Here is a 72,089-nt window from a genome sequence, read left to right as displayed (position 1 = left end):
GTGAAATGCAAAAGTGTCTACCTCCAGCTTTTTTCAATGCACAAGAACACTACCTCATACACCAAGTTGAGGAGATTGAATTGTGTGGACCTGTACACACTAGGTCAATGTGGATGGTTGAGAGGCACTTGAAATTTTTGAAGGCTTTGGTTTGACAAAGAGCACATCCTGAGGGTTCTATGGTGGAGGGATATATGGTATACCAGACTATGGTGTACATTTCTGAATATCTTCCTAAGTTTGTAGCAAAGATCCACATGGATCGCATTTGGGATCTCAACACCATTAACAAATTTGAAGGGGAGTACTTGACGGGGAAAGGTAGATTGAGGAAAGTGAGAGGTAATTATAAGATGTTATTGTAGTTAATTAATTCTTAATCTTCAAAATAAATCGATTGTAAGACGTCTATTTATTTTTTGTACAATTGGTTGAGAGTGGGATGCACTACATTTGTATATTGCAAACAATCTTGATTGGATGACAGTATGGATTGAACATTGTCAACATTTTGGATGCACATTAACATGGGAAGGTGTGGCTTCATTGGTTAAAGAAGCACATCGTAATGGAGATTCCAATGTTATGCAAAGGGAAATTGACTTAGCATATGGTTTAAGAGATAAACAGGTACGTATAAATTTATTAATCACCCATATGTTTATCAACTCACAATGCAATAAATTTTACATGTTTGACATATCGCAAGTCAAACACCACAACGTTATGTGCTGCAATGGTGATAAATTTCGCATAAAAAAGTTGGATGACACAAAGAAAACTTGTGATTCTGGCATCACTACAGTCTTTGAGGTGACAAATATTTCATCGAGAAATGACATTCATCCTCAACAGTCTCAAAATTGATACTATGGCATTTTGGATGATATACTTGAGTGTGACTTTAATTCCTTCAAATTAGTTTTGTTCGTCGTCAAATGGTACAGGCTATGATTGAATAAAAATGATCCTGAGAGAATTGTTATTGAACATGATAATGGTTTTATAATGCTAAATACAAGGTCATTTGAACCAGTTGGGGATGAGCCCTATGTTCTTCCAAGCCAATGTGAGTAAGTATGTTACTCAGAGGTTCCACATAAACCGGGTTGGTCATTTGTTGTTAGACATGATCCAAGAGGAAGGCCGATAAAGTATAATGTGATGGAAGAAGAAGATACCGAAGAAGAAGATACCGAAGAAGTAGAAGATGAAGTGGATGATGATCACGATCAACAGTTTCACAATGACAATGAAGAAGAACAAGAAGAAGAAGAAGAAGAAGAAGAAGAAGATGATGATGATGGTGATGGTGATGATGGTGATGATGATGGCGAAGACATTGATGATGATGATGATGACGACGATGATGATGATGATAATGATGATGATGATGATGATGATGATGATGATGATGATGATGATGATGATGATGATGATGATGATGATGATGATGATGTTCATGATGTTGAGGAATGAAATGTATGAGGAATGTGATTAGTATATTATCTATTGAATATTGACTTCTTGATAGAATTTTTTTTACATAATTAATTCATTCTGTTTTGAATTCTAATGCCATTACATAATTAATTCATGATGCAGCTTTTAATATGGAGATGGAGATAGGGGGTGTGACTATTTATGTGACAATTTTTAAACTGTGTTTATTTATGGAAATTGGATTGTTTATTAGCTATGTGACTATTTATGAGACCATTTAGTTGAGGATCCTACATAGTCTACATAAAGTAAAGGTAAGGAATTACAAAATTTACAATGATTTTGATGACAACATCTTTTTATTATTTGATACTCTTTTTGTCTACAAAGTTCATGTTGTTCATGTTGTGTATGATGTAATTTTGCTAACGTTTTTTATATTTTTTCTTTATCACAGGCCGACATGGATCCATCACATATCGCAGACAGAGATGTACCTTGCAACACTTCTACCGAGCAGGTAAACCTCATTGTAATTGTACAAATTAGGTAGAAGCAAACTGTTACATTATTATGTTCTTTTTTTTAGTGATTTATACTAATTTTGTAATTGTTAATGATATTCTTGACACAGACGGATGTTCAGGGAAAGGGAAAGGGAGTTGCAGTACTTGAGCACCTTTCTATGGATGTGGAATCATTAGGGTTAAGCAATGATGACCCTGAGGATCCCACAGACCTTGTGAAATTCTTTAAAATGCCTCTTATAAAAATTAGAAAAGAGATTGTTGCTTTGGCAGCCGTGCATCCTACCACTGATGAGATACGACAGAGGGTGGAATTATTGTATAAGACAACAGAAAACTTGCAAGTAAGCAGTAATGAATGCTTTAATTATAACAAAAGTTCAATAATGGTTTATATTTTATTCTCTTTTTATGTCATTAACTAAAATATGTACGTATTATTTTTATAGCAATTTATCTGCCCTCATGAAAGTCATTCCTATGATCAGGGTGTTGCAGGATCAGGTGATGACGATTTTCTTGTATTATCACTTGCTTGGCTTATCACTCTGAGTACCCAAAACACATCATACTTGATAATGTCAATTTTCAAAATAAAGGTTCATCCTTGTTTACAATTCTTGCACTTTTCATATATTTAATGTTTGATATATTTAATGTATTATTCTTTAGGTGTTGTCAATGTTACTGTGCAAATGCCAACACTGCCTCATCAGAGGTCACCCTCACCTGTATTGCCGACTGTAATGTCAGCAACACGTAGCATGCAAACATCCTCTAGTGCACGTCATATTGGCCCGCCCACTGTTGGTAGATCCCTCTTTTGCTCTATCTTCTGTCATGTGTTTATTTCCCTTCAAGCATTCTTTCTTGAATTCTAATGCCATTTCATAGTGGATTCATTTTTTGCAGGAGGAGATGCACATGAGGATGTGCCATAGGCAACTACTGCTGATAACATAGCATCATTTCCTGGATCTTCTCATATTACTAGTACGGGAAAATTGCAGGCCACATTCATGGTGAGCGACGAAGAAATGCTTCCCTTAAAGATACAAAAGGTTCTAGGTACTTTAAAATTATTATTATATATACTCTAATTGTAATTTACTTTATGATCACTCGTTTTGGACTAATATTGATCCCATGAATTTTTTGCAGGCAATGATATTTTCTATAAACATCTTAGTGACATTGCATTGCAAATATTTGGGCCAACCATACGTAAAAGGTGGTACAGCATATGTGAACTAACCCTTATCCACTTTTGATTTCATATCATTGCTAGAATACTTTTCCTTTGATCCATTTCTTGAAGTGTAATAAATGTAGCTTCAGTTCATTTCTAAATCTAATAGGTTTGTTTTTTCTTTAAAAGGTGGAATGACCAAGAAAAAAGGTTAAAAGATGAATTGACAAACCAAATGGTTGAGTGGTTTGGAAATGACACCTTTGACAAAACCAAGCTCCTTGAAAAAGTTGGCACATATCTAAAGTATGTGAGGGACCAATACATGACCCATTTGGAGAGGAACCTAAAGTACGAGCGTCCCCCCATGATTCCAGAGAGGGAGTGGAAGGACCTAATTTTGGATGCCAAGGAGAGAATTGAAAGGAAAAAAGGAAATACTCTAGTAGATGCCAAAAGAAGGTACGGGATACTATTAAGAATGTAATTATGTACTAATTAATTACTCTTTATATTTATATAATCTAACATATTTCAAAAATTTTATAGACTGAGTGATACGTCAAAGGCAACCAAGGCAAGGCAAGAAAAGCATGGGCAACACAAACTCGGCTCTGGTGGTTACATGAAACTTGCTGCATGAATTGTAAGTATCTCATGTAAACTCCCATATTGTCTCAAAATATTAATAAATTGCAAACATTTTTTTTTTATCAGACAATGCAAGCAAAATTCACGGTACCAAGCAAAAATGCAGGGCTCTGAATTCAATAGAGCACCCACAGAAGATGACAAGAGAATTGCCTACCAGCAAGGCTATTTAGTCATGGTTGATCGACTATGAGAATTGAGTGGGCATACACAACATTTGAGTGCATCCATCACACAGGTAAATATGCTAAATGGAAGTTGTTTCAAATTGAATACTTTACCAATAATCTAATTGATGTTGAGTTCCAACATAAAGTGACTATATTTGTTTTAAATAAGCAAGCAATGATAACAATATGCATGTCATTGGAATGTAGCCTGCTAATTGTGAAACACCACTTGCACATGAAGGTTCGGATGTGCATCCCAGTAGTGGAGGTATTCATTTGCTATTCAAATTTATTTATTTAGCTATTAATATAATTGAACATCTTAATTTGTAATTAGAGTAGTAATTAATGTAACCTTTCTTGTTAATATTTTAGAGCATGTAGTTGGTGGTGAGCAAGTGGAGCATGATCTGGGTACACAACCTCAAGAACGTGATGTTCCCCACTCAGGTAAAAAGGACCGTGGTGTTCAGCATGTTGAGGTTGAGGCTACACAAAATGATGTGGCCCCATCAGGTAAAGAGCACAACAATTATGTTCTCTAAATTAATGAAATACTTGTAACATTAATTTTTTTTTTTTTTTAATTTAACCCATTTCTTTGTTATTGCAGAGGACCCCCCTTCGCTTCAGTGCCCTCATCCTCAATATAGGACTAGGCATACATTGAGATCACGACCAGTTGGCGGAACATCTGCAAAGGGGGGAAATGATGAAGACATCGATGTTCCACGTAGTCTTTTCATAGCTTCAAAGAAAAAACAAAGAAAGAAATGATTGCAATCTAACTTATTTGATAATGACTGATTTTTATGTGTTAGTGAATGTAATTATGTGCTAATTAATGGTTATGGATGATATGTGCTAATTAATATTGATGAATGTTGCATGTTAATTAATGTTAATCAATGTTATGTGTTAATGAACATTATGTGATATTAATGAATGAATGCTATATTTTATTAATGGTAGAAAGAATTAATGAATGAATGTTATAAGATATTAATGAGGAATTTAGACTAATGTTAGGGGGGGGAGGGGCCAAATGAGCTTCCACCTTCACGTGGTTGGCCTTGTTAAATAGAGAATATTAAACTATTCTCGAAACCAAGCAAAGCTCAACAAGGTAACACACTTTTCAATATTTCATTATGTTGCACAGTTAATCTTATTGAATAATTTATATTGAATCTTAATTGCAGGGTCCAATAGAGCCAACATGAACAACAACACCACGAATTGCTGGGTATAATGAACTCCCATATTGTCTTGTCTGTACACGAACAATATGAGTTGCTTCTAGTGTTGATATCCAAGGTGGGACTGCAAAAGTTATGAATATGCCTCATCCTTGTAAGTTTTTTTATTACAACTCCTAATTCTTGAGACTAAACTTTTTGTTCTTGATGTTTTTCACTAGTTGTCATAACCTCTGACTTTGATGCTTGCACCTTAATAGAACTAGATGTTTCTTGTATGCATACTTGGTCAAGGACTGCATTATGATGCTATATGGCTACAAACTAAGATTATTTATTGTATTGAGTTTCACATTTGACATGAGTTTCCCTATGACTGCTATGCACATTTATGTATATACACTATTTCTAGTCTGTATATTGATATTAATTTTGAGAAAATATTACAAAAATCAGAGTATTCTCCATAAGACTAGAAAAAAGCTCAAATAAATTTCTGCAGTGTTTTCTTACGATTACTTGCGATCATTTTTTTAGGAGTCCTGGTATCCATTTATAATAGTATGGATGCATACAAGCTTTGGACCCTTCAAAAGAAAGTTTGTTACAAACAACCGGTCATTTTGAAGAAGCGGTTATAAGTCCTTTTCAACATCTGTGGCTTCCTCTACTTGTTGTTCTGTTGCAACCTCCTGTAACTACTCCCAAGCATCTTCTTTCTGTCCCATATACTTATCTTTCCACTCCTGATACACATCATCACTAGGCCAAGTAAAACTAGCAATCTTCTGTTTCATATCTTCTAGCCACTTCCAAGTGCCTCGTACATGCCCAATCTCTATTTCTATGAAACCATAATGAGATTTCACTTTTTCAATTTCCTCAATTGTTTGGACAAATAAGGATGTGTCATCAATACTAATAATCTGATTGATCCTTAGGGACAAATTGTGGTCCACCTCCTTTAACCAAGTCTTCTCTTCCTTTAGCTGGATAGGACCAATGAAACCTCTTGGAAACGTTTCAAATTTATGATTTGAATATTCTTTCCTATAAAGTTGGGCTTTTCTTCTTATACCTACTCCTTCCACTGAAAGAATATTCATCTCTTTTATAAACTCACATGTGGACCTTAGATTCTCATTCTCTTCTGCATCTGCATGGGAAGAACGCATGAGCTCTAACTCTTTACCTCTAGGCACCCACTTATTCAAGATTGGTTCCAAAGTGGCTTCTTCTTCTCTCAATTTGATCAAAATCTCAAGAACCTTCTTCATATTTATGTATACATTGGAGGTTTTGACTAAGTTAGCAAACTTCAAGATGGTGGCTTTCACCTTCTCCTCATATTTGTTTGCATACAATGTTTGAGCTTGTTTCAATTTTTCCAACTCATGTTGGATATTTTCAGGTAATTGGGAACTAGAAGGCATAGGAGAAGGGGGATATTCAATGATGGTACTAGTGAGAGGGGGTCTTGCTGGAGAGGAGGCTATCATGAGTGTAGAAGATTCACTGAGATGATATTGACCTGCCAGTTGACTCTGGAGTCTAGCAATTATGATGTCTCTATTGGCTATTCCTTCTTTAGCATCATTGTAAGCTTTTAAAATAGTCTCCAACTTCAATTGGAGATTAGCCTTTTCTTGTACCTCTTTCTCTGCCACCACAACACTAAATTTTGTAGTCTCTAGGACTGTGCTTGCAGCTTCCACTACCTTTGTGTCTTGGACTCTTTTAACTATCATGTCTCCTAAGAGGCTAGAATCCAATGCATCCTTCTTTTGTTTTCATCCTTCTTTAAACACCACATGACAAGAGCAAAATTATCTTTGCTGAATGTCACTCCTTCCATAGGCTTTGTTTCTTTCCTCACTACATCAAGCACTAAGGCATCAGCTATATCCCATTCAGGGAGAATCAACACACCATCCTTTTCTACCATTTCTCTTCCTTTCTTAGGGGTGATTGCTTTGAACTCCTCCATCATTTCTTGCTTAACCTATTCTTCTACCTGAGTTGTATTTTTAAGAGGTTGTTCACTTTTCCTCTGTTCACATCTAGTCTTGAATTGATCAATATTTTGCTTCCATAGAAACTATATAAAAGCTCCTGATGTGACAAAATTACTGTCAGCTAGGAATTCTTCACTAGCTTGCTTAACAGTAAGGTCCATTTCTTGGCCCTTTAACTCACCATCAGTCAAATCCATTTCAGCATTAGGTGGCTCTTCGGGCATCCCCTCTTGGGTCTCCTTATAGGTATAGGCAATCTCACCTAGACTCCCTAACTGCAATAAGTGTTCAGCCACAACTTGTTCATCTCCAATGTCGATAGGAGACTGAGATGGAGAATATTAAGGCTCATCAGTTTCAATTTCCTTTCCCACTCTCTGCTTCTTAGGGGAATCCTAGATGTCAGTGACATCTTCAATTTTCCTCTTCCCTTTTGAAGTGGAAGGCTCACCTATCACTAGCATTATCACAGTGTACTTTGACCTTTTGTGCATTACATAGTCACCACGTGGGATATCTCTAGCAAAGGCAGGCTTAGCCAATACCATCTTAGCCTTATCAGGCTCATTTTGCATTATGGCCTCCCTCTTTTCTTTTAAGGTCTACATGAGATCTTCAAAATAAAGAATCAGGAATTTTATTTTCTCCTCAAATAGATTGAAGCTAGAAAGGGGGTCATAGCCAGTGTCAAATTGATGGATAAAATCAAGGGCTTTCTTATATGCCACCACTTCTCCTTCGTCAGTTCTTGCTCATCTAAGCTGAATTTATTTCTAATCAGATCTTCTGGGAACTGAAATTGATGTGGCCTACCTCTGCACATTGCTCTTTTTCTGAATATGCCATTGAAAAAATCCTCAGGGTCTGCACATCTTGACACTGCAGTAGATAGCCTATATGGCTTAAAGAATTCTTCAAAAAATCTCCATCCACCCTTAGTGATCACAAAATGGTGAGACATGGTAATAGTTGGGAAAATAGTCCCTTTACCTCTATTGGTTATCTCTGCTTCTTGTACTCCCCCAATTTGTCTCATGACTTCTGCAATCCTTATCTTCAATGGGACCTGATAAGGTAGTAAAAAGGGGGTGCCTCTAAATCCAAACACTCTAAAAACAATAGACACAGGGTACAAATATATGTCTCCCCAATTGTGAACAATCTTGATATCCTCTGCAAACTCCTTTGGTCTGAGAAACTCCAAAAGAGCCTTAGGAATTCTAGGGTTTTCTCTACATAGAAGAATCCTAATTTTAGATGCAAAACATCTATCAAACTTTAAATAACTTGCATCTTCTCTATCCAAAGATAGAATAGTACTCCACAATTGCACCAGCATCTCCTCTTTATCCTTGACCTTAATCAAGTCCATCTCCTTTCCAAAATAATCAGCCACTTTGAACAGAAACATATGCATTAACATGGAGTACCATCCAAATGGCCTATCCACCTTACCATTTTTGATTCCTACTAGCCCTTTATGAATTGCATCAGCATGGTATGAGGCATAATCAAATGTTATTGCTAGGGAGGGGTTTATAATTTGTGCAATCATTAACATTTAATGGGTTGGCATATTCTTTTTAGCATCCTCTCCAAAAATCTAGCATAATGCCCAATACATACCCTTAGCTCTTAGAGTGAATAGGTTGAGAGAGAATGGTTCCATTGTGTTGGAGCCTACATCTGTTAACCCCCCTATCTTTACAAAGAATTCTTTCAATGGACCACTTCTAAGATGATCCCTTTGTGTGTCATAAACCTGGGCTAATGACTCAAAGTCAATAGGTTCTAACAAATTGGAGGACTCACTGACTTTAAACACTTTTCTGAATTCATCTTCATTTATCTCAATCAAGACTGATCCCTTTATGTTCCTGATGCATCTTGCCACAAAGTCATAATTCTGTGCAATCAGGGCTAATAGATCTACATCCATAAAAACACCTGGGACCACAAGCTTTCCTACATCCTGCTCCCATATGCCATTCAAAGGAGCTAGGGAATTCCTCTGCCCAAAACTGACTTTGAAGATTCCTAAGCCTGACAATCCTATTTCAGGGTCCCTCAACCAATTACCCTTATCATAAAGGTCATCTCCAATTTTTAGATGAGGGTTCTTAGGTACTAGCTATTTGGCCTTAGCCCCAACATTGGTGGACATGGTTAATTGCTCTAAAAAATCATCACAGATATTTTGGTCCTGGTAATTCACTTTCCCTATTAATTCTCTTCTGGGTGCCATTCTAGTCAAACAATTATACCACTAGAAGCTAGCACAGACCTCTAATGAAGTAATTCACATAGTAGTATTTGAGAACAAACCAAGAGTTATCAAGAAAAGCACAAGAAACCTGATTATTCACCTAAAGAAATTCACTCTGCAACAATTCACTCTACAACAAACTTCGATGAAACAATATTTAGCAATCAAGTTGATGTGGACTCAAAAGGGCAAGTTGGCATTTAAGTTTTTAGAAATTAACTCTACATGCTTCGACTTTCTTTTTAGAATTGAATTTGCCAAATTGAATTCAAAACCCGTGCTCTTTTCTTTCAGGAAACAATGCTGGCCGTTGGATCTCAAGAACTTACATCGCCTTTACCTCCATTTAATCTCTTTACTTTAGTGTCGGGCCCTACCTCCTTTTCGCCACTTCGCGGAGTTTAACAGTCGTGCACTTTTCCTTAGTGAGGCCATACCAAGCATTAGATCAAACTCAAATCACCCGACCTTTAACTCCAACTAGGACCGTCAATCCTTTTAACTAACCGTGCCTCATCTTGATGGCTAATGGTTTTCACCATTTCATTGACATTAAGCTATGGGCATCTTCGGGTCACGAAACAATGAGAAGTGTTGGATCAATCTTGAGATGAATGCCTTTTAAGTGGGCCCTTTATCTGGGAATTACTTACCCCACTTGTTCTTTGGTTAATAAATGCCACATGGCAGTCGGCCATTAGCCCTAGAAACTCCTTTTGGTTCCACCCTTAATCTGCCATGTGTTCCCTTTTACTATTCCCACATAACTATCGGTTACACCTAGGCGGGCCCTCAACCACTTTTTTAAACCACGTGTCACTCGACACATTACTATCAAGCTCTACAAAAAGTGACAACTATTATGCCACGTCACTCCTCCGTGTGATTTCCACCTATCTTTCGTGACTTCACGAACGTTATTCTTCATTTGGCTTGCAGCCACGAAACCATGAGAACCGTTAGATCAAAACAGACCTGATCTGCTTTTAACTTCATGCCATGCCTGTCCCTTGGGCCCATCGGCCTTTTTGCTACTTCGCAATGACTAACTTGCTAGCATCTTATCTTGGTGAATTCACGCGAGCCGTTAGATCTCAAGAACTTGCTCGTTGTTTACTCTTTTTATGACAACCTTGCCCGGACCCACTGCATACCGCCAACTGAGTGCCTTGTCACCGCCATGTCATCGCCAACTGGGTTTACCACATTTACTACCACTCTTAGCGGGACCCTCCACCTTTTCGTTATTTCGCTGAAGGTATAGCTCGTGCATCTCTCGGCCATGAAACAATGAGAAGCCATTGATCTTTTTCCAACCTGATCATTCTTTAACCAAAGAAGACCACTTATCTCTGGGACCGCCAAACCCTTTTGCCACTTCACGAAGGTTAAAACAAGTTCAGCTTGATCTCATGAAACCACGTTGTTCGTTCGATCAGATGAAACTTGATCGGTGTTTAGCTTTGGTCCAAACCTATATGTCGGATCCACCTTCGCCTTTCGCTACTTCGCGGAAACTAAGTTTCGAGCACTTTTTGGTCGCGAATCAACGCGGGCCGTCAAATCAATAGAAAATCGCATGATAGTTATAAGGCCCGACAGACATTAGAAAAGGCAGATTAAAAGTGAACAAGAATAAAATATGTAAAGGGACCGCCTAGGTAAATGACAAGGGGAGAACACTTTTATGATAAATGGACCCATTGCTTAAGTGAATAAAGTAATGCCAAATTAGAAACCAAAAGGGCTTTTCTTAGGTATTGAAGCGACTTAAAACCTAAACCCTGAACCCCTTAGGATTTAAAACAAATTGAAAGAACTTCCTTCCTTCGATGGCTCTTTTATATTTATTTTTTTTATAAAAATGATCATCGTCAGAATTACGATGAATACCAAGCTTTTGACCGACGACTTCTTTGACCATCGGCAGAGTCCATTGGATTGTCAAATTTCTGACGGACATGGCATCGTCAACCAATCCGACACTGAGTTTTCGACGGTGGATTTTGTCGACACTCCGACAAAAATTCATCGAAAATCCAACAAACGGCCGTCGGAAATCAGCTCTGAATGTACTAGTGATGGCTCCTATGAGACTTAGATTGTACCAGTATTTTTGCCATTTATGAGTATCCAGATGATGCTCAAAGTAGGTTGTCTCCATGTCTGATCTTCATTTTGTTGCAGCGAGTGATTCATCATCATGGACATTGGCACCTAGTTTTGTCACACTTTGACATTATTGGTGCAACATAGGCTCTCATTCTTTCTTATGGGGAGGTATTTTGGTCAACATCATTGAACCATCCTTGCAAGAGATTTGACATTGAGGGGGGGCTTCATGGTCTCTTCTTCTTCATCATTGAGAGCATTGTGTTCTTTCATCATCTCTCTTTTGCGGGGGAGTTTGTTTCATTGGGTTTTTCTCTCTTTTCCTGCTTTATGAGAGATTTCATTGCATTGGTTTGCATGCATTTGTACATGGGTACCTAACATGGCCTCATAGTCGGGACCCATCTTGCATTGCTTAGTTGCATTGTAGACTTTAGTGAATTCCCCTAAGTTGCACTTAAGGGGGATTGTTGGTGTAAATAATTATTCATCTTGGATATTATTACACTTTACTTAAGTTTACTTAGCAAATGCATTTCATAGTAGTTTGGGTATGAGACACTTGGGTGTTTGTGCCACATTGGGATAGTGTGTGTAGGAGAATTTCCACCTTTTATGGTTTTGATCTTATCTTGTTGTTACACTCCACCTCATGTGGAATATTATATTGTTTCTCCTACCTACCCACACCTATTTCCTACATACCCTTGTTTCTTATTGAGCTACATGTCATGTTTGTGTGCTCACATATCCATATAGCCTTGCCTATATAAGAAGGCTCATCTATATTGTTTGTACGGGAATTCATTGAACATCTTGTAATGATCCAGTTGATCATATTTTGCATCTTGATAGAATACAGTTTATTCCTATCATATATTTTTTCTCTCTATTTTGTGCTTTCCATTGCCTCTAGATCTTGGCAAATTCTCACAACCACCCTAACTACAATCAAATCATAATATATTTTTATAATATTTTTAATATAAATAGTAGACTCATGTCCGAATGTGACGCATTTTTTTTGTAATTTTTTTGAAGTATATAATTAATTATGAATTTTTTACAACTTTTAAGAATTTCAAAAACTTGTACGTTTGACCACCTTAACTTGGTCTAAACTTTATGAAATTCATTTTTTTTTTCTATAGTAGACGAATCATAAAATGTGACGCATGTTTCAGATTCAAAAAATGTGATACTTTTTGAAAGTTGTGGGTGTTTTTCAACCAGCCTATCAATCAAGGCTTTAGTCAGAATTCAATTAAAAAATAAATAATAAATATTTATTAATATTTTTCGTTAGGCGTCATATTGTGTTTTGAGGGGTCACATGGTGTTGTTATGTGTCATATGGGGTTGTAAGGGGCAACACATGTTAGAACAACATATGAACCCTTAGGACAACATATGGACATCATATGGTCCTAAAGGGTCATATAGTGTTCTAAGGGGCCATATGGTGTCCTAAGGGGTCATATGGTGTCATTAGGGATCATATGATGTCCTAAGGGCCCACACATATATTAGAACAATATATGACCCCTTAGGACACCATATGGCTAGGGTCATGTCTTGTACTAGGATGTTAAAAGGGGTCATATGGTGTCCTAATGGTTCAGATGGTGTCATTAGGGGGTCATATGGTGTCCTAAGGGCCTACACATGTGTTAGAATAACATATGACCCCTTAGGACACCATATGACCAAGGTTATGTCATGTACTAGGATGTTAAAAGGGTTCATATGGTGTCCTAAGGGCCCACACATGTGTTATAACACCATATGACCCCTTAGGACACCATATGACCCATTAGGATATCGTATTGTCCTAAGGGGTTATATGGTGTCATAAAGGGTCATGTCATGTACTAGGATGTTGAAAGGGGTCATATGGTGTTCTAAGGGGTCATACGGTGTTGTTAGGTGTCATATGGGGTCCTAAGGGCCCACACATGTGTTAGAAAACCATATGAGCCCTTAGGACACCATATGACTCATATGGTGTCATAAGGGGCCATGTCATGTACTAGGGTGTTAAAAGGGTTCATATGGTGTTCTAAGGGGTCATGTAGTGTTGTTAGGGGTCATATGGGGTCCTAAGGGCCCACACATGTGCTAGAACACCATATGACCCCTTAGGACACCATATGACCCCTTCAGACACCATATGACTCATATGGTGTCATAAGGGGTCATGTTGTGTACTAGGTTGTTAAAATGGGTCATATGGTATCCTAAGGGGTCATACCATGTTGTTAGGGGTCATATGGGGTCCTAAGGGCCCACACATGTGTTAGAACACCATATGATGCCTTAGGACACTATATGACCCCTTTGGACACCATATGACCCATTAGGACATCATATTGTCACAACAGGTCATATGGTGTCATAAGTGGTCATGTCATGTACGAGGAAGTTAAAAGGGGTCATATCATGTCCTAAGGGGTCATGAGGACATCATATTGTCCTAAGGGGTCATATGGTGTCACAAGGGGTCATGTCGTGTACTATAATGTTAAAAGGGGTCATGTGGTGTCCTAAAGGGTCATAGGACACTATATGACCCTTTAGGACAACATATGACCCCTAACGACACCACATGGTGTCCTAAGGGGTCATATGGTGTCATAAGGGGTCATAGGTGTCATAAGGAGTCATGTCATGTACTAGGATGTTAAAAGGAGTCATATGGTGTCCTAAGGGGTCAAAGGACACCATATGACCCCTTAGGACACCATATGATCCCTAATGACACCGCATGGTGTCCTAAGGGGTCATAGGACACCATATGACTCCTTAGGACACCATACAACCACTAACAACAACATATGGTGTCCTAAGGGGTCATACGATATCACAAGGGGTCATGTCATGTACTAGGATGTTAAAAGGGGTCATATAGTGTCCTAAGGGATCATATGACACCATATGACCGCTTAGGACACCATATGACTCCTAACAACACCATATGACCCTTTAGAACACCAGATGACCCCTAATAACACCATATGACCCCTAAAGACACCATATGGTGTCCTAAGGGGTCATATGGTGTCATAAAGGGTCATGTCATGTAATAGGATGTTAAAAGGGGTCATAGGACACCATATGACCCCTAATGACACCATATGGTGTCTTAAGGGGTCATATGATGTCATAAAGGGCCATTTCATATACTATGATGTTAAAAGGGGTCATATGGTGTCCTAAGGCATCATAGAACACCATATGACACCTTCTCTCTCTCTCTCTGCCCTTATCTCTCTCTATCCCTCTCCCCTTCTCTGTCTCTCCGTCTCACTCTTTGTCTCTGTCTCTCTCTCCCTTTCCCACTCTCTATCTCTCACTCTTTCCCTTCTCCCCCACCCCATCTCTCTCTCTCTCTCTCTCTCTCTCTATATATATATATATATATATATATATCTATCTATCTATCTATCTATCTATATATCTTTGTCCCCCTCCCTCTCTCTCTTTCTATTTCTCTCCCTTTGCCTCCTACCCCCCCTCCTCTCTCTCTCTCTCTCTCTCTCTCTCTCTCTCTCTCTCTCTCTCTCTCTCTCCCTCTCCCTATCTCTCCCAGTTTGCCAATATGTAAACAAATTGGATATTGGATATTAATCTGATATCTGATTTGTTTCCATTAGGGCGCCAATGGCAAATTTTTGGCAGCATAGGGAAAATATGTATAAAATTCGGATATCTTATTTTTGTCCCACACAAAATAGGTTTGTGGGCCATTTTGTGCATTCCAACAGCCCACACATTCATGTTGCAGGTGACTATTATGGGTTTTTAGATAGACAATGACAAAAATCTACTTTTGAGAGATTCTTGTAGACAAATTTGTCATTGTCAATCATTTAGGAGCAATTTTGTGGAGGTATAATGGGGAGCAACAGTTGTCGAAAGCATAAACTTAAAAGAAAGCTTTCAAATGAGAAAATTAAAGTATATAGACAAATAGATAGAGAAGGTCATAGGAGGAGAAGGCAAGGTATGTAAAATATTGGTGAAGCCTTTGCAAATGTTACTTCAAGTGAAGAGGAAATTGAATTTGAAAATGTTGAGCAAGTTATTGAAAATGAAAATGAAAATGTAGAATTTGATATTGGAAATGTTGAACATGATATTTATATTGGGAATGACAATATTGAAATAGATATTGAAAATGTTCAACATGATATTGAATTTACGAATGAAAATGTGGATATTGAAAGTGAAAATGTGGGAATTGACAATGAAGGTGAAAATTTGGGTGTTGACATTGAAGGTGAAAATTTTGACTTTGAAAGTGGAATTGTTCAACCAAGTGAACAATATGTAACACCGAATTACATGAGAAACAAAGACCCTCTCATGGACAAAAGAAAAATTCCAAATTCAAGACCTTCAAGAACCCCAAAATGGTTACTTGAAATTTATGAGAACATTATTGGCAATGTTGAAGGCGAGAGGTCAACACGAAGAATTTGGTTGTAGGCTACACAACTTTTCAACCAATATTTTAGCAAGAAGACATTGACCAAGAAATTCCAACTATTTGTTCAATTGCTAAAGATGCATAAGATGAGACCATTGCTAGCCAAATTGAAGATTCATATGAACAAGAAGATGGAGAAATTTTTTATTATTGTAAAAAATATTTCTAATACTCTCAATTCTATTGAAAATAATAGCAAGGAAAAAGATAAGAGAGCTACTCGAAGAGTGATTACTACCTCCGCAGTAAGCCATCAATTGAGGAAGGATCTCTTTAAGAGACAAACTTGTGTTTGTTTGGACATAAATTGTAAAACTTTGGCTAGTGCGCTTGGAAGAAGAGAAAGACTCGATGATCCCCTTCAACATGATACATGGGCTTTTGGTGGGAGGCTTCCACGTGTTGATAAGAAGTTGACCGACAATGTGAAGGAGGAAATTCAACAATTTTGGGACTCTAATTCTAGAGTATCACCCAAGTAAAGGATGTTTTGAATTTAACAATCGGCAACTGAGACCGCACACCGCATACCAAAAATTTCTTGGAATCAATCCAAACAATGTTGTACAATTTTTTTTGTGAAACACATTCAACTTTGCAAATATCACAAAGGGCCTTTGGATCTTTGAAGCCATTTTATTGTGTACCTCTTAAGATTTGTAATAATTGTTGTTGAAAGTATCATGTAGAGTTTTCAATGTACCATGAGCTTTTATTCTATATTCATTCTACGATGCATACTAATGATATGTTGCAGGAGTGTGGTGCAATGCAATTTTTGAGATCATCAAGAGACTTGTTAGATCTTTTTTTATGTCATAGAGATGATGGGTGATTTTTTTTATAGAAATGATTGTTTGAATGAGAAGTGCTCACAATGTGGTGTCTTGTCAAATTTTGTTTCATGTTTTCATGAGGGCAGTGAACATGAGTTTGGAAAGAATATTGTTGAGAAAAAAAGATATGAGACAATGAAATATACTTTGAAGAGTGGAGGTGAAGGTTCTAGATGCGAGTTGGTCTCTAGAGAAGTTAGTGTTGCTGATTTTATTTTGGATTTTAAGGAAAATATTTTCTACAAGTATGCAAGGAACACCCATAGGTCTCAGTGGTTGGATTAATAGTTTAGGATGTGTAAGAACACTTTCTTGATTGGCACTATTATATTGGTGGTCGATTTTGCAAAAAACTATACATTGCAACCACAAAATGAGGTACAGACCTAGTATTACAATTCAATTAAGATTGCTATTTTTGTTCACATAACATATAGACATGCCCCTTATAGTACATAAGAGGACACAAAGATAATCAGGGAGTATCATTTTTATATGAGTGATGATAGATCTCTCTCCTCCGAGTATGTGGAACATTGTTTAAAGAATTTTTTTGAGTTCTTGTAGGAGAAAGGTATTGCATTAGACCAACATCTTATATGGTTGATTACCTACATGGGTCAATTCAAGAATGCTCGTATGTTTTATTGGTTGAGTAGAATGCATGTAGAGAGGAGTGTACCTCATATTTGGAGTGTTTTTAAGCAGGGCATGGGAAGGGGGAGCATGATTGAGTAGGTGCATGTTGAAGAGAGCTCTTGTTAAGGAGAAATTGAGGATTTTAGGTGCAAAATTCTTTAATGCATGTTCTATTGTTGATTGGTGTAGTTCAATAATGTCACAAGGAGGGACTCTTGATTCAATAGTGCACAAATTCTTTTGGTTGATTCAGGAGGGCACAATGGGAGACAAGTTGGATTGTCAAGCAATTAAAGATTCTTCAAAGATGCATTCATTTCATAGCTCAAATGCAAGTACATGGACCATTTAGACAAGAGAATTAGCTTGTTTTTGTCATAGTTGTGTTAAGTGTGATTAGGATCAGTGCGAGTCAAGTGAGTGGGTTGATATGTGGGTTCCACACTATCTAACTCCTCTATCTCAAACAATATCCATGTCAAATGATTACATGGAAAGTTTAGTTGAGTATGACTATGTTGGTATCTAGTAACATTCACCGGCAAGCAAGTAACTATTGCATAGTTACTGGTATATGGTTCACCAGCAGGATATAATGTTCACTGGTATCTGGAATGATATGGAAGACACTTGGTAATGTCGAAGACATCGTGTGGACACTTTGTTTTGAAGAATTAATCATTGGTATATTCATATTTGCATATTTTCTTTTACCAACAAATAGGTCTAGGTTATCTAGGGTTACATCAGTAGGTTTATCTTTTCTAGATCAACATGGCACGCTATGGAGATGATTTATTATTGATGTAAATGCATTAAGCCGACATGTTTAATTAGTTATTGCATCGGATATTATATTGTTTGTAAAATGATTTTATTGTAATATCTTGTAGAGCCAACCTACTAAAATTGGTCTTAGGGTATGGTATACATGTAAGATCTTATTTATAAGATCAAGTGTGGAATGCGAAAAAGAATTGAGTGAAGGTATATGCGAGATTAAGCAGAGGTATACACGAAGACATCATTTGAAGGTGAAGCTAGGTTTTTGTAGAAGCATATCAACATTACACTGGTACTGAATCCAGCATATGAAGATGCTATTTTGTGCAGTACATTCTTATTGGATTTAACCATCCAACTATAGTCAGTGTGAATCCCATTTTGTGATTGAGCAATGAGCTCTAGGCTATTGGCCTTTCTGCATGTGCAGACCCCATTTATGTACACTTACTATCTACAGTAGTATCATCTGATTGTGGGTAAGGTTTCCCACTGTGGTTTTTCCCCTTACAGGGTTTTCACGTACAAATATTGGTGTTATGTGTTGTGGATGACTTTATGTTTGTGTTTCATACATTAATCTTTACTGGTATAGCAATTTACTGTTAACACTGTCTACCGCCATACTTAATTGGTTTATCGGTATTAAGCATTAAGTTGGTTAATTGGTTTTTGGTTTGAATTTATTAGACAACTGATTCACCCCCCCCCCCCTCTCAGTTGTCTCTGGGACCTAACAATTGGTATCAGAGCCTAGTCCTCTTTTGCAAAAGTTTAACAACTTGAGGAGATCTAATGTCTACTATTTACTTTAGGAAGGACAGTCCTAAATTTGATGGAACCAACTATGGGATATGGAAGATCAGGATGGAGACACATCTGAATTGCATTGGTAAAAACATCTGGGAAGTTACAAAGAATGGTTATACTGCTGTTGTAGCTAGTCAGACTGCTCGAACTACCTTAGGTAAAGATGAAGAGTCTGAGCAGTCAGCTGGTCAGACTGCTACAACTACCTTAGTGCAAGAGAAGCACTTTTGAGCGCATTATCAGATCAACAAATTATGGGATTATTAGATAGGTCTACTACTAAAGCTATTTGGGATCATTTGGAAACATTAAATGAAGGAGATTCCACAATTAAGATTGCGAAACTTGAAAGCTTCCAAGTCAGGTATGAACATCTGAAAATGGAAGAAGATGAAAAGATTTCTGCTTTTATGGAAAGAGTAAATGAAATTGTTTTGGGTATTAAATGTTGTGGAGGAACTTTGAGTGAAGATGAAATTGTTTCAAAAATCTTAAGAGGTTTGCCACTGGCATATAAAATGAAGGTTATTGCTATAAATGAGTTAAGAACAATGCCTAATACATCAGTAACTAGGGATACATTGATTGAAAAACTTTCAGCCTTTGAAATTGAGGAATTTGGTCCTGTTGCTACTATAAAAACTGATTTGTCCTTTAAAGCATCAACATCATCTACTCCATCATTTGACAAATCAGACTAGAGAGCCTTTTATGTAAGAGAACTTGAAGAATCCAGAAAGGAGAATGAAGAGCTTGAAGAAATTGAAGCACTATTTGCAAGAAAAATGCCAAAAGGTCCAATTTGAAGCAAGTATGAAGGTAAAGCACCCTTTAAATGTTTTAACTGCAATAAGATTGGTCATATGGCTTCAAGATGCCCTGATAGACATGCTAGACTAAGAGAAGAAGCTAGAAGAACATACAAGCATAATCCTGAATATCAGAGATACAAATTTAAGAAAAACAAAGACAAATCTTGTTACATTGCTGATGGAGGTGTGACTGATGATTCTAATGAGGATCCAACAGACAATGGATGGGTTTTTGTTTCTATAATAGAAGATCAATCGGCACCTACTGCTCAACTGGTAGAACAAGCCCTAGCAGCTAAAGTTGAAGCAAAGGATGAATGGATCATTGACTCAGGATGCTCACATCACATGACTGGAGACAAAGGTAAATTCTTAAACTTTCAAGAATACAATGGAGGTTTAGTAAGATTTGGAGATGACAAATCCTATTCAATCAAAGGTAAGGGTTCAATATCTCTTGATGGTAAGAATAACACTGACAATGTCTACTATGTTGAAGGATTAAAGCATAATCTTTTAAGTGTTGGTCATTTAGCTGAGAAGGGATTTTAGTTAAAATTTAAAAATGGAAAATGCAAAATCATGAATAGAACTGGTTTGGAAATTGCAACCAGTAATCAGACTAGAGGCAATATCTTTCATTTGAATAATAGTGAAAAGACATGCTTGATTGCACATATAGATGAAAGTTGGTTATGGCATAAGAGACTATGTCATGTAAACTTTGATTGCATGGTAAAAATCAGTACTTCTAAGGAAGTTAGAGATCTACCTAAAATTGTGAAACCTCAAAATACAATTTGTAAGGAATGTCAATTTGGAAAACAAGTTAGAGCTAGTTTCAAAAGTATTCTAGAAAAATCCAATAATGCTCTTGATTTAATTCACACTGATTTATGTGGTCCAGCTAGAACTAGAAGCTTACAAGGTGATAGATATTTCATGCTAATTATTGATGATTATTCTAGAATGTGTTGGGTTACTTTTCTCAGAGAGAAATCAGAAGCACTTGGAAAGTTCAAACTGTTCAAAGAAATGGTTGAAAATGAAACTGGTAAGAAAATCAAATGTTTAAGATCAGATCAAGGAGGAGAATTCACATCTAAGGACTTTAATACATTATGTGAAATGAATGGAATCAGAAGACAGTTATCAGTACCTCGGACACCATAGCAGAATGGAGTTGTTGAAAGGAAAAATAGAACTATTTTGGATGCAGCAAGAAGTATGTTGTCAGAAGCAAATCTACCACATGTGTATTGGAGAGAGGCAGTTAGCACTGCTATCTATACATTCAAGAAATTTCACATCAAATGTGAAACCGGTAAGACCCCTCATGAACTATGGTTTGGTAATACTCCTACTCTTAAGTATTTCAAATTTTTTGGAAGTAAATGTTATATTAGAAGAGATGAGTATATTGGCAAATTTGATCCTAGAAGTGATGAAGGAATATTTCTTGGTTATTCATCTAAGAGCAAGGCATATAGATGTTTTAATAAGAGATTGCAGAAAATTGTTGAGAGTACAAATGTAAAGATTGATGAACAATTCAAAGGAACTTCATGGTATATAGACTCTGAACCGGCAATAGAAATTGTGACAAATGAACCTATACTGAATCCACTGGTACAGAATAAAGATCCAGTTACTCTGGTATCATCAGAGGATTCCACAGTAATTGAAGAACAACAACAAACTAAGACACCCCAGTATGTAAGATTGAATCATTCTAAAGATCAGATAATTGGAAACAAATTTAAAGGAGTTATGACAAGAGGAAGATTGGTAAATGAAGAGGTATGTCTTATTTCTCAAATTGAACCATCATCTATCAATGAGGCATGTGAAGATAAATTTTGGATTAAAGCTATGGAAGAAGAATTAGGACAAATTGAGAAAAATAATACTTGGACATTAGTTCCCTGGCCTAAAGATAAAAATGTAATTGGAACCAAATGGGTATTTATAAACCAACTTAATGAAGATGGTAAGGTTGTCAGAAATAAAGCAAGACTAGTGTGTAAGGGATATTCTCAAAAAGAAGGAGTTGATTACAATGAAACCTTTGCACCGGTAGCCAGAATTGAGGCAGTTAGATTATTCTTGGCTTTTGTAGCTTACAAGGACTACAAAGTTTATCAAGTGGATATTAAATGTGCATTTTTGAATGGAGATCTTGAAGAGGAAGTATATATTGAACAACCTGATGGATTTTCCTTGACAGATGACAATGATATGGTTTGCAGGTAAAGAAAAGCTCTGTATGGATTGAAACAAGCCCTAAGAGCTTGGTATGCAAGGCTGGATAAGTATCTTTTAAAGATTGGTTTTACTAAAGGAAATGCAGATAGAAATTTATATTACAAAATAACTAATGATGACATCTTGATTATTGAAGTATTTGTTGATGATATAATCTTTGGAGGAGAAGATGGATTATGTAAGGAATTTTCTATTAAAATGCAACAAGAATTTGAAATGTCTATGATTGGAGAAATAAAATTCTTTTTAGGTTTGCAGATTTCACAGACTAATAAAGGTATATTTTTGAGTCAATCCAAGTACTTGAAAGAATTGCTAAAGAAATTTGGGATGGAGAACTTTAAACCGGTAAGCACACCTATGACTACAAATGACAAATTATCTCAAAGGGATGAATCTACACCTGTTAATCCAACTAGATACAAATCTATGATAGGAGGTTTACTGTATTTGACACAAACTAGGCCTAATATTATGAATGCAGTATGTATTGTTTCTAGATTTCAAAGTAATCCTAGGGAAAATCATGAATCAACAGTGAAAAGGATTTTCTAGTCCTTACAAGGCACTAGAAATCTTGGATTATGGTATCCTAAAGATGAAAATTTTGACCTATGTGCATACATAGATGCAAATTGGGCAAGAGATGTGGATGATAGAAAGAGTACCACTGGAGGAGCATTCTTTCTTGGAAAGAGATTAGTTTCTTGGTTGAGTAAGAAACAAAGTTGTACATCTTTATCAACAACAGAATCAGAATATGTTGTAGCAACAACTAACTGTACACAGGTACTATGGGTTAAGAAAATGTTGAAAGACATAAATGTAAAATGCAAGGAACCCATTACTATATATTGTGATAACACTATAGCAATTGATATATCTAAGAATTCGGTATTACATTCTAAAACTAAACATGTTTCTATCAAACTAAATTTTCTAAGGGAAAAAGTTGAAGAAAAGGAGATAAAACTGGTTATTGGGAATACTAAAGAATAGCTTGCAGATATTTTCACAAAACCTTTGCCTAAGGAGACTTTTGAATATCTTAGAGATCAGCTTGGAGTCATACCACCACCGGTAGAGACTTAGACAATTGATGATTGTCATCAACTGGCAGAATTAAAAAGACAAATCTTTATTCCGGTCTTTGATGAGGAAGCTACTTCAAAGGGGGAGTAGTTGGTATTTTGTATAAAATTAATTGTTGTAGCTTTGGAATTTGATGTCAAAGGGGGAGAGATATCTATGGAAAAACACATTATCTTTTGAGGAGAGTTTGGTATTGAAAATAAATCTTTGGATAAACACATGTTTCTCCTAGGGGGAGTAATGGAGATTGTTGGTTTTTGGTATTTGGCATTTCTGTTTTGGCACTTTGATGGTTTTTCCATCTTGTGTTGCCATCAATGCCAAAGGGGGAGATTGTTGGTATTTTGGTATGGTTTTGTCATTGATGTCAACACCTACTAAAAATAAGCACTTTGGAGATCCAGTAACATTCATCGGCAAGCAAGTAACTATTGCATAGTTACTGGTATATGGTCACCAGTAGGATATAATGTTCACCGGTATCTGGAATGATATGGAAGACACTTGGTAATGTCGAAGACATCATGTGGACACTTTGTTTTGAAGAATTAATCATTGGTATATTCATATTTGCATATTTGCTTTTATCGGCAAATAGGTCCAGGTTATCTATGGTTGCACTGGTAGGTTTATCTTTTCCAGATCAGCATGGCACTCTATGGAGATGATTTATTATTGATGTAAATGCATTAAGCCAACACATTTAATCGATTATTGCATCAGATATTATATTGTTTGTAAAATGATTTTATTGTAATATCTTGTAGAGCCGGCCTACTAAAATTGGTCTTAGGGTATGGTATAAATGTAAGATCTTATTTATAAGATCAAGTGTGGAATGTGAAAAAGAATTGAGTGAAGGTATATGTGAGATTAAGCAGAGGTATACACGAAGACATCATTTGAAGGTGAAGCTAGGTTTTTGTAGAAGCATATCAACATTACACCGGTACTAAATCCAGCATATGAAGATGCTATTTTGTGCAGTACATTCTTGTTGGATTTAACCATCCAACTATAGTCAGCGTGACTCCCATTTTGTGATTGAGCAGTGAGCTCTAGGCTATTGGCCTTTCTGCATGTGCAGACCCGATTTATGTACACTTACTATCTATAGTAGTATCATCTGATTCTGGGTAAGGTTTCCCACCGTGGTTTTTCCCCTTACAGGATTTCCGTACAAATATTGGTGTTATGTGTTGTGGATGACTTTATGTTTGTGTTTCATACATTAATCTTTACCGGTATAGCAATTTATTGTTAACACTGTCTATCGACATAATTAACTGGTTTACTGGTATTAAGCATTAAGTTGGTTAATTGGTTTTTGGTTTGAATTTATTAGACAACTGATTCACCCTGCCTCCCCCTCTCAGTTGTCTCCGGGACCTAACAGACTGTCCACTAGTACATTTGGAGTAGTTTTCCGATGATCGTTCATTGGAACTTAGACAACCAAACATCAGAATTCAGACGTATTTTTTCATCAGTGATTTCGATGACGAGATTCATGTCAAATTTTAGATGACACCACATCGGAAATTTCTATACACCCGTGACATGTTTTTTTGATGAGGAGACGTCAAAATTCTGACCTTGTTGCATCCTTTATCACCGTAACCTTTGCCAATGACCCTTTATTTATCATCGTAGCCTTTGCCAATGCATTTTACTTTGGCAGTGTCCATCAGGATAAGTCTTACTGATAGCCTCATCGGCTATCAGCAAGACAAGATTTCTCTATTGCCGCTACATGGCATGTTTGTTTGACGAGGAGACATCAAAATTTTGACCTCGTTGCATCGTTTATCGCCATAACCTTTGCCAATGATCCTTTAACGTCATAACCTTTGCTGATGCATTTTAGTTTTTCTAGTTTCCATCAAGATAAGTCTTACCAATAGCATCATCGGCTATCGACAAGACATGATTTCTCCATTGTCACTAGTGTGTGTTCTACTGATGGACCATCTTCAAGGAGATGTCAGAATTTCGTCGATTACGATGATAGACAAGGTTGCATCCTACAACATTTTTGTCATTATAGGTATGGCAACATCGTTGGTTGTATTGTGGTGTTAGTCGGAATTCAGACCTTCCCTGACATTTAAAAAAATTGAATCCCGACTACTTTTTTTTAAATCGATGACCCTTTATCGCCATAACCTTTGTCGATGTATTTTACTTTTTGCCAGTGTCCGTCAGTATAAGTCGTACCGATAGCCTCATCGGCTATCGACAAGACAAGATTTATCCATTGTCGTTAGTGTGTGTTCTGTCGATGGAATTAAACAATGTATGCTATCTTGATCACATGTTTCTACTTGTCGGTGTTACCATCGGGTTGACTTTTGATGATTGCAAAGGATTAATATTAGCAACATTAATATCAGTGACCTTACAAAGGATTAAGCATAGTAGGTACTTCATTATCAAGAAGATAAAGATGAAATAGCTATAAGAATTCATGAGAATACTTATCATAAGGAATCATAATAGTGTTTAAAAACCCCATTCTCACATGTGGAGAGGTTGTTGATGTTGATTTGAGGGTTGATCTATTTGAAAACAAATTTCTGCAATAAAAATTCAACGTTTTCCTTGCATTTCATGAGTGAAATCTGAAGCATATTGTGATTTTATTTCTTAATATTGATCTACACCCATTGGAAAGTGTTTGGTGGATGTTTTGAGAATAATCTAAATTCATTTTTAAGGTTTAATCAATCATTTTGTGCACCAAAACATTAACTGTCCTGAAGGTTGTTATTTGACAGTTTTAATTGGATTTTGGGGTTTATTATGGATGAATGACCCATTCCACTTTTTTTTTCTACTGTGTCTTTTGTAATGGGTTCAATATGTTGTAAAATAATAGATAATAATCATATGTGCGCAGGAGAAGCATGCATGTTTGAATGGTGATCATCAAATGAGCAAGTTGTGTGTTGTGTGAGTAGGGGGTGCATGGTACCATGTATTTGATATGAAGATTCTCCTTAGTGAGGGTATGTTTTTATGATGGAATGTGTTAAGATATTTTGAATACAATTTGATTAAACCTTTGTGTTTGGTTTGGAAGTGTTTGTGGGGTTCATTTTGAGAAGGCCCTAGTTTTTGTTCCTAGAAAGGAGGGTTTGTGTTTTGGGGTAACAAGTGAGCATGGCTCTTTGAATGGGAATGAAAATACTTTGTTTTGGAAGGTAAATAAAGATTTTTTTTTGTTTTGGAGTCTTGGTTGCAAGTTTTGTGGGTGCTTACTTTGTAAAAGTGGCTTAATTAGGCCTAGTTTTGGGGAAAAAGTCAACATTCCGTATAGTTGGTCCAAAGGAGTAGTATGAGTATTTTTATATGTTCTATAACTATGAAAAGGGTGTCTGAATATGTGATTTTATTTTCAAGTGTTTTGGGAAGTTTGGAAGTTAAGTCCAAAAAATAGGGTTTGGAGACCTAATTGGGGAAATAAGCCTAGTTGGTACCTAGTTTGGGGTTTGGGTATAAACCAGTCTTTTGGGAGTTTTAATTATATTGAATCATGTTGTTTGGGTATGATAAGACCCTAGGAAGTGGAAAACCAAGTTGGGAAGGTTGAAGTCAAGTTTTCATCCCTTGAGAGGGCTTCATGTTGAAGGGTAAGTTGGTAATTTCATGGGTTAAAGTTCAAAATCAGTTCATAATTGTGTGAAGACCTAGCCACCTAAGAAGGACCTTGGAGGAATCCAAGGGGATTCAGCTCGGACTAGGACTCAGGCGGAATCAGAATCAGGATCCAAGGGTTTTAGTAAAGAATCAGTAACTTAGTTTAATAGTCAGTTTCTAGCAGTTTCACCTCCTTTTATGCATGATCTTGTTGGCTTGATGATGATTGTAATACATTCATCACTTGTTGTCATTGATGAAATACTCAAACACACATATGATAACAATGACTACTGGTGTAACTTCAATTGGTTTACACTATCAATTGGTATGTTTAAGGTCTATCTCTAACCAGTACCTTGTGACAACTAGTATGTGCCTTTGAGAGAACCTGTGTTAACACTAAGTTGACATTAGAATCGGGATGAAGATAAAGAAGAAGATCAAGTGGAAGATCCCATAACAATGGTTCACTAGTTTTATTTCAACTGGTATTAAACTGCTCTAACTGGTATCAGTTTTGTGATGAGTTACTAGCACCGTTTGTTTGGCAGTCATTTTTGTGATGAGTTATGACTATATGACTAAATTCACTGCACCTAGGAAATTGTGTTCCTATGGCCGACATAAGATTTGTATGTCTATTTAAAGATATTGTAGAGAATCATTTTTATGATGATGATAACAGATAGAGAGTTGTTATGTGAAAAGAGTGAAAAAGCTTTTGTTGAGAAGCGATAAGTGTTAAGATGCAGAGTAGAGTTGAATGTACTTAGAAGGATCTGATCAAGAAAGTTTTGTCTACTCAGAACAAATCAAACTACTCTTGTTGTTTTCTAACCATTACAATGGATACAAATCTCTTAAACGGGTAAGCTCTAACAAGCTTCATTGTACAAATCCTTTAACAAGGTGATCCATTAGTTTGTATTCTCAAATCCTCCAGCGGGGTTACTCCTAATAGGGTAGTACTCTTAATAGGGTATAAGCTTCTAATCAAGCTTGGAATATCTAACAAGACTCACTCCTAGCAGAGCTCTTTGTAAGACCTTAACTGTTCAGTTTTCTATTACTGCAGATAGTTAACTTGTGAGTTCCATCTCACCATGGTTTTTACCTATTTGGATTTTCCAAGTATAAACACTTGTGTTATGGTGGATGTTCTACTTTATGTGGATGTTGTTATTTCATTTTGGATAGCATTTATTTTGTTTAACTGCTTGGTTAAATTTATCTATCGGCTAGTGTTTAAAGTAGTGTATGTTTTGGAGTCACTGATTCACCCCCCCCCCCCCTCTTAGTGTTTTTCAAGTCCATTAGATCTTTCTTCAAATTCGACCTAAAATAAACTCAAAATGATCAATGAATGAACAAAATGAGGCAGTGTGTCTATTCTAAAACAAAATGAACAAATGTTAAGGAATGAACAGAGAAAGTGTGTCTATTCTAGAACACAATAAACTCACAAAACCAATGAGGCATGCATTCACTTGTAATGGGGAACTGTCTCATAGAAGCATGTTCACAACCTCCAACATTGAATATTTAACCTACAAACAAGATGCTTAGCATCAATAAGATTAACAGTGGAGCATAATGAAATATTGAAAAGTGTGTTACCTTATTGAGTTTCTCTTTGTTTCAAGAATAGTTTAATATTACCTACTTAACAGGGCCAACTACGCAAAGGTGGAAGCTCATTTGGCCCCTCCCCCCCTAATATCACTCTAAATTTCCTGTTAATGTCTAATATTTTCATTCATTAATGAAACATAAGATTCATTCATTATCACATAACATTCATTAACACATAATATTCCTTAACACGTAACATTCATCAACATTATTCATTAACACATATCATTCATTAACATTTGTTAACAAGTAACATTCATTAACATTCATTAACACATATCATTCATTAACATTCATTAACACAATTAAATTCATTAACACATAAAATCCAGTTGTTAACATATAATAAGATTACAATGATTTTTATTTTCTTTCTTTTTGAAGCTTGGAGGTAAAGACTAAGTGGATTATCATTGTCTTCATCATTTGTCACCTCTTCAGTTCTTCTACCCCTACTCGTGATCTAGTTATTGTATGCCTAGTCATGTACTCACGATGAGGACGCGTATGCAAAGGGGGGTCTGCTACAATAACAAAGAAATGGGTTAAATTCACAAGTTTTATTATTATTTTTACAAGTATTTCATTAATTAAAATAAAAATTATAGGGGTGCTCTTTACCTGATGGGGCCATATCATCTTCCCGATCATTTTGTCTAGCCTCATCCTCAACATCCTAAACACCCTCTAAATCCTCTGGAGTTGAAACACAAAAGGTTACATTAATCAATACACCAATTGTAATTAAATTTGTTTAAAGGAATAACAATGGTCCTTTTTACCTGATGGGGCCACATCATCTTCCTGATCATTTTGTCTAGCCTCATCCTCAACATCTTGAACACCCTCTAAATCCTCTAGAGCTGAAACAGGAAAGGTTACATTAATCAATACACAAATTGCAATTAAATTCGTTTAAAGGAATAACAGTGGTCCTTACACTTTGTGGGGCCCCATCACTTTCCTGATGTTGCCTACCTGGATCATGATCAACTTTCTCACCACAGTCTACATGCTCTAAAATAAAAACAAAAAAGGTTACATTAATTACTACACCAATATCAATCAAATATTTTTAATTGTAATAATCATTACATAAAAAAAATTGTTTAGCATGTGAATACCTCTAGTACTGGGATGCACACCATGACCTTCATCATGTGCAAGTTGCATTCCAATGTCATGTGCATTGTTATGATTGCTTGATTATTTAAAAAAAATATAGTCACATTATGTTGAAAATTAACATCGAATAGATTATTGCTCAAGTATTAAATTTTAAATAATTTTCATTTAGCTTATTTACATGATTGACAGATGCACTGGATTCTTCTATTTGCCCACTCAATCCTTTTAGATGTTTAGCCATGACTCTAAAGCCCTCTCGGAAGACAATTTTATGTCATATTCTGTGGGCACTCTATTGAATTCAGAGCCCTACATTTTTTGCTTAATATCATGAATTTTTCTTGTATTATTTAATGATTAAAACAATTGTTTGCAATTTATTATTTCGATGTGATATTTCATTTATTCATACTTACAATTCATGTGGCAACTTTCATATAACCACCAAAGCCGAGTTTGTGTTGCCCGTGCTTTTCTAGTATTTCCTTAGTTACCTTTGATGTGTCAAGCAATCTATGAAAAGTTTGAAATATGTTAGATTATATAATCATAAAGAGTAATTAGTACATAATTATATTCTCAATATTATCACATACCTTCTTCTGCCTAGTGGTGTATTTCTTTTTTTTCCTTTCAACTCTCTCCTTTGCATCCAAAATCAGGTCCTTCCATTCCCTCTCTTGAATCATGGGGGACGCTCATACTTTTTGTTCTTCTCTAAATGTGTCCTATGCTGGTCCTTCACATACTCTAGATGTTTGCCAGCTTGGTCAAGGACATTATTTTTCTCGAATGTGTCATTTCCAAACAACCCAACCAAACGGTTTATGAGCTCATCTTTTAACTTTTTTTCTTCCTCATTCCACTGTTTATGTATGGTGGGCCTGAAGATCTCCAATGTAATTTCATTAAGATTTTTATAAAAAATATCATTTCCTGCAAACAAATCATGGGATGTTTAGTCCAAAACGAGTGATCAATAAGTAAATTACAATTACTCTATATAGCATAATAATTTTAAAGTATCTGGAACCTTCTCTATCTTTATGGAAAGCAAATCTTTGGTCACCACAAATGGGACCGACAATGTTCTCATACTGAGCTATACGGGAAGATCCAGGAAATGCTGCTATGGTATCACCACTAGTGGCCTCTGCATCCTCATATACATGTCTTGCTGTAGAAAATGAATCCACTATGAAATGCCCCCAATAATGAACACTTCAAGGGAGATAAACACATAAGAAAAGAGAGAGAAAAAGAGGGATCTATCGACTTTGGGGTCAGTATGATGTGCACTAATGGATATTTGCATTCTACATGTTGCCAACATTGCAGTTGGAAATATAGGTGGGGATGATGGGATCTAATGAGGCGGCGTTTGCACAGGAAAATGGACATTACCTGAAGAAAAATATATTAAATATATAAAAAAATAAATATATGAGAAATAAAAAAGTGGTGCAGGAGCACCAAGAGAACAATGAGGAACTAGGACCAATTTTTTAAAGAAGAATAGTCAATTTTAGAGCCTTTGAATAATAAAAACTTTTGAATCCCCTAAACTCTTTCTCAGTTTTCTAAATATTGCAGTTTATTATCTACATGTTTTCCACAATAAAATGTATTGATTGACTTTGGAAACTGGTTGGATATTGAAGTGGCATGTATATACTTTCATTTCCTTTTGGTTTCATTAATTTTGGATCTAGTTTTGAAAAGTTATAGCCATTTTGGTGAAAACTATCCAAACCCTACCTAGGGCTAGCAAAAAGTTCTCAAAATGTAATATCTTTTATTTTATTTACCAAATAAGCTCACAAACGGGCATAAAACTATATTAAATTGTGTACTTTAATTTCATCAGGTGTGCAGGGTTTTCACTCCAAGTTTGGCACATGATTTGAAGACTTTTGGGATTGTTTTGGGTGTCTTAGTCCAAGAAGGACAATGAAAAGGCATATTTGTGAGGCTTTGGTGCAAAAGTACATATGAATGAGCATTGGTATATTGTTGGGGTTGAATAAGGTATGTGGGGAGTCATCTCAGAGATTTTAAAGAAGTTTTGAAGCCTTAAAAGACCTTGAACCAAAGATGTGACATAATTGTCCTCTTGTATTGCATCATGACAACAAACTTGAAAATAGTGATAGAAAGCTTTTGACATGTGAAGGTTGAATGAAAAATAGTCTTGAAAGATAGTGTGGATGGAAACCTCAGTGTATGGTGTATGTTTGGAAGGAGGGTTGAGTGTCTTGAGTCAAGATTGGGTGTTTATGACAAGTGATTGCCTAATTCCTTTGTGGTTGTCCTAAACTTTACATAGATTGTCAACTTATGAAAATAGTGAGAATATTGTCCCTAATGTGCAAACCAAGTAATGTGTCAGTATGTGGGGGTATGAGTAAACCCTAGGAGTAATTTTCAATGTCATTGGGCATGATTGAGAGTTCTAAAGTGAGGGTATGGAGTCTTAGATAATGATTGTCCTAATTGGTATGTTTGAGTCAATGAATTGTGACTTGGCAACTCAAGTGTTGTGAAACCTTGAAGGATGTATTAATGTATTGTGCCATGTATAGAGGCATAAAAAATAGAGTCAAAAGTTGTGTGAGTCAGATGACCTTGAGTGGAAGGTTTCCCCTAGTTGATGAGTTATAGTGTGGATGCTCTGCAACAATTATAAAATGTGCAGGGTAGTCACATGTTTGATAACAACAAGGAGCCTGTGAACACATAAAGGATATATCAGAGCATTAAAGTAGTTTTAATGTATGGAACATGGTCATCACCTAAACTACTTGGAGTACCCTTATCATGGCTACTAGCTTGATGAGGATGCAATATTTCCTATAAAAACAACATTTACATATTTTAGTTCCTAACATAAAAGAGTATAAAATATAAACCATTTTTTAACTTATGTTATAATTAAAGATTTCATTACTGCTTACTTGCAAGTTTTGTTCTCTTTGAATCAATTGTTGCAACCTCTCTTTTATTGCATCAGTTTGAGGGACTTGGAATGCCAGAGCAATAATTTCTCTACTTTTTTTTTGATCTTTTGAGTCATTGCGACAGGGTCTGTGGAATATGTGATGTCATCATCGCATAATAGTGAGTCCACCATTGTATTGTCAAAAGGTAATGCAAGTGCCTTTACCCAAACATTGGTCTGTGACAAGAATATTAGTAAAATTATCAAAATTACTTGAAAAACCTTAAGAAAAGAACATAATAATATAACATTTTGCTTCTATCTAATTTGTACAATTACAATGAGGTTTACCTGCTAGGTAGAAAGGATGGGAGCTACATCCTTGTATGTGCTATGTGTCAAATGAATGTCACAGAGTGAAAAGATGAAATATAAAAAAAACATTAGCGATATGAAACCAATAGACTTAGAAAAAAAACTTAATAATAAAATGGTATATTGGAATCATTAATTGAAGGTTGGTTTAAATAGTATATAGTATGTACCATCCCCATGATAGTAACTATGTTTTTATCTATGCGATTCAAATTGTAATTGATTATCAGCTCTTCCCCTACACTTGTTGATTTTATCGCACATACAAATACATGATTTCCCTCGTGTGCCTCAAATATGCAATTTGGTTGCTTATTAGTTGACCCAGGTTGTGTACTATTTATAAAACTTGCAATATTTCATATTGTTTTTGGCCTTCCATCAATGTACATAGTCTCTCTTTTACTTTGATCATTATCTTTCCATTGTATATAATTCGCTGAGAGTGCATACCTACACATACTTTTGTTATATCAAACAATCTGCATCCATTTTTTGTAATTGTAACAAGGTCCGACATACTCCATCAATTCAGAAATTTTTTTGTAACAAACCTTTATGTCATCCATGGAAAATAGGCCCTAACCATGTATGATGATGGTGCTATGCGATATATCCTCTCATTAACACACAGATCAATGTTTATTGGAGGAAATTCCTTTGGTACCCATTATTTCTGTAGATGTTTGTACCTCAAGAGCACCTTAATGTCGCCTATTTTCTCATCACCATAAGAGCATGACCCCCCTTGAGCAAGAAAAAATTGCATGCATTTATTGATTTTTCTCCTAATCTTTTGACCTCTAGTTGATCTCCCTCTTTTAGATGCACCTACATGTCTCACTTTTGTCTCCTCTTCTTGAATTTCCCTCCCTTGAGGAAGACAAATATGACAAATACCTATTTGGTTGTACCCACACTCCATCAAATGAAGAAGTCAACTCTAAAGTTGATTTTGAGATTAAAACTTGAGTAATCCCAACTAGGGCCTCAGTGTTGATAACTGTATTAGATTTGTTGCATATAAGAGGGTTGAGAAGGTGGAATGAGATATAACATGTGGTTTTGATGAGAAAAAAAATCAAAGTTTTGACAAAATATTGTTGCTAAAACCTAGCTTATTATTAAAGAGAAAGAAAGCAATTAATAAATGGTTTCTATAGGGTGTATTGACTTATACCTGTTGTTCAATGACACTGTGCAAGATCCTCATCAAAGGGGTTCAGGTTCTTGCATGTGTAATTCATTTATCTTATGTTAGGTAAAAATTATATGATACATATGCTAAAAATTACATAGGAGACAACATGAACAATATGAATCTGACATCATAATCATTGTAGTGATCATTGCCAAGGAGCTAGGCAAGTTAGGTAGATGGGGGAAACATATACTGATTATGGTCATCAACAAAACATACACTGGTGGCAAAGGAAAAATATTGTCTTGTCGACAACCAATGAGGCTATCTGTAAGACTTATCCCGATGAACACAAGCAAGGATAAAAGTGCATCAGCAAAGGTTATACTGAAGAAAGATCATCAACGTAGTCAAAGAGTCAGGATGTGTCATTTTGAGTCTCCCCGATACTCGATGAAGTGATTGGTCAAAAGGTCATTAAGAAAGATTATGCCGATGGAACATGATGTAGCGGGAAAAGTTATGCTGAAGAAAAAGGTCATCAGGAAAAATATGCTTGTCGCCATGACACATTTGAAGTTACCCTAATGCCTGATGATAGTATCAGGTTGACATATACCAATAAAGTAGGAGTGTCATTGTCTTATGTTACCCCGACATAAAAGATAAAGTTTCTAAAACGAAAAGAGATTTTGCTGATGGCAGAAAACATGAAGTTTCATCGAAGAGACATACGTCTATGAGCCATTGTCGTATCAGAATTTAAAACTGAAAAGTGAGCTTTAATTAAATGCTTGCATCAGGTAGATTTATGGTTCACATGAGGTATATTTATGAGAGGATCATCATTACAAAGCTATATGTAGATGTATTGGGCATATAATCAAGATTGCTTGACACAATTTTTACACAACAAAGCAATTGATAGAATAGAGAATTGAATTCCTGAGAGTTAAAACAAAAAAATGTGATTGCAAAAATGGAGGCTTCACGTTCCATGGGAAAGAAAAGAGCGACAAAAATCTCTGAATCTAGAGCTAATAAATATAAGAAAGAAGAGGAAGCCTCGATTCAAAGACAGAACCAAGATATAATACAACAAATGCAAGCACCAAGCCCTAAGTCCAGAAGATCGAAACAACATTTATCGGGGAGGGACCCATTGGAAGATAAATAAAAAAATGTTGAAGATGTGTGGACCAAAGTGAGAGGATACAAATTGTTCCTATTTCACTACCTAAGAAGAGACAAGGAAATGCCACTGTGCAACCCATGGAAGACCAATTTGGGTAAGCTGATTGTCCCAAATGTGTTTGTAAGTGTGAAATTGCTAGAAACCCTAGTGAAAAACTATAATTATGTGGGGAGGTAAATTCAGGCCCCCAATGGAGATGCCTTTATTAGGATTTTTGTTGGTACACTAAATGAAGTAATTAACCTGGATCCCAACCTTGATATACCCTTGTCTTAGAGAATTGGAAGAAGAATAACTCAGAATGGATACAACATATACTGGGTGGAAGTTAGCTATCCATAAGAAGGAGGCACATATACTGACAAAACAGGATGGGCCACCATTCAATATTGAGTTATTCAGACATTACCTACAATATACTTATATGTCTTGTGGGTAGTTAGGAGGAGTTGAAGTTCTTGATCTAATGAGTACTAGGTCGTTAGTCTTAGCCTCAGACACCCAAATGTATGAGCCCAGACCATTTGGTTACGCCTCTTATTTGGTAGAAAAATTACATGAGGGTTTCCTAAACTTTGAGGATTAAAAAAGCCCTAATTTCAAGTTTTATTCATTGTTGATGCATTTAGTATTGTTTATGGACGTTTCAGGGGTATGTGGCCTGAGGAGTTAGTGCTTAATGCCAGAAATAGGGAAGGGGAGGAACAACCGGTTCAATTATGGACTTCTATTTGGGACTCTCGTTATGTGAGATCAAACTACATAAAATTTGAAGAGTGGATAGAGAAACCATTATAAAATATGTATGAAGTTCCTTGTGATGGATCAATTTCAAATGAGATTAAGGCATTTTTAAGGCCTAAAGATTTTGATGATAGGAAAATTGTGAATCATAACTGGGGAGATTGGTACGTGCACCAAAACTTTAATTGTTTTAGGATCTATGGATTTGAAGGAATCCCATACATGTTACCAAAATGTGTTCCTGGTAGAATAGCATATTTGGAGATTGTAAGACAATTAAGTGTCTCAAATGCTAAACCCTTTGGAGATCAACATAAGCAGACTGTCTTGCCTGGAACTCTTAGTTTTGGAGATTTCACTATTGTTTCTACAAAGGCATATGAAATAATTGACAAAAATTTAATGGAGGAGTATAATTTGTTTCAATATATTGCAAGAAAAAACTATGATCCAGAGGGGTACATCCACTCCTGTAAGAAAAGACAAAATCTAGGAGGTTATTTGCACTTGAGTTTGGAAGCAAAAGACATCTTCAAAAATATGGAAGATGCAGAAGAACAAGAGGTAATTGATAATTTGAATAGAGAGAAAAGTATCATGAAGTTGTTTCTAGATATTGGGCAAAGGAACAAGAAGAAGAACCAAATGAAAATGAGCAAATTGTGACTAAAATGGAGATTCATGCAGATTGAAGGCGAGAAGAACATTCTACTTTTGTAGAAGATGATGTATTTGTGAAATCTAAAGAATTTAAATATTTTCTCTATAATTTCAAAGGAAAAAGGTTGAGGGAATCTATCCCACATATAACACCTAAAAATGAGGTAGAGTTGTTGAAAAGTTTAAAGGAGGATATAGAAGCAGAGTTGGTTACAATGACTAACTAAAAAGGGAGGCAATTACTTCCAGAAGCCGGAGTAATTCTATTTTTAGGATGGGATTTGAGTGCATCTTTTATTTTTGATAGTCTATTACACTCTGACAACAAGGATTTCAAATAGGACATTCAAGGAGTAAATGATGTGTTTATTGGATCCAGGTTTGACCAAGATGAGGAAGCCTTACTACTATCGGAATTATATACTATGAATAAAAGGCCTAAAATTATTAATTTGTATAAAGCATTTGGCCATATGACGAAATTAAAGTTGGGGAAATTGATCCCATTGTTTCAGTAGACATTGGAGTCAACATTTCAAAATTTAACAAAACGCAAACAATTAGAATAGTAAGGGAAAGAGATAAATACAAAGGATTGGATGAGGAAATCATAAGAAGAAGTGGACAATTTGTGCCAATGATACTTTCCCTTGATAATTCAAAATGGAAAAATAAATGTGAAGAGTTGCAACAAGAAAATCAGAGAATTCTTAAACACATACAGAATGTAAGAGTTGATACTGCCTCTTTTCTATTGAATAAAAGATTTGAAAATTTGAAAGGATATTTGGAATAGTTATGGGTTGTTTTTCAAAATAATATAGACAATGCTATATCATATAATAGCATAAATAATAGATTGGGAACCAAACTACATGACAAGACTTTGGAAGGGACATATGCTAAAGAAATTGAGAAGATCAAAAGGCTGCTTGCAAAACATGGCAAATTTGATGCAGAGTTACAAGTTGAATATGATGAATGTAAAGACATAGTCCAACATGGTATCCTAGTGCTAACTGATCAGAGGGGAGAAATCAAGGATAAAAACAAGTGGATTTCAGAATGCCAAAATCTACTCAGTGTTGCCCTTAATGTTGCATGATCATATGGAATTGATTTGAAGGAAACAATTACACAGATGGAACAATTCGTCACATGTGAGATCGTTGTCAGGGACCTTATCCATGATGCAAACACCTACAAATCAAAAAAGTACTTGGAGCATATTCATAAATGTGGTGAGATACTTTGGGATTGAAATTGTTTTCAAATATTTCAAAATGTTATCTTCAATGCTTTTATGTAATATGTCTAGTAGTTAAGTTAGTTTTAGTCCATTAGTTTTTAGCTAGGAGTTTAAGTCTTAGTTAGTTTAGTTCCAAATGAAAGGGTATGCCCTTTCATTTTGGAATTGAATCCTCATCTATTTATAGGGGATCCTTTTGATGAGAAGACATTCATGATCATTTTGTTCAAGACGTATTTTATGCAAGTCCTTTTGAAGTTTGTTTTCTTGAAATGCCAAAACTGGCGAATGACATTACGCTGTACTAAAGCCAGTTGATTATCTTATGCTTATTTCAATATAAAGATCACATGTTCTGCATCTCTCATGGTATCTATCTTTTCAATTGTTTGATTAGTTCCCTGTGATAAATCTATTCAATTAGATTGTTTCAATGCGCTATCTCATATTATTATAATTTAAATTAGGTTTCAGTTTGAATATTAGTTTGAAGGATTGGTTGTCAAACTTCATGTTGTCTTATTGGTCTTTCAAAGCAAAGTTAAATTCAGTAAGACTAACTTCAACATTACATTTGAATTATAATTCATGTATATGCCTTTGAAGTGATGGCCTTATTTTAAAGAACGAGTTTAATAAGACTATATCCAAGGTTATACATAGAATTTTTCAATTGCATTGAAAAGAAATCAGTAAGGGGTAAAGGCACTAGTTTGCTATTGATTTTAAGATAATTTAATCAAGTATTTTTAAGAGAAATCTCAATTAAGAAATCATACTTATAATTTAAACACAAAATAACCTTTTATATAAGGAATCCATTTACAAGTAAGCAATTCAAAGTCTTCAATAAGTAGATATTATAATTTGATTGTTCTCAAGAGCCATTTGCCATCTTGAGAGATCATCGAGTCTTAAAATTTGCTATAGAAAAGTTTCTTATCATCAGATTTGGATATGAAGTAAAGGTTCACCCACCTTGGTTTAGCAAAGCCTTAAGCACAGGGGAATTTGATCAAGTTTACATTCTCGTTTGTTGGCCAGGACTGATTGAGAATTCATTAAGAGAAGTGGCAAACCTCTTTGATTTCCAATCTGTGGTTTTGGGAACCAACAAGTTTTAGCTTCAGACATTCAAATATATGAACCCGTGCTGTTTGATTATGTGTTATGTTTGGTGGAGAGATTGCATGAGGGTTTTTTCAACCTCAAGGGTAATAATTGCCCTAATTTTAAGTTTTACTTATTATTGATGCATTTAATCTTCTTCTATGGACATTTTAGGGGTATGTGGCCTAAGGAATTGAGGATTAACATCAGAAGCATGCAAGGGGAGGAGCAACCTATTTAGTTATGGACTTTTGTTTGGGATTCTCATTGCACAAGATCAAATTATATCAAATTTGGGGAATGGATAGTAAAGCCAATTTAATGGAGATGGAGTCAGAAGAAGAAATGTCAAAAAATGAACCAGAAGACACTGAAGCCATTTCTAGGTCATAGGCAAAAGATGTGGAAGAAGAGTTCAATGAAGATCAAATTGTTGTCTTTTAAAGTCTTATGTAATATGTTTGTTATGTTGGTAATTGTGTTAGGGTCAGTTTGTTGGTTTTTTTTAGTTAAGATATTAGATAGTGTAATTTTGAATGAAGGAGTATGCCCTTTCATTTTAAAACTGAATCCTCATCTGTATATATAGAGGATCTTTTGATGAAATGAGAGATAGATTCGGAGATGCAATTATATACAATACTCTCAAGGTTTATTTAATGAAAATTCCAAACTGGTGAAAAGACATTATGCTATATGTAATTAGTTGATTATCTTATGTTTATTTCAATACAAAGATCAAGTGTTTTTCATCTCTGATGGTATTTATCTTTTTGATTGTTTGATTAGTTCCCTGTGATAAATCTATTCATTTAGATTGTTTCAATGTGATATCCTATGTTATTATAGTTTGGGTTAAGTTTCAGTTTGATTATCAGTTTGAAGGATTGGATGTCAAGCTTCATTCTATCTTATTGGTCTTTGAGAGCAAAGTTAAATTTAGTAAGACTAACTACAACATTATGTCAGGGGTGAAGGGACTGGTCTACAATTGTTTGAAGATATTTTAATCAGGTGTTTTCAGAGTAATCTCAATTAAGAAATCATACTTATAATAAAGTAACCTTTTATTTAAAGGATTCATTTACAAGCAAGCAATTCAAAGTTTTCAGTAATTATTTAATTGAAGTGACAATATCAAGAATCATTTGCCCTCTAATGTACATAAACCTTGGAAATATTCAATTCCAATCGGGCATACTTGACAACAATGGGATTAATACCCATCAAAAGTCTCTTCTCAATCAACAACTTAATAGACACCAACCATGCTTTGAAGAAGACAAACATGACAAAGGCTACCCTTTCCTTGTAATGAAGCCAATTGCTCTATGAGTCTTTTGATATCATTATTATAGACTTATCCTCCAATTTATAGAAAGATCTGACAATTCAAATGAAAGTTGTGATAATTCTTCCAAAACTGCTACATGATACAAGAAAGACAATATTAAGATAAACTATACAAGATACATATTATGAAGAAAACTAGTCAAATTTTTTGATAAAATCAAGTGAAATATAGTCTTTGATTAGATTCTATAATACCCTAAAAATGGTCATCTAAACCATGGGCACCTAATCTTGATAGCATCACCAAGGTCTAACCAAAGGCAATTAAAATCAATCTTGAGCACACAATTAATTTCTTTAATCATCAATGTCACATGGCAAATTAACCACTCTGAATTAATTAAATAAATATTTAATTAATTTATCATTTCAAGTAAATCAATTTTAAACAACCATTCTATTTATTTTATTAAATATCCTAGTATATTTAATTAAATAAATCAATTTGCCATTAAATCATCAAAAAAGGAATTAATTGGGAAAAAAAAATTAAAAATTGAGAAAAGAAATCAAATGGAGATAATCTTGAAAATCAAATTAAAAATTGAAAAAATCTCAAAGAAAGCAATTAAAATAATTTAATCTCAAAATTGAATGAAATATAGAATAAATCAGTTTTTCTGATTTTGTCTTAATTTTAGTTTAGTTTCCTTTAAAACTGAGAAAAGCAACCAATCACATCAATTCACCTAGATTGTGCTTCTTCTTGGAAAATCTTGACTGCTCATCATCATTTGATCTCAGTCGTTGGTTTCTTTTTGAATTTTCTACAAATTCAGGCTCTCACCTCCTAATTAAGGATCCTGGAGAATATATTGTTATCATGTTGTTTTTGCTCTAGGTTCACTAAGATTTCATATTGAGAATATTTGCATATTAGTTAGAGCATATTTGTTAAATAATTTAGCTCAAATATTTTTTCATAGCTTAATCATGTTAGCCTAATATTCATTAATCTTGCATATCTTGCATTTACCTAGCTTAATCTTGCATTCATTTAGCTCAGTTTCGTACTCATATAGATTAAATCTTTCATTTAGGTGTTGTCTAATCATTAGTATTGGTTATAAAAATCTGAGAGCAAGACTAAACTCGCATCTACTAAAAGGCAATAGGTTATTTTGTGATGGTTTATTATTAATTTTTTATTGATTTACTAACCATGCATCTAATGACTTGATTGAAGTGTTGTGTATTCCATATACAGATACAAGTCCACTTTTCACACACACATTTTTGGCACCCACCATGGGGCTCAAAATTCAATCTTTCAGCCTCAAAATCTTCTTTTTATTTCTCAAGTTTCATCCGTACAAGCCTCTGCAAAAGGCCATACGAGTATTTACCAAGCATCGTACGAGCTTCTGTTTATTTCAGTTTGTTATCGTTTGGATCAACAAGAATACTCATACAAGTTTGTGCTTTGCATATTTGATTCTGTGTTTTGTCATTCGGGTCTGTAGGAATACTCGTATGGGAAGGTATAGAATGTCATACAAATTTATGTTTTATCATTTCAAAAAAAATATACTTTTTAGGGTTTTTCGTGAATGAAATTTTGATTTTACTGACGCTGATGCTAACCCTCGTCTATCTTTTGTCTGCCTAAGATTTTTTAGAGCTTAACCGGTTTTCTGTAGAACGCTTGTCAAAGAATACATCAGTCGAACATACGCCTGTCAAAGAATCAAAAACAAAATGACTACTAATGTGTTGTTCTTGCAGGTTGCCTAAAAAGAATCAACCAAACATCGTGTATTCTTTAAAGTTTATTTTTTTAAGCACTTAAATTGCTATCTGGTTAATGAAGAAATCTGTCTTTTGTGCTGGAAGAAAAATCTGAGAGGTAGGAGAGTATGCTCTTGTCTTTTACAAATAATCATAAATCTAGAGCCTCAAAACTTTTTCTAAGTTTTGAGATTTGTGTACCTTTAGCGGGCTTGTCACAGTGGGAAAAAGTAATCACCCTATGAGAACAACCCAAGTGAGTACAGCTGGACCTGAGCATTCCAACTCACTATAATAAATAGGCCTTTGGTGATTAAAGTCTTAGAGGATGGGATTATTTAAATTTTCTCTTTGAGATCTCTCATATCAAGCATTTTGTAGGGCCTCGTGGTCTCAATCACGTTTACGTGACTACAACTTGTTTTGGTACCTTGTCGGGCTATAAGCCTCAATCATGCTTGCGTGACTTCAATGGGTAATTTGAAATGAAATTCCTAAGGACTATAAGATAGAGACTACCTGATTCACCTCCAGAAGGGGGATAATATTTGTGCAAGAGAGATAGTAACTCTCCCAAGACACTTGCCATATCGTGTCCCCATTAGCATTTGGAGTTGGCTAATATGGTGTTGAGAATTCATTGCGTGAGACTCAGTGGTTGTATTTTGATTAGCTATTGGGTGTGTAGCTAAGTCAACAAACAAAGATTTTCTTCTCTAAGACAACTTTCATGGGGTTAGCGTGTTGTGATTGAATTCATTATACATCTTGCATGTTTACTATGTTTTCATCCCTAAAACTGAAACTGGAGAAAACAAATTAAAAACATCAAAAAACTTAGTGATTAAAACTCTGTCCGTGTCCAAAACTTGTCTCTGTCAGTCATCAAAAACTCAGTCCTTATCAAAAAATGGTCTTTGTTAGTCGTTGAAACTTTGTTTGTTAGAATCTCGTCTCTTTCCAGAACTCTGTCGTACAAGTCTATTGAATTGTCATCCTACTACATAAGTATCATTGTATGAGGCTTCATTGATCCTCTCAGTTTGTCATCTGGATCTTTATAAACTATCGTATGAGGTCTAAAACAATTTCATTTGGCCTTTAATATACTATCATACAAATACAACTCATACTCAATAGATTTTCATCTAAAGGCTTCCAAACTACCATATGAGTTTGGATAGTAACTTGTACGAGGAACTGTCTTTATCATCCAGGAACTACTAAACTATCGTCTGGGTCTGAAAACTCTATCATACGAATTCTTGATTTTGTTAGTCCAGAACAGTCAAACTTGCCTAAATCAGTCTACAATGAACATAAAACTGGTCATCATAATCCTGAGCTTAAACAATATTGAGAGTGTACCCCTACCATTGTGTTGTACGATTTTGTCGATCATCTCTCAGCTAGTTCAATCAACTACCTATCAAACTTAAATCACTTAGACCACATCTTACACAAGATATATCTTTCATGAAACCAAAATAAGTCTTATTCACTTCTCTCAATCACTATGTTAAACGAACAACTAGATCCAATTTGATCTTGACATCTGCATCACTCCTAGCTCTTGGTCCCATCAGTTGTAAATGTTGTCCAAACCAAAAGTTCTCACAATAAAACTGACATAGGTAAAAGGCCATCCTTTTCATCACAAGACAATCTATTTTTTGTAGAAGAGCCCTTCTCCAATAAACCTTCATCATCAAATTTACCAATTTTTTATCAACCATTATCTTCCAGCATGTTTGGAGAAAGGCAAGAAAGACAAGTTGCTAAACACGATACTTATGACAACCTCAGCACCCATGTTATTGACAGTGATTCCTCATCAAGCGATTATGAAGCCTCCGAACCTACGGAAGCTGTTATAAATAAATGTCTAAACGATAAACATTTCCAAAAGATGATGAAGATCATCATGTCTAGAGAAAAGGAAGAACATTTTCTAGAGCTAGCAAAGTAAGGCGCCAAACTTCCTATTGATTATAACATTGAAACCCTCACCACTAAAGAAGAAGAGACACCTTTAGTGCTGGTAAACAAACAATTGCAAGCATTATAGACTGAAACCACAAACCTGAAAAACAAGGATAAATCATCAAAGCAATATTCTCCTGACACAATATGCTCATTTCCATTTGACAAAAACCTCTACATGCCTCCATTTCCTTAAGAGTAGAGATTCCTAAGTTTGACAGCTGTGATGGAAATCCAGATCCTTAAGACCATGTCAGAGAATTTTGTGCTTTATGTATGGAATTCATGCACAAACAAACATATCGCATGTGCCTTTTCCCGAGAAGTTTAGGAGGACAAGCTATGGAATGGTTTTCAAGCCAACCTATGGGAATCAAAACTTTTGAGGAATTACTTGAATTGTTTCTACAACAATACTCCTATAATATTCATCATCTAGTCACTATGATCAAGATTTTCAATACCAAACAAAAAATAGGAGAGCCCTTTCTCACTTTTGTTCAACGTTGGAGAAAGATGTTCTCTAGATATTCACGACCTATTCCCGATTCTGAGAAGATGGATATCTTTGTCAATAACCTAATCCCTGAATTGAAATACAGTATCCAAATGCAAGTGCACCCTTCAATCAACAAAATGGTAGATAGTGCCCTCAGAATGGAAGATGTGCTTATAAAGAAAGGAGATATATCACTTTGGAAAGAAACACAAGGTTCTAGTTCTAAAGAAAAGAACAAATATTGGAAATATGACAAAGATAACAACGCATACATTGTTAATGATGGAGTGGTAGACACTGTTAAAGAAAAATAAAAAACCACAATATTTAATCTGGCTAGCGGCACACAAGAACTCAAAGCAGATGAAACTGCAATAGAAAATCCTCCAAAAAATCAAAAGATTGGTTTAAAGATAAACCTTGGATTTCAAAGCCTAAATGCGATTTCACTCCTCTGGATGAATCATATGAATCAAATTTCAAGACTTTATTGGCAAATGATCTGATAACATTTTCAAACAACTCTAGACCATATGAACTAGAAGTTAAACCCAAATGGTGGAGAGAAAACGAATATTGTGAATACCATCAAAACAAGGGTCATACAACAAACAACTGCATGAAACTCAAACATGGGATTCAAGACCTCATTGATGCTAGCAAAATTATTGTTGGAAATCATACAACTAATGTTGATCACAAAGCTTTTAAAGATCCATTACCTTCTTATGGACAAGGTGATTCCTCAAAATCCAAGGGAGGTACCAAGGTCAATTACACCTACACTAACAATGAAAATGTGATTAACATAATTGAATCTTCCCAAACCAAGTATTGGAATGTGATCATAATCAAAGATAAACAAAATAAAGCACAAACTGGAAATGTTGTGACCCACACCCAAAAGAAGGTTACTCTCCAAGGAGCTAGTTCCTCAACTCCTGCACAAACAACATCAAACCTACCAACTTCTTCAAACAAACAACCAGATACAATCATGGTAAATCTAAACAACTGGCTTCATCATCCTCTCCTGGTTATAGCATTATCAAACAATTGCAAAGAACTACCACTCAAATCTCCATTTTTGAACTGCTTAAGATCTCTTTTGCTCATAGAGAGATCGTAGACAAAGATTTACTCACTACTAATGTTCCTAAAGATTTAGATGTAGATCAATTTCAATCTATGGTGGGTCACCTGACTTTGCCTCATTATCTCACTTTCTCTGAAGAAGGTGACAACTCACTGAATCACCCACATAACCAGCCATTACACATTGAAATTCTGATCCATAAACACCAAGTCAAATGTGTTTTGATAGATGGAGGTGCTAGGTTAAATATTTGTACCTACAATCTACTGACACAACTGGGCTTTTCTGAAAATATCATTGATCCAACAAAGAAAATAACAATCAAAGCTTATGATGAAGAAGAAAGAACCTCTAAAGGTCTGGTACTATTACCAATCAAGGTAGGACCTATGGAAATAAATGTTATCTCTCTAGTGCTTGACCTCCCCCTTTTATACAACATCTTACTGGGTAGACCATGGATTCACGAAATCAAAGAAGTACCATCTACATATCATCAGTGTTTGAAATTTCCTTATAATAGAGTTGAAGTCAGTACTCCTTTTGATACAAGCTATACCTGTAATGCATTAATGTAGAGTAATGATGCTTTTGTTTCTCATAACAGAGTAGCCTCTATAGCTGAAAGTTCAAAAAAATTGATGAAAGATTGAGAAAAAAATTGAAAATCACAGATACTGACAAGGATGGATACAAAATAGAACCTGTCCTCTCACTAATGTCTCTTCCTTCATCACCAAGACAATCGGGAAAGCCATTAGAGGTTATGAAGCCACAAACTTTAACTCCAAATATCATTTATGATGGTATCTTTGTATAGTCGTCTACTTCCCTTGTAGATGAAATAGAAGAGGATGTTGTTCTCAAATGACTTTTCAAACAAGATAGTACAAACAAAGAAATACGATATTGTGAAATTTTCCTGACACAATATGGTCCAGGCTATAAGATGATTCAATACATGGGATATTCAGATACTGATCCTCTAGGCAAGTGTCAAGAAGGTATTGTTGAACCTATTCAACTACAAACTAAGTCTACAAATGATAAAGTTGGACTTGGATACAATCCAAGAAAGTCATCAGATCAGAAACATACTTCTCATCATCAGTCTAAGTGGAGGAAAAAGATACTACCTTCAACATCACAGGAAGTAAACACTCAACAAACTCAAGAAGAGTATGAAAATGAACAAGAAAAATTGGCAATCAAGAGAGAAGAAGCAGCTGGTAATCAAGTTCCAATTGTATCAGCAATAACACTACAAGGAGTAGAAGTCCTAGAGAATGTGAGAGAAGAAGTAGAAAGGATTAAATAATTGTTTGCACCACTGAACATTCTGGTCACATACACTCGTAGAAAGAAAATGGATGATTTAGAAAATGACTCGAATGAGTATGAATGTGTTGGCATTTTTGATGATTGATGTTGTGATTGTCATTGATGGACACACACTTGATTTGAGATCACTTTTTGTATGTATAAGTTAAAGCTCAACTGGTATTTGTTCCAACTAGTATGATGTATTATAGTCTTTATACTATCGGTGTTTTGTAGAAAGTGTTTACTGATTTGAAGCGATATGAAGACCCAAGCGGTTCGAGGATCTCAAGCGATACGAAGGAATGAAGCGGCACAACTCATATTTCCCAGTCTTCATTTTGTCAAACCGGCAACCAGTATTTTTCTTTAATTGGTATTCTGTATGAACCGGTAATACTCTATGATGAGTTACCAACCGGCATTTTGTGATGAGTTACCATCCACCAATTGTTTGGCGGTGCTGACACTTTAACAATGCTTTTCGTGTCGTGTTACAGAATATGTCTAGATGCATTGAACCTAGGAAATTGTAATGTAATCCTATTGGACCGACATGAAATCAGATTCCTTTATAAGGACATCATGTCTAGGGTTTCAGGTTGTTGCTAGGGTTTAAGGTGGTTGAAGAGTTTTTGTAAGTGTGAACATAGAAGTGAAGTTCAGGTCTACGAGAAGAGGCAAAGTGTGAATGTGCTGAAGACTGAAGTAATGCTAGAATGCATTAGGAATGAGATATCAAGGATCTAACCAAGCAATCTGTGATATTTTCTAGATCACTCACTTGTTGATTACTCACATCTTCGACAAGTCTGAAGCCCTTAACCGGGTAGGCCCAAAAAGCCTTTTGTAAATCCTCTAACAAGGTGGTTCAAATCTGTGGATCTAAAATCCTCTAGCAAGGTAGTCTTTAATTGGACTTATCTCCTAACAAAGATTGAGATTCCTAACAGGATCTGTTCTGGTAAACAACATTGTATGACCTTAAACCGTCTAACCTTAACCGGTCTAGTTCCTATTCTGTAGATAGTTACTTGTGAGTTCCATCTCACCATGGTTTTTCCCATTTGGGTTTCCACGTCAAAATCTCTTGTGTTATGGTGTTTGTGCTTCTATGGGTGAATGCATTATTTCCTATTTGGTTTGCATGTGTGCTAATTGATTTGTCTGCTAAACTGTTTTACCGGTTTACTGGTAGTCTAGTAAAGTGTTTAAGTACAGTGATTTTTGGCATACTAATTCCCCCTCCCCTCTTAGTATTCATCAGAATGGGGTTTGGATCATCTCTCAGATACATCTACTACATAAACCCTTGAAGAATATGGTGATATCATAGATGAAGCACAAGAGATAATACACTTAAATTTGCAAAAGGAAATAGAGGAAATCAGACTAAAAAGGTAAGAAGGCTATGAACAACAACTGAAAGAAGAAAGAACACAAGAAAATTATTCACCTACTCTATCTCCCTCTAATGAGATAGAACAAATCAGGTATGGAACTACAAAAGAATAATTAGAAGCTACAAAAGTAGGACCAATCATTAGTCTGGAGGAAGCTGAATGGAAAAGATGATAGAGACTAACAAAGCCATCAAGGCTATGTCAACAAGTATGTCAAATACAAGTGATCAATGAACCAAATCATGAAGGAACTTGCAGAATCAAAGATATAGGTATTGATACTATACATACTTTTACTCAATCACTTGAAGAAGAGTCAAAAAATTCATCTTATGACTCTGATAACTCTGACAGAATCTCTATTTATGACAATACCTATTCGACATCAAACTATGAATACTCCATCATGAATGTCAAGATTCTACTTGCTGACCTTGTTACTGTCGAACCACGATATGTATTCCAGTCTAAAGTAGAGGATGATGCTAGGAGTAGGTCTGTTGGGTTAGGTCCACTAAATATTAACATGCACTTCGATAATTGTGTTGTAACTCTTCTGGGTCTTGAGATATTTATGCAAGGTAGTCTTTTGGAACTTTACTTATCGGTCCGAAGTTATGATGATAATACCATGAACTCCCTTGAAGCCGTTAAAACTTTATCCTTGGTACATCCTAAACTAATTGACTGTACTCTCCAAGACCAACCTTTGAATGTACCTATCTTTGCTAATGACTACACATTAGTTTGCTATCTTAATGCAGTTGAACCAATGGAATCTTCCACTAGTGAGAAAAGTGAAAACATGACTGAAACAGACATCAAGTATCTCAGTCGCAAAAATTAAAAAAAAAAGAAAAATAAAAGTTTCAATGATAAAAACCACATTGTGGCAGTGTCAGGACAAAGAAAAGTAAACATAAAGGATGTACCTAAGGGTGAAAACCTCTCTGAGGTACCTGGGGGTGATATACTTGATATGCTGCCAAGTGACTTCCAAGAAAGGTCTTCAATATTGATTGAACCAACTCAACTAGTAAATATTGAAAGTCACGAAACACCACAAATCATTCATGTAGCTCAATCACTATCAATGGAGGAGTTAAAATATTTCACCAACCTCTTTTCAGAGAAGAAGATCAACTTTGCATGGACATACTTCAATATTCCAGGCCTAGATCCTGATCTCATCATGCATCATCTCTCTATTGAACTAGGAGTTAAATCAGTCAAGCAGAAACTCCGTAAGATGCATCCTCATGTGGCATTGCTAGTCAAGGTTGAAATCAAAAAGCTACTCAAAGCAGGATTCATCAGAGCTATAGACTATGTAGAATGGATATCAAACTTAGTACCTATATCAAAGGTAGACAAATCTATTAGAGTTTGCATAGACTTCAAGGATCTCAATAAAGCATGTCCGAAAGATGATTTTCTATTGCCCAACATTGATATGATAGCGGACATGACTGCCGGAAATGAGATGTACTCATTAATGGATGGATTCTCTGGTTATAATCAGATCAAGATAACTTTTGAGGATCAAGAAAAGATAGGCTTCATATGTGTATGGGGGACCTTCTCCTAGAACATTGTGCCATTTGGACTAAAGAATGCAGGAGCAACTTACCAAAGAGGAGTAACTACCATCTTCCACAATATGATGCACAAAAACATGGAAGATTATGTTGATGACACCCTAGTAAAGACCATGAAGAGATCCACACATATCCAAGAACTAGGCCTCATACTAGATAGAATGGAAAGATTCAAGCTCCTACTAAATCCTAAAAAGTGTACATTTGGAGTGACATCAAGGAAATTGCTTGGTTACATTATTTTAAAGAAAGGAATTGAGGTATATCCTAAAAAGGTCCAAGCCATAATGGAAATGCCTCCACCCAAGAACATCAGTCAAATGAGAAGTTTACAAGGACGCCTCCAATCAATAAGATGTTTTATATCTTAGCTAGCAGACAAAGCTCAACCCTTCACAAAAGTATTAAGGAAAGGAGTAACATATAACTGGGATGAGTGCCTCTGGGATGGAAACCCATGAAGAAAAGATCAAAACAGAGGAAAATGGAAAAGAAGGCAGTGAAATGGATACAAATGATTCTGATGGTGAAGACAACTAGAAAGATGAGGAGGTGGGTGTTGAGGAAGAAGGTGGTGATAATGAAAGCCCAATCCACAGTGATTGCCCTGGCAATGACAACAACCACCCTATGGAGGATGTGGAATACAAGGATAATGAGGAAAAAGATGTGAATTCTGAGAGGGAAGAGAACAAGGAACCTGAGAAGGATATGATTAAGGATAGCTTAAGTGAGGATAAGGAAAGTGTGGGTAAAGGGTTATTCCTGGATAACCTTTAAAAACTCACTAAGGCTAGACTGGATTATGACAGATGGATCTATGAACTTTTGAAGAACCTGGAAAAAAATGGGAAACAGATGGACAAGAAGAGGAAGGATGATGACACGGATTAGATAAAATGGAAGTAGGATATGGAGGATAAGGTTAAATCACTGGAAGAAGGGAATGTGGTGATGAAAAATTTGTTGGGCATTATCCCGAATATCCTATCAGCTGTCACTAAAAACTTGGAGGATATTGCTAAGGTCTTTGATAGCTCCAGTTCTCCTAAACCAGTGGTGGACCTTGACATGGATGAAGATACTATCAAGATTGGCAGTGGTGAAGCTACTCCAAGTGGTGCTGCAAAAAGGACCAGGGCAAGTGTCAAGAAATTTGTGGCTGCTTCTACTAAGGATATCACTAATCTTAGGGAAAATATCAAAGACTTGTATGGGATTAGCAATACCCAAGCTAATGCCCTGAAAAAAATCAATTAGTTTCTTCTCTCGGGTCTTGTTGGTTTTGCTGGCTTTGTGGGGCTTTAGCTAGTTCTCTATGGTTTTTTGTTGGCTTTTCGTTGGTTTGTTCCTTTTTGTCTCTTATTGCTATATCTGTTAAGTTTCGTTTGTAAAGGGTTTCAGGGCCCCTTCAAAACCTATTTTTACCTTAATAAAAAACTAGGATGAGGAATGTGAGCATCATCTTTAACAAATCAAAGAATACTTTTCTAATCCACCTATATTGATGTCACCAATTCAAGGTAAACCATTGATTCTCTACATATCAACTACTGATACATCACTGGGGCCACTTCTAGCACAATAGGATAAAAATAAAAATGAAAGATCTATATATTATATCAGTAGAACCTTGTTGTCCTATGAGATGAACTATACTATCATAGAAAAAGCTTGTTTGACATTAGTCTTTGCATCACAAAAAATGAGACACTACATGTTAGCACTTTCTATTAAGCTGGTGGCTAAGATTGATCCACTCAAATACCTTCTTAGCAAAGCAACACTTACAAGAAGATTAGCTAAATGGGTCATAGTTCTTACAATATTTGATATTGAATATGTAGAATGCAAAGCCATCAAAGGATATGTCATTGTACATCAACTTCCTAATGCTCCACTTGAAGACAATCAACCTTTGCACATAGATTTTCCGGATGAATCCATCATGCACCTTATTCAACGATCATGGAAGATGTTCTTTGGTGGGTCTTTCACTCAACATGGTTCTAGTACTGGAATACTTTTTATTACTCCTCAAAAATATTCAATCCCAAAGGCTTTCAAGATTCTCTTCCCTTGCACAAACAACATTGCAGAATATGAAGCTTTAGTAAATGGGATCAAGCTGGCTATTGAATGAAAGGTTGTTGAATTACACATCTATGGAGACTACCAATTGATTATCAATCAAAGTCAATGATATATATTAGACCCAAGATGAGAAACTGATGCCTTATAAGAGAATGATTGATGATCTCAAGAAATAATTTACCTTCGTATCATTTCAACAGATTCCCAGATCAACAAATAGAGCAACACATGCTATGGCCACCTCAATGTCTATACCACAGCTACAAGAATCTAATTTTTCTCTTTGAATTCCCAGTTGAAGAGTTACATTATCCTACCTATGATTCTCTTGAGTCCCAAATGGTCTATTCTATTATTCGACATGACTCATATCGCAACAACCACATTTACTCTTACTTGCATGACTGAATTATCCCCACTAATCTTACCCGTAATGAGAAAAGGAATCTAATCCAAAATGTTTTATGATACATCATCATCGCTAACGATCTATTTAGGTGAGGTTTGAATAGTACTTTGCTTAGATGTCTAGAAACTAAAGAGTCCTAATGCACATTATTTGAAGTCCATGAAGGTATTTGTGGATCTCATTCAAACGGTCTAAATTTAGCTCAGAAACTACTAAGGGCTGGCTACTACTGGCCAGATATGGAGAAAGATGCTATAAAATTTTCTAAAACTTGTGAGAAATGTCAGCTACATGGGAATCTCATACATGCTCCAGCAAAGGATCTCATACCCTTCATTATACATTGGCCTTTTCAACAATGGGCATTTGATCTCATTGGCCAAATATATCCTGCATCATCAAACAAACACAAGTTTATTATAACTGCCACTGAGTACTTCACTAAGTGGGTAGAAGCAGTTCTGCTAATTAAAACAACCAGTAAACAAGTAGCTCTATTCATCCTTAACTATATCATCTACAAGTATGGGATACCTTCTTCCACTATGATTGTTGGCATTACACACTCAGATGAGAATGGTTGATGTTGTCATTGATGGCAATCATCTGGTAATAGGGTTCTACATGATTCTATTGATTATACCAGCAACAGACTTCGCATAATGGCACCAACAACCACACAAAGTTCATTCACACCGGCATCCTATTTACATCGGCAATGAATCATACTGGCACTCAGGCCGACATAAGATAAATTTTTGTTTATGCAAATTATAGTTTAATGTAATTAATTATTTGTAGCCGACATGATGTATCGTAAAGACTCATATATGTATGAGATCTTGTAGGTCATTTTGTAAGTATCTAGATGGTATGTAATTAGGTAATGATTATGAGAGAATATCTGTATATGCATTTTGATGTAATAATTTTGATGAGGGAATAAGAGAAGAGCAGAGAAAAGAAAGGTTTATGGCAAAGGTATTTGACAAAGCTTAAACTAGTACTGAATCCAACATTACAGATGCTATTTTGAGCAATACATTGTCATTGGATTTAATCATCCAATTTTGTAGTCAGTGTAAATCCTATTTTGTATTGAGCAGTGAGCTCTAGGTTGTTGGCCTTCCTGCATGTGGAGGCCCCTATTGTATCAGTGATATTTATTCATTTTGGCCAGTGAGTAAATATTGTGGGTCACAAATCCCATTGAGGTTTTTCCCCTACCGAGTTTCCTCACCAAAATATCTTGTGTTATGGTGTGCATTAATATTGTCTCTCTTGTTTCTCTTCATTGCTTTATTGCTTGTTTACCGGTACATTAATTTGGGTTGTAAAGTTGCAAACAAGTTTAAATATTTCATTTACTGGTTAGACACTGATTCACCCCCACCTCTTAGTGTCTTTGGGACTAATCAAGTATCTAACAATTGGTATTAGAGCCTAGTCCTCTATTTGCAAAAGCCTAATAGCTTGAGGAAGATTCTGAAACCAGTAACAATGGAAAGTTTGAGACAACAATTGGAAGGAGCTCTTGAAGATTTTGATGCAAAAAAATGAAGAATATCAAACTAGAAGATGAACTCAAAACTGCTCCGAAATTTATCAAAGCACTTCAAGATAACCTGGTTATAGCAAAGAATAAGAGAAAAGAATTACATGTGCAATTTCAAAATCAAGATGTTGAAGAAAAATAAACTCTCACAGTTATTATAGACAAATTGAGACAAGAGAACAGTAACATGAAGAATGAAATACAAGATTTAACCATGAGACTAGGCAAAGATATTGAAGATAGGAAGAGGAATGGAGAAGATTTGGCCAGAGGACTTAATGAAAGATCTAATGAATCTCAAAGGCTTAGTTATGAAAATGATATGCTTAAAATAGATTTGATTCACATGCAACATGACAAAGATGAACTTTTGAGACAAGTTAGCACTTTGGAAAGAGAGTTGATCACTGCAAATGAATACAAAGACAAATTCAAGAAAAGTTCAGATAATCTTAATGATATGCTGAAAAGTCAGAAACCCAATGGAGAAACAATTGGACTTGGATTTGAACATGGAGAAAGCACCGGGACTGCAAACAATCATGATCACAACAAACCGGTAAGGGAACCTAATGCTTACAAATTTAATGGAAAAAGTTTTAATTGCAACAAATTTGGTCATAGATCAAATCAGTGCAGATTTAGGAATAATCAGAATACAAACTTACCCACCAGTCAATGTTCCAAATGCAATAAAAATGGTCATAACTCAGACAATTGCAGAATGAATGTAAAATGCTATGTTTGTGGTAGATTTGGACATTTATCTAATCAATGCAGAACTCAAACCGGTCAAGGTTATGGAAAGGCAATTCAAAGAAATAATGTAACTTGTTATTCATGTAACAAGATTAGGCATATTGCAAAATTTTGTAGAAGGAAGACTATACCGACGAACAATAAAGGATCTAATAACAAAGGCAAAGAGAAGGTGACTAAAATAAAACAATAGTTTTGAAAACAATGGATTAGAAAGAGAGATCAAAGTAGTGATGAATCTGTCTCTACACCAGCAGAACAGGGTAGTCCTGCACCGACAAGAGGTACCTCATCTAACTAAGGAATAATCCTTAGGGGTAAGACATCAAATTGAAAAATCATGCATTTTACCCTCAGTTGATGGTAAGAAGTTATATTTATTCTTTACTAACAGACATGTTAGGTTTTCACTTAACGAGAAGCATTTAATGCGATTGTTGGAAAACTTTTTGGTTAGAAAGGCATTGTAACGTCTCATTTTGAATCACAAAACATTCAAATTTATGAAGAGTGTGAAGAGAGTGAAGGCATTCAAGAAGCGAAGTAACTAAGACATTTTCAGGGCATTTCAAAGGATTTCACTTGCAGAAAAGGTATTTATTTCAGTATCATGGCTACTTCATCTTCTGTTCCCGAATTCATTGCAAACCCTACTATGGTAGAGAATGTCAAGTGTCCTAGACCCATTTTTAAGATCATTCCTGAGATTGCTAAGCAAGATGATTCTTTTGGTGCTTTTTCTAAAATTATGAACGGAGTTGCTTTTGCTGAAGATCCGAGAATATATATTCATTGCAACATAGAGAAATTAGGGTCTGATGATTTGAAAAACATATACCAGAATGTTATAGCGATAAACAAGGTTTAATCAAGCCAAAGCATAAGATTGTTGAGGATTTAGGATTTGTTGATATCTTGAACATTCCTGAATTTCCAGATGAGATAGTACATCTTGTACTTAGCAGGATTCATGGTGAATTTATGTGGTTAGATTCTATTTTCAAAATTACTAAGGAGGCAATGAAGGCGGTCACTGGTTTACCCTCTACCAATACTAGGCCTGACAAGAAGATGAAGATCCCAATAAGGTGGTTATGAACCTAATCGGTGCCACATCTGATAGAAAATAACTTAGGGTTAGTGATATCACTAATGGGAATGTGAAATATGTGAGTATGGTGATTGGCTATAGAGTTGCTCATACAAATAGGTTAAATTTTGTTTCTAGTCTATGTATACATAGTGCATATGAAATGGTGAAGAACAGTGCAAAGATTGACATTTGTGAATGGCTAAAAGATGAACCGATAGACAATTTGAAGAAGATCAAGGGTGATAAGAAAGGAGCCTTCAGATTTGGTAACCTACTTGTATGCCTAATGTTTTATTTCACAAAGGAGATTCCCGGTATTGATCAAAAAGACTTTTCTTATGACGTCCCTATTGGAAGATAGATTATGGAAGAAATTATCGGAATAGGTGTTGATGGTGGCAAACTGATAAAAGATTATTTCAAGAACTTTCAAACTAAGATGAAGGCAAGGGAAAGGATTCCTCAAAGTATTGTGGACATATATGACAAACATATATGTTTTGTAATGAAGAGAGATGAGACATGGATGGAGGCTATTACTTCTTGAACCATTTGCATAATTGAGATGGGCTATGAAGTAGATTTGAACATTCTTGAGTATTATGTAAGGATACTTATTGATGCACCAAGGGAACCGACTGAGAAGATATTTGGCACAACTCAAACAATTGATAGTGATGTATCTATGATGAAGGAGAGGAAGAAAAGAGATAAATTCATGAGAGATGCTTCTAAATTAGTTAAAGAGGTAACAAAAGGTCTAATGAATATTAGTGGCATTACTACTGAAGTAAAAATACAATCACAGCAAACACAGGTAGCTCATGTTTCCCCGATTGTTACTTCTTTTGAGACAGAGAGTGATAAAGCATAAACAATTTAAAAGAGTTGATAGGAAGAAAAGGAAACCTTCACCGACACCTACTCCTTCTCCAAAGAGGACAAGAGCACTAAGGAAGAAACAACAAGCTAGGAGAAAGTCCAGTATTCAGAGAAAGAAACTTACACCAAAGAAACTGACACCTAAGGTATTAGATATTCTATCCCTGAAAGAACTTATAAATGAAATTACCCAGGATGGAAATCTCAGTAATGTCCACAAATGTTATCATACTTTCAAGGATTCTGATAAGGAAACAATTGAGGAAAGTATCATTCTACATCTTGATATTTACAAGAAAGTTTTAACTGAGGTTGTTGATAATTTTCCTAATGATCTTTATCTGAGACTTGAGGAAAAAAGAATGCCTATAATGGAATTAGATAATAAATTAAAGGTTGAAGCATTGTTGGTGGTTCACCCTGTCAATTCCTAGCAAGAGATTGATGAATTGATTGCAGAAGCCAACTGGTCAGTTTTTGCTAGTGGTCACCAGGAGGTTAGCTTAATGGCAGGTAGAGTCAAAGAAATTGCTAATGAAACAATTGACAAATGGGATATATCCTTTGTGGAAAAAGAGAAGAAGGAAGAGAAGGATAGACAGAAAATAGACAAATCATTCACCAAAGTATATCAGAAAAGTGATAAGGGTAAGAACAAAGTTGGTGGTATTCCTAACTTGACTATCAAGGATAACCTAACCCCATTGATTGAAGACACACCACTAGTAGTGGCAGAGAAACATGTTAAAGAATAGGTTGAGGAACAAGCAAAGGAACAGGTTAAAAAACAAGTTGAGGCACAGGTTGAACATGAGGAAGAGAAAATAGAGGAAGTGAACACTTAGAATATTGATTTAGAGTCAAACATTATTTTTACCTTGAATGTGGACACTCAGAATATCAATGTAATTATAGATAAATCTTCTGAGAATGTTGAAGAAAAGAAAACTGAAGCCACAAATAATGAGATCTCTGAGCCACTGATCAACACTATTGACTCTCAGAATATTGAGGAAACAACTGAAGTTAAGGAAACAGATACCATCCCTGATGCTACTCTGCCTAACATTGAGAAACCAACAAAGAAAGAACCTGACCAGAGTATAGATGAACTGACAGTCAACAAGAGAGAAAGTAAGGATGATAGTAAGGTTGAAAACATAGTTGACACTTAGAGTGAGAAAAAGGAAGCAAAAATGGACAAAGAAGAGGTCAATGATGGAAATACGGAAGAAGTGGTTAATTCAATTGGACAAGTATCTAAAGAAAAGAAAGTTATTGTAGTGGCTAGCCCTTCCACCATGGATTTCAGACCTACAAATGTGACAGATGTTTTATTAGATTCTATCAAGAAGATCACTGAATGCAATGCCTTAGCATTTAAGACTATTGATGACACCTTACCTATTTTACAATAGATAGCACCAACATGTAAGGTAGATAATGTTGTAGGCTCTATTGGTAAGTTGACACATTGTCTAAATTCATTTCATCTAATATTTAGTCGATTGATAAGATTAATGAGGAGATAATTAGAGAAAGAATAAATAAGGAGAAGACATATTTATTTAATAAATCTATTGAGGATTGTACAAGAAAGTTCGATTCCTTAATACCGGCACTAAATTCAACAATTTTGGAGTTTAAGGAACTATATAGAGATGTTTGCAAGCCACACCATTTGACTGCTGATATTGATGATCAAATTAAACAAACACAGAGGGAAATTGATGATATAGCAGACAACTTGATAGGCTCTTCTAAACTCACTTCAGTTTTAGATCAAGAAATGGCAGTAAATGAGGAGAAAATAGAAAATCTTGAAAAGGAGAAAGCTCGAGTAAGGTTAAAAGCCCATGAATTAAAGAACAAACTTGGTCCTAGATTGGACATCCTATTGACATTCCAGAATGGACTATCTAAGGCTACTATTCCAGGAGGAAGATCATCGGAGGAACAAATGCATCATCTAATCAGCATGATCTGACAGATAGAAGATATCATTTTTGATAGTTCTAAATTCTTGCAAGGACTTAATCTGATTGTAGCATATACATTTCAGATTGTATATAACAGGTTATAGGCAATGAGGTAGAATTTTGAATTTTTGATTCTTTTTTACAACCTTTATTATTGATGTCAAAGGGGGAGTGATAGAGAGGAAAAATATACTGAAGGAGATCATTTGCTCAGGGGAGCACTTTTGGTTTTTGGTTTTTCTCATGAGTGTTGCCATCAATGCCAAAGGGGGAGATTGTTGGCATTACACACTCAGATGATAATGGTTGATGTTGTCATTGATGGAAACCATCTAGTAATAGGGTTCTATAGGATTCTATTGATTATACTAGCAACAGACTTCGCATACCGACATCGACAACTACACAAAGTTCATTCACACCGACATCTAGTTTACATCGACAATGAATCATACTAGCACTCAAGCTGACATAAGATAAAGTTTTTTTTATGTGAATTATATTATAATGTAATTAATTATTTGTAGCCGACATGATGTATTGTAAAGATTCGTATATGTATGAAATCTTGTAGGTCATTTTGTAAGTATCTAGATGGTATGTAATTAGGTAATGATTATGAGAGTGAATATCTGTATATGCATTTTGATGTAATAATTTTGATGAGCGAATAAGAGAAGAGAAGAGCGAAGAAAGGTTTATGGAAAAGGTATTTGACAGAGCTTAAACCGGTATTGAATCCAGCATCACAAATGCTATTTTGAGCAGTACATTGTCATTGGATTTAATCATCCAATTTTGTAATCAGTGTGACTCCTATTTTATATTGAGTTGTGAGCTCTAGGTTGTTGGCCTTCTTGCATGTGCAGGCCCCTATTGTATCAGTAATATTTATTTATATTGGTCAGTGAGTAAATATTGTGGGTCACAAATCCCACCGAGGTTTTTCCCCTATCGAGTTTCCTCGCCAAAATATCTTGTGTTATGGTGTGCATTAATGTTGTTTCTCTTGTTTCTCTTTATTTCTTTATTTCTTGTTTACCGGTACATTAATTTGGGTTGTAAAGTTGCAAACAAGTTTAAATATTTTATTTACCAATTAGACACTGATTCATCCCCCCTCTCAGTGTCTTTGGGACTTATCAAGTATCTAACAGTGGCTGACAATGGAGGGCAGTTCAAAAACAAAGATCTAGATGAGCTCTATGAAAAAATCAGAATCAAACACCACTGGTCATCCATATACTACCCTCAAGGTAATGGACAAGCTAAAGCATCTAACAAAAATTTGTTGACGATATTACATAGAAAAGTAAATAAATCTGGAAAGGATAGGCATCTGCAACTCAATCCTACACTATGGGCTTATAGAACAAGTATTAGAACACCTACTAGGGCTACACCTTTTTCTTTGGTGTATGGGTCTGAAGCAGTCTTACCTATTGAGGTGGAAATATCATCTTTAAGAGTTTCTTTGCAAGGTCTTGTTATTGATGAATACTACAAAATATCTAGATTGCAAGAACTCGAGTTGCTGGATGAATGTCAGCAAGTGGCGTTTGATCATCTAGGAGCGTATCAAAAGAGAATGTCTAGAGGTTATAATAAGAAAATTTGACAATGAGAATTTCAGGTTGGTGACCTTGTTTTGAGAGAAAATCCTAAAAAATCAACAATTTTGAGACAACAAAGGGAAGTTTGAACCCAATTGGTTGGGTCCCTACATTGTTACTGTAGTCTTTGGCTTTGGTACCTATCAATCTCAACATTGAAAGGAGAACAACTTTGTGAACCGATCAACACCATCCACTTGAATAAATTCTTCACTTAGTATTCTCTACTCCAGCAACATGTGAAGCTAAAATGTCCTGAAAAAATCCTAAAAATTAGAAAATGTCCTGAAAAAAAATCATAAAAATCATAAAAAGTCCTGAAAAAAAAGGAAAAAAAAAGAGAGAAAAGATCTTTGCCAAGTAGGTGAAAACCTAGTAAACAGGCACCTCTTGTACTCAAGCGCTCTATCTATCAATGCAAATTTGGCATTTCCTATTCATTCCCGCTTTATTGCATCTTTTCTTTCACTTATACATAACTTTTAGTCGCTTTTGTGACATCTTGGTTCTTTTGGAACCCCCATGGCTTGAAACCGCTCAATGTCCTAGTCTTAGGGTAATCGATTGATCAATTTACGTGTCCTAAGCAGTATCAACCAAGTCCTCTTTCTATCAGTGGTACTCGACCATTCAATCCGTGTCAATCACCTATCTCCTATCCACTATAGATTTTTATCACTGAGTAAACAAGCAAAACAAGATTACTGAACAAAATCACTAAATTGTTTGAGATATGATTGAAATTTTCTTTGTGTTGTCTTTTACATTGGTTTTTGATTATTATTCCCTCTGAGTAACTCGAGGAAGTCTATCTTGACTAAGAGGAGAAAGGATTGGGGGCATAATTCTTTTCTTTGTTTTTTGACTGTAGGAATGAATCCGATAATCTGGAAACATCTAATTAGCTAGGTGTCTGTGATAAGTGCCTTCACATCAAGGTGAAATCGCCACATATACCTCGAATCCTCTTATTTGTATGCTACAGGGAGGTTGGAGTCATTTCTTTGTCTTCTTGAGGGAATTTCTTTAATGTGCAATATGGATGCATGCATAATCTGTCCAAGGATATGAACAAGAAAAAAGGGTCATTGCAGACAAGATAATTAATATTGCATATGAAAAGAAAGGAACTCTATTTTTACCTGTTGTGTTTGTAAAATACTCAATGATGAAAATTAAGCACTTCAAATCCAGTGACTAGGTTTAGGTTGCATTCATTCTAAATTTTATTCATTTCAAGTGATTTCAACATGATAACAATGATCTCTTTATCTTTTGAATGAGAGTTTGAAGCAATCATCATTTCTTAGCTAAGTGGTATCTTATTCATCATCATTTCTCCAATTAACATGAGCATCTTATATAGATCCATACATTTCATTATATACTTATTTGCATTCATATTATTGCATCAAAAACATAAACATTTGCATTACTAGTCACTCATTTTCATCATTCATTTGCATATGAAAAAGAAACAAAAAGAAACATCCATATTTCATGCATTATATACATCCATATTGAAAAGATATGCATATATATAGAATAAAGCATATAGAATGACATCTCATAATCAATCAACACAAGTACGATGAAATCAAATCAAGAGCTCATATATATCATCATAATCTCAATATCTTAGAGTATAAATGATGTCAACTATCAAATACAATGCCTCATCAGAGCAAGAGTCACATAGGCTACAAAAATGTGGTATATAACAAAATCTAGGAGATATAAAAATCTATCTCTCTGCCTCTCCCTCATCGCTAGGTGGAGGAGGTGGTCCCTGCTAACTGACATCTTGTCTGGGTTCCCTAGCTCCCTTTGATCGAGAAATATATTGAAAATATGGGACAACCTGTTGCACTACTGAGACCGCTACACTATAAGCTCCAACATAATAGGCTGCCCCACTCATCTGATGTAACATCTCTCGCTGAAGAGCATCCCGCTCTGCTATGACCTCAACAAACTGTCGATCATGCTATTCTCTAACCTCTACAAGCTGTCAATCTCTCTCTGCCAGCTGTGTCTACACCACTATTAGCTATGACTGCAAACCTATAACCCTCACTCTCAAGGACCGTACTACATCTGGGACCCCTTGCTCTCTCCCAGCATCTCCACCTCCCTGCTCATCCCTCCACTACCTCACCTTCCTAGGAGCTGCTCTCTCCTCCTCACCTCCATCCTTTGATGTCCTAGCACTACTAGCCTCAACCCCAACAACTCCTAGGGATCAACCCTCCCCTCTATGTCGTTGTCTTGCTCCAGCTGGTACCCTGCTACTACTCTCCCCAGGATCACCTCCTGCTCACCTAAGTACCTCTGCTCTCTATCCTTGTACCTACCCTCATCCTTGTACTTGACCTGGTACCTGTGCCTATGCTGGTGCCTCATCCTCAACCTCCTCTATAAGAGGTGCATTCTCTCCGAGATATATAAACCAAGGAAAAGGATGTCTCTGGAACCAATCTCTGTACTAGGACAATACCCCTGCATTTGCAACATCCTCTAGGTAATCCCACCTCTATCTTTGTAACCCCACTAACTCCTACATGCTCAGTACATATGATAGTCTCAGGGCCCATCCTCGTCTCTCCTCCTCTCCATACTAGACATAAGTTGTAAACTCCAAGGATATACCCTAAGGTCTCCCATACTACCTCATCACCCTAGATACTACAAACCACTCAATGATCGACACTAATCTACCAATGAGAGGTCGAGTCATGAACATGTCCTTCCTCTGAGCTCTCCAATTGTCCCATAGCTCCAGACCCCTATACGGTCTCCACACTACCACGATCAAATCATCTAGCTATCTCCTCCAATAATTTGTCTTGCCTAGATGGGGTTGAGTAACATACTCTGAGTATCGATATATAATAGGCTAGTGTGCCTCTGTAGAATCATCTACTATCAACCTACATACTGGGATATGCTCCCATGTCCATATCTGTAGAACTAACACACCTACTGCCATTCTCTTACCCTCCTGATATACAATCTCGTGCATCTCATGATACATATGAGAAAGAAAACATGATCCCCACCCTAATCTCTCAGGATGAGCCAATAACCTCTCAAGCATCCTAGCCCAACCAAAAAGAAAACCCTATTGTCCTTTATCAGGAATAACAAAACAACCAATAATACCTACTAAAACACATGCCAAAGGATACTACTCACGATATATGCTCATTAGATCATCCCAAGTGATGGCACACTCAAGAATGGTCTCATCATGGAAAATCCGTCTCAATACTAAGACACCCAGTCGCTAAGTAGAATCATAATCAACCTTGTCTCCAGCAAACAGAATCCTCAGAATCTTGTATACATCCTTCGGGGTAATCGTCATCTCTCCAACTGGTAGATGGAAGGTGTTATTCTCTGAATGGAAATGCTCAACTAATGTAGTCAGCATCCCGTGATTCACACCAATATCTAGCATCTGTAAAAGGTACCCAAAACCACATAAATCAATATGTGCTCTATCTACATCTGATAAACCATAGACTAGTCTCATCATCGGTGGATATACACACCGAAACAAGATATCCGACAACTGAATCTGCAAAATCAAACATACAAATTATCAGTACGTGATCCAAATTGGCTAAAAATGTGTTGAAAATTCTTGCAAATACAAATATACAAAATGCCAAATCAAAAATTCATGTTTATACTCTCAAAAATGCTTGCTATTTTTCATACAAGTTTTCATCAAACAAGCAAATACTTGTAAGTATGTAAAGATTACACTCCGTACGAGTAAAATCCCCATATGATAAAACATATACTGTCACATGATACAATGGTCACTCAAGAACAAACTCGTATGAATCATGGGACGAGATCAAATGACAAACCTTATATGACCATACGACAAAACACTAAAGGGATAGTTTGTCGTACGAGAAACAGTGTCTCACCGCATGACAAAATGAGGAAAATGACTTCAAACGAAAAATAAAATGCAAAAAAATCAACAACAATTCAAAATTCAAGAAACAAAAAAGGCCTAAGATGGATCACTTACTGTTGGGTCATAGTTCTGCGGTCGATTATGTCATCTCTGGTGCTCGAATTGATGCTCCTACATCGAAATGGCCACCTTTTTTGTAGAGGGTTTTTCAAATTTCAAACTTTGGGAGGTGAAAATGAATTGAAAATGACACATGAGCTCCTTATATAGCCTAAACACTAATTTTCAAACTTGCTCCGATGGACGTGAAAACTGTACCCTAAGTTAATTTGATCGTCCTGATTCCATTTTCAGGATCGAAATCAAAATCTAAGATCTTCTTCCTAGTCAATTTCACACAACTATGACCACTTAGCACTTTCATCAACTGCTTATTCTTTTCTTCAATTTGCACTCAATTTCTCATCAATCAATGCTAAATATTCAAATGGCCCTCTGAATCATTCTTTGCCCTCAAATTATTAATCACTTAATCTTTTTATCAAATTGCTTGAAATCACTGCGCAACTTGTCGATCTTTCGATTTCGGTCTTGAGGGGGCATACTCATGACATCATCATCAGTGATCACATGCTCAAAGTCGATAATTTCTTTCAAAATATTCATTACAAGTTGAGCAGCTAATCTTTATGAAATATCAAACAAGACCTTATCGCTAGGGGCATCTCAGCTTCATCACTTCATATCAAGTTGAGATTTATTGATCATTTGAATCAAATCAATCTCTAGGGGCATATCAATTTTGTCGCATCAAATCAAGTTGATATTGTCTTCATCTGAATTAGTCTCTTAACGTTAATTAGTTTCATCGCTTTTCATCAAGCCGATTATTTAATTAAACTCAATCAAGGGTTTAAGGAGTATCTTTGATCACACGCTCAATCTAAGCAGGTGTTCAATTTCATCACATCAAATCAAGCTGGACAATTTATCTTTACTCATCATATCTTGATCCATCAAGTTCAAGATCATTTTTATCTTCACTCACTGTGTCTAGTTCAATCAAGTTCTAGATCAGTAAGATCCACTTCTTGATCCATCAAGTTCAAGGTTAGTATCTTTTCTCTTCATCGGTCCTAGTTCAATCAAGTTCAGAATCAATATCACTTTCAATCAATTTGTTCAGTTTCATCGCTTCAAAACAAACTGAATACCTCGCTCTTCATCTGGTTCGTGATCAATCAAGTTCAGAACTGGTATCTCCTAGATATCAACTATTCTTTGAACCAACATGTTGCTCGCACATTAATTCAAAGAGGGGCAAATGTAATACCCTAAAAAATGGTCATCTAAACCATGGGCCCCTAATCTTGACAACATCACCCAAGTCCTAACCAAAGGCAATTAAAATCAATCTTGAGCAGACAATTAATTTCTTAAATTGTTCAATGTCACATGGCAAATTAATCACTCTGAATTAATTAAATAAATATTTAATTAATTGATCATTTCAAGTAAATCAATTTTAAACAACTATCCTATTTATTTTATTAAATATCCTAGTATATTTAATTAAATAAATCAATTTGCCATTAAATCATCAAAAAAGGAATTAATTGGGAAAAAAAAATTAAAATCTGAGAAAAGAAATCAAATGGAGATAATCTTGAAAATCAAATTAAAAATTGAAAAAATCTCAAAGAAAGCAATTAAAACAATTTAATCTCAAAATTGAATGAAATAGAGAATAAATCCATTTTTCTGATTTTGTCTTAATTTTAGTTCAATTTCCTTTAAAACTGAGAAAAGCAACCAATCACATCAATTCACCTGGATTATGCTTCTTCTTGGAAAATATTGACCGCTCATCATCATTTGATCTCAGCCATTGGTTTCTTTCTAAATTTTCTATAAATTCAGGCTCTCATCTCCTAATTAAGGATCCTGGAGAATATATTGTTATCATGTTGTTTTTGCTCTAGGTTCACTAATATTTCATATTGAGAATATTTGTGTATTAGTTATACCATATTTGTTAAATCATTTAGCTCAAATATTTATTCATAGATTGATCATGTTAGACTAAGATTCATTAATCTTGCATATCTTTCATTTATCTAGCTTAATCTTGCATTGATTTAGCTCTATTTCATACTCATATAGATTAAATCTTTCGTTTAGGTGTTGTCTAGTCATTGGTATTGCATATAAAAATCTGAGAGCAAGACTAAACTCGCATCTACTAGAAGGCAATAGGTCGCTTTGTTTTGGTTTACTATTCATTTTTGATTGATTTACTAACCATGCATCTAATGACTTAATTGAAGTGTTGTGTATTCCAGATACAGATATAGGTCCACTTTTCACACACACAGATTCTAATTTCTTTTAAAGTTCTATACAATACCCAGATTTCTATTAACCCATAACAAAATATGCAATTAACAAATAAAATGAGATAAATTATTCATATTTCAAGCCTCCAACTCAAAATGATTCTGCATGATAGAACCAATATCTATTAGGACTCGTTTCACCTTGTGTTTTACGATGATGAATTCAATGTGTAGGGAAAAATTTATGGGATTGTGAGGCTTGCTATGGCTCTTGCTCGGTATCTTCTGAATCTATTGGCCATGGTTGCAACATTATGTGGTCCTAGAAAAGAGATATTATCATTGAAGCTTCATTCACTGGAACATTTCCTTAGACTAGATGACAAGTATGAAGCTATTGAACAGGTAATGGTTACAGTACCCAACCAAGTTGGTGTTGACATAAACCTAGTAGCATCACATGAATGGATGTTTTCTCCTCTGCAATTTGTAGTTGGCCTTGGACCTAGAAAAGCTTCTTCCATACAAAGGGCTATTTTGAGGGCTGGAAGGGTTTACAATCGTAGAGAATTGTTGATTGTTGACCCCTCTAGAAGATATGAAGCGACTTGTCTTTATAATTGGTAGCTGCAGAATGGAGAGGTTAAGGAGGTTGAGGATCCTATTTTACCAAAGCAGATACCATTAAACAAAGTGAATAAGAGAATGCAAGGAAAGCAAAGGAACTTGCAAAAAAATATTGATGACAAGAATGAAAGGACCAACCTCTTGTATAGTTGCTATTGAGCATCTATCTGCATCAACTGTGCCCTAATAATTGCCCTAATTTTAAGTTTTACTCATTATTGATGCATTTAGTCTTATTCTATGGACATTTTAGGGGTATGTGGCCTGAGGAATTGAGGCTTAATGTGAGAAAAAACCAAGGGGAGGAGCAACCTGTTCAATTATGGACTTCTGTTTGGGATTCTCATTACACAAGATCAAATTATATCAAATTTGAGGAATGGATAGTAAAGCCAATTTATCAGATGTATGGATTTCCTTGTGATGGATCAATCTCAGATGATATTAAATATTTTTAAGACCTAAAGATTTTGATGACAGAAAGATAGTGAATCATAATTTGGGAGATTGGTATGTCCAATGACTTATCTTTATAACTGGTAGCTGCAAAATGGAGAGGTTAAGGTGGTTGAGGATCCATATTTTTCTACAGTCGATAACATTAAACAAAGTGAACAAGAGAATCCAAGGAAAGCAAAGGAACTTGCAAAAAAATCTTGATGACAAGAAAAAAAGGACCAACCTCTTGTACAGTTGCTGCCAAGCATCTATCTGTAGCAATTGTGCCTGCTTTCTCTCAATTTTTGCACCCTAAGCCTGTGTATAATGACAGAGGGTAATTACATTTTTTTGAAAAATACCTCGTGTTCATCAAAATTTCGATGTGAAATATAAATCTGCACTATTGACAAAAGTCAACCCAATGGTAACAAACAAGTAGAAGCATGTGATCGGGATAGAATACACCAATGAAGTCCATCGGTAGAACACACACTAGCGGCAATGGAGAAATCTTGTATTGCCGATAGCTGATGATGTTATCGGTAAGACTTATCCCAATCGACACTAGCAAAAGTAAAACACATCAATAAAGGTTATGACAATAAAGGGTCAAAGCTTATTCTCAAGAGACATAACATATCAGGATGAGCTATGCCGAGGGAAAAGACATCAGGGAAATTATGCCCATCGCCTAAACACATTTTAAGCTATCCTGATGCCCAATGAGATTAGCAGGATAACTCACACCAATCAATAGGAAGAGAGGTCATCAACTTATATTATCCCGATGAGTGAGAAGAAATAAAGAGGCTGTGAAAATCATTGGACCAACATATGCTAATCAATAGGTAAAGTCTATGTTCGTCGAGATGCTGATGTGAAATTTCAACATGTCTGAATTCTGACGAACACGAGGTATACTTAAAAAAAAAATCCCATAGTCGGTCGGAAATGTTCGTCAGTTTTTCATCCAAAATCCAACGTGAAATTTTAACATGTCGGAATTCTGACGAACACAGGGTAATTTTTGAAAAAAAATAATTAATCTGACGAAACAAAAGAAATCCCATAGCTTGTCAGAAATTCTCGTTGGAAAACCGCTTCAAATGTACTAGTGGTCTTTCAAATGTTCTACAACTAGGACATGTTTTTGTAGTGGTTGCATTGTAGGGGAATGAAGAAAGATCAGATTATTGGTTGGCACGGTGTGTACAAGAAAAGCAAAAGCTAACCCAACTGGTGACAGATGATGATGGGTTCACGTATCCTACAGGTTTAGTTGTTGTTGCAGGAACTTGGTTTCGAACATACATGATTAGAAAGAATGGCATACCACCATTTTAATATTACAAGAGACACAAAACCATTCTCATGTATTCACACCCTATTATAGCTACAAATGTGAATTTTTTGAAGTATCAAGAAAGACCGAAGACAAAAGAACTATGGACAATGACTAGTGTTGATTATGAAGCAATGCTGGATACTCTTAAGCAAAGAGATGACCCTTTAGGAAAACTTGAGTAGAAGGTCTTTATTATCTCTTAATTTTTTTTTCATGCATTTCATCTCAAATGATCATCATAAAACCTTTATGTTCAAGTTTTTTATGTGTATATGAAGGATTCTTAAAAATGCAGATTTTTTTATGAACAATACTATTGCATCATGATTTTTGCATCAACGTAGTGAGTACACTCGATATAATTCATAAGGATGTATCTTCATGATGTATAATCTTACGTCTTTGTTTATTATGATACATTTTATTTCCAATAATGATCATAAAACCTTTATGTTCATGTTTTTTATGTGTAAATTAATAATTCTTAGAAATGCAGGTCTTTTTTGATGATATACAATACTATTGCATCAACATAGTGGTTACACTTGATATAATTTGAAGGTACCGATCATCATGGTATATAATCCCTTCTCTCCATTTATTAACATGCATTTCATTTCAAATAATGATCATAAAACCTTTATGTTCATGTTTTTTGTGTACATTAACAATTCTAAAAATGCAGGTCTTTTTGATGATATACAATACTATTGTATCACAATTTTTGCATCAATGTTGTGGGTACACTCAATATAATTTGAAAGGACCTATCTTCATGGTATATAATCCAACCTCTTTGTTTAATATCATGTTTTTTTATGTGTAGATTAACAATTCTTAAAAATGTAGGTTTGTTTGATGTTGTTCATGTTGCTTATGTTGGTCTTCATTTATATGCAAACATTTCTCTACATAAGATTGGCACTTAGGATGTGAGGATATCAGATGCACATGACGTGGGATGTTGTATCTATATATGATTACATTGATGTAACTTTTTTATGATGGTATATGAGTACAAATATATACGATGTATTTGCACATGAGCACATTGGTGTAGTTGTATTGCTGATATATAATGTATTTGTACATGAGTAAACTGGTTTAGTTGTATTGATGATATACAATGTATTTGTACATGAGTACATTGGTGTAGTTGTATTGATAATGATGAAAAAATATGCATAGACTAACAAATCTTATGTGTATGACCCACTTATGTATGTTCATGGATGTCACATGTAAGTCTAATATTAATTATGTGACTAGAATATATTAAAATATTGATGACCATGATCATTACTGCTTCCCTAAATTCATTAAAACTTAATATAGGCTTGTTAGTCTATATTTATCTTTTTCATCCTCATTATCATTCACCATCGACTGGTTCACTCTTAGTGACAGTTCATAATAAAAATTAATGAGCGATGCGACATAATCTACATACTAGGTCCCTCACTTTGTCAATGTGATTAATTCTTATAAATTTTCAGACGCTATGTCAAGTGATTAAATTTTGTAAATTATTATCATTACAACTTAATATAAGCTTGTTAGTCTATATTTATCCTTTTCATCCTCATTATCATTTAATATAGGCTTGTTTGACATTTTTTCACACTTAAGATGCTCAAGGGACGACCTCAGTAGGGTATGGCCCTAAGCGTTCGACTAAGTGCGGGGGCAAAAAAAGAGCATGTATAGGGTAAGAATGCCTAACCAGACTTGATGGAAATGACGGTTCACACCCACAATGAGAAAAATGAGAATTGGGCTCCGTGACAACTTTTCATTGAATGAAACTGATGAATTTTTTTCATCAAATGAAAAATCATTGCCCTATGAAAAAATGCTTTGAATCTTGAAAAAATGAGATATGATATTGTATGTATCCCTCACATGACCCTGTAGGTTCAAATATATCATCCACAATTGCAACAGATTCTGAGATACAACCTGTCAAAATTTGACAAATTTTTGCACTTAGGGCGCTCAAGGGACGATGTTGGTAGGGTATGGTCCTGAGTGTTCGACCGAGTGTGGGGGAAAAAGAAGAGCATGCCTAGGGTAATAATGCCTAAATGAACTTGATGAAACCAATGGTTCACACCCATGACGAGCAGAACAAGAATTGGGCTCCATGGCAACTTTTCATTGAATGAAACTAATGATTTTTTCATCCAGTGAAAAATCACTGCCCTACGAAAACCACTCCGAATATTGAAAAACTGAGATAGGCTATTGTAGGTAGCCCTCACATGAATCTGTAGGTCTAAATAAATCATCCACAGGTGCTACAGATTCTTATATACAACCTATCAAAATTTGACAATTGTTTGCATTTAGGGCGCTCAAGGGACGACATCGGTAGGGTATGGCCCTGATCTTTTGACCGAGTGTGGGGGAAAAATAGGATCATGCCTAGGGTAAGAATTCCTAAATGGACTTGATGGAACTTATGGTTCGCACCCACGATGAGCAGAACGAGAGTTGGGCTTCGTGTAATGAAATTGATAATTTTTTCATCAAGTGAAAAATCACTGCCCTACAAAAACCACTTCGAATCTTGAAAAATCATGATAGGATATTGTAGTTATCCCTCACATGACCCTGCAAGTTCAAATAGACCATCCACAGGTACCACAGATGCTAAGATACAACCTGTCAAAATTTGACAATTTTTCGCACTTAGGGCGCTCAAGGGACGATGTCGGTAGGGTATAGCCCTGAGCATTTGACTGGGTGTGGAGGGGGAAACAAGAGAATTAATAGGGTAATAATGCCTAATCAGACTTGATGGAATCAATTATTTTCACCCACGAGGAGTGAAACACAAATTGGGCTTCGTGGCAACTTTTCATTGAATGAAACTGACGATTTTTTCATAAAGTGAAAAATCGCTACCCTACAAAAACTGCTCTGAATCT

This window comes from Cryptomeria japonica, chromosome 6 (genome assembly GCF_030272615.1).
Source record: "Cryptomeria japonica chromosome 6, Sugi_1.0, whole genome shotgun sequence".
In the NCBI taxonomy this organism is placed as follows: Eukaryota; Viridiplantae; Streptophyta; class Pinopsida; order Cupressales; family Cupressaceae; genus Cryptomeria; species Cryptomeria japonica.
The sequence above is the reverse complement of the archived record's forward strand: the minus strand, read 5'-3'. Positions refer to the sequence as shown.